The sequence below is a fragment of the Lontra canadensis genome, unplaced genomic scaffold (genome assembly GCF_010015895.1).
Source record: "Lontra canadensis isolate GAN:19392208 unplaced genomic scaffold, GSC_riverotter_1.0 scaffold21, whole genome shotgun sequence".
Classification (NCBI taxonomy): domain Eukaryota; kingdom Metazoa; phylum Chordata; class Mammalia; order Carnivora; family Mustelidae; genus Lontra; species Lontra canadensis.
Genome location: NW_022631015.1, coordinates 16,083,338 through 16,155,426, shown reverse-complemented (window position 1 = coordinate 16,155,426; position 72,089 = coordinate 16,083,338). Strand labels below are relative to the sequence as shown.

Here is a 72,089-nt window from a genome sequence, read left to right as displayed (position 1 = left end):
TCAAACCATTGTCATTTTCTAAGCGTAGAGTGATAAGAGCATCTTTTGTTAAAATATTTGGTTTTTATCCCCGGTTCCTGAAATAGCTCCAAAGCAAGAAAAGAGAAAGAAGTGTCTTTTGTTATTTGTAACAAGCCACACCTGAGTTTATGCTAATGAGGTGACTTTTGGAAAGCTTGTGAGGATGTGGGCTGGTTGCCAGAGGAACCAACCTGGAGATCAGAGGACTGGGAATTTTCAGCCCCACCTCCTGACCTTTGGGGAGGGTTGGGGGGTTGGAGGTTGAGTTAATCATTAATGGCCAATGATTTAATCAATCACACTTAACTTGATGAAGCCTCCATATAAAACCCTAACCAAGGGGCTTGGGGAGCTTCTGGGTTGGTGAACATTGAGGGGGTGGGAGGGTGATGCTCCCAAAGAAAGCATGGGAGCTTCAAACCTCTTCCATGTCCCTTGCACTATGTATCCCTTACCCATCTGTCTGTTTCTGACTTGCAGCCTTTAAAATAAAGCAGTAATAGTAAGTACACTGTTTTCCCGAGTTCTGTGAGTTGTTCTGGCAAATTATCAAACCTTAGAAGGGGGTCTTGGGAACCCCTGATTTGTATTCGGGACTACTGGGGACCTGTACTTGCGATCAGCATGGCAGTGGGGCGAGTCTGGATGGGACTGAGCCCTTCACCTGTGGGGTCTGATGCCAACTCCAGGCAGTCAGTGTCAGGATTGCTTGGCGTGGATAACCCACACATTTGGTGTCAGAAGTGGCATGAGGGGCACCTGGGTGGCTCAGTGAGTTGAGTGTCTGACTCCTGATTTTTGATTAGGTCATGACCTAGGGTCATGAGATGGATTCCCCCATTGGGCTCTGCATGCAGCTGGAGTCTGCTTCTCTCTCTCTCCCTCTTCCCCCCTTCTTGAATAAATAGATCTTAAAAAAAGAAAAAAAAAAGTGGCGTGAGCCGTAGTAGCAGTAGTGAAAGCCAGAAGTCTTTTAGACTTCATTCATGAGTATACTTCTAATGAACCCATGGCAAATTCCCTTGCCCACCTCTTGCTTTCCTATTAAAAACAATTATACGGTTGTTTGTGTCTGTGTTGAAGTGTATAAAATACAGAAGGAAAATGTCTAAAAAGTGAAGCTTTCCTTTTTATTTCCCTGCTCTGGTTTCATGGCTTTATAATGGAGGAAAGATGTTAGGATTTGGGGCTGATGGCCAAAAAAGAATTCTTGAGATGTCTTTGGTGCAAAAATGTGGTTTTATTCAAGCATGGGGACAGGACCTGTGGGCAGAAAGAGCTGCACTGGGGTCATGAGGAGGGCTGATTATCTATTTTCAAGTTGGGAGGGGGCTAGGGAGAGTGTAAGTTTCTAAGGAATTTTGGAAGCAAGGTTTCCAGGATCTTGAGGGGGCCAGCTGTCGTTGGGAAAAGGTCACTTATTACTGTCTAATAAAACCTTAGTCATGAGACCCTTCGGATGTATATCAGTGGGTCATCTGTTTGGGGGAGGACTACCAACATACATGTTGGAGGGTGGAGATAAAGGAAGTTTCCAAAGGAATTTTTTTTTAAGATTTTATTTATTTATTTGACAGGAAGAGACAGAGAAAGAGAGAGCGAGAGAGAGCACTAGGAGGGGGAGCATCCGAGGGAGAGAAAGAGAAGCAGGCTTCTTGCTGAGCAGAGAGCCCGATGTGGGGCTCCATTCCAGGACCCTGAGATGAAAACCAGAGTGGAAGACGGACTCTTGACCTATTGAGCCACCCAGGCGCCCTCCAAAGGAATTTTTACATGTTAAAGTAGACTTAGAGGATCCTAGGGGTTTGGACTGTGATTGCCTTTTGCCCTTAACCAAGTATTAACATCAAGGCAGCTGAGTCCCTAAGGAAGGTCACTCTGTCTGTTTCAAGGACTTGTCGAGGGGCTGTAGACAGTAAGGAAATTTAATTTTTCTTCTGCCTCTGTTTCCTACATCATTTACTCAGAGGAAACCATTACGAAATCGATGTGTGTCCTTCTGGATACTTTCTTATACATTTCCATATATATGCATTAATATACATACTTCCTTAAATATATAATGTGTGGTGCTCTATATAACTTCACCTGATAAAATTCCAAGGATCTCCCATGATGGTACATGTTCTCTTTAATGGCTTTAAAATAATCCTCAATTTACCACGATTTACTACTTCCAACTGTGGGACATTTAGGTTGTTGCCAATTTTTTGCTTTAATAACTCATGCTGCTACAAACATCCTTTTATCTTTAGGTAAATGAGAAAGAAATCAGATAGTGTCAACTCCCAGACATGGAATTGCTCTCTTAAAAAGCATGCACACTTTAAAATCCTAACGAATACTACACATTTTTCAACAAATTTCTGTTTCTTTCAAGAGTAAGCCTGGTAAACCTACAGCCCAGCTATACAAAGTCTGGTCCTCCGGCAAGTGGAATTGGCTGGCCTGGGAGCTTTTTGGAAATGTAGACTCTCAGGCCCCAGCCAGGCACACTGAATCAGAATCCACCATTTAACCAGGTGATTCACATGGTCATTGAAGTCTGAAAAGCACTGCCCTATATAGTCTTTTCCTCGCTAAAATAAAATATCGCCGACCTGAGGAGTCAGTCTTTGACTTTCATGCTGCTAATAAATGTTTCTTGAGTGCCTACTGCCTCCCACATACCAGGTTTACACACATCAATGTTCTCAATCCTCAAAGCAGCCCTCTAAGAAGGATACCATTATTAGTCATTTTCCAGAATGGGAATTTGGGGATTGACCCAACGACAGTGAATGGGAGAACTGAACTTGCTTCTAAATAACACCCAAACCTCCAGCGGGTGACCCACAGAACTCCGGGTTGGAAAGGACTCAGCAGGGTCTATTTGTTCCTATAAATACTCTTTCCTGGGGGAGCTTAAGGATCAGAGTTGACTACAGTTTCCTATTTCTACATTTCCTGAAAGAGTAAGTTAAAGAAAAAAAAAACAACAACTCATGACTGTCAATCCTTGTAGAGATTGCTGCTGCTGCAAAGGGCCAGGTTCACCATTCAAGGTCACTAACCTCCACGGTTGCCCCTGAGTCCCCCCCTTCTACGTCCCTTTAGTTGTAGGTCCCATAAGCCCAGTTTTAAATTGAACACAGAATACAGTTTCATCACTACAAACAGCTGGTCTTCTGTCTGCTTCTGAGACTCAGATATTACAGCCATGCCCAAAAGTTTCCACTCATTTCAGGGATGTGCTGATTTCAACTTCAAAGGAAGTCTCGGGCTGAAATCAGCTTCAATAAAACTTTCATATTTCCTTCTCGGTACTTTTGGGATGAAGGCATAGGTATGTGTGGTTATCATAATGCATAAGACCTTCGTGATTATTGCTGAGAGATCTGTGATATTCATTTATTGAAAGATGTCCCAAAAGCTAGAGATTCTATTCTTCTAAATAGCCAATAGACTCCCAGCATTAATTTAGGCACCAAGAGAATCTGAACAAATTGTGCAAGGCCTTTATTATTTGAAGGCCTCCTTGGAGGCATTTCTTGAATTTGGGCCCCATCATAAACATACTTTCTACATAAATATTAGGTAGGCTCACTCTGTTAGTTCGATTGGCTTACATATCATAAAATAAAAAGAGGGGCTCCTGGGTGGCTCAATGGGTTAAGCCTCTGACTTCGGCTCAGGTCATGATCTCCAGGTCCTGGGATTGAGCCCTGCATTGGGCTCCCTGCTCGGCGGGGAGCCTGCTTCCCTCCCTCTGTCTCTCTGCCTGCCTCTCTGCCTACGTGTGATCTCTGTCTGTCAAATAAATAAAATTTTTTAAAAAGAGAGAGAGAGAAAAGAAAGGATAGCAATGATAGATAAAGGATATATTAAAAATTATCCCAGCACCTACGCGGCTCAGTCAGTTGAGCATCCCACTCTTGATTTCAGCTCAGGTGGGGACCTCAGGGTCCTGAAATGGAGCCCCATCTCGGGCTATGTGCCAGCATGGAGTCTGCTTGTCCCTCTCCCTCTGCTCCTTGCCCCTGTCCACTCGCTTGCTCTCTCTCAAATAAGTAAATCAATAAATATCTTAAATAAATAAAAATTATCCCCCAAAAAGGAAAGAAAGAAATTAAAAAAGGAAAGCTACTTCACTAATGGAATGCCATAACATTCCCTCTTTGATGTGTTTTCCTGACTTAAGACCCCAAGGACGTCTGTGAGTGAAACATTTATAAGAGAAACAAAAGAGGGCGCCTGGGTGGCTCAGTGGGTTAAGCCTCTGCCTTCGGCTCGGGTCATGATCTCAGGGTCCTGGGATCGAGTCCCGCATCGGGCTCTCTGCTCAGCGGGGAGCCTGCTTCCTCCCTCTCTTTCTGCCTGCCTCTCTGTCTACTTGTGATCTTTCTCTGTCAAATAAATAAATAAAATCTTAAAAAAAAAAAAAGAGAAACAAAAGACCTTACTAAATTATGCAAAAAAAAAAATTCACTTGCAAGGTAAGGATGATGAGCAGAGCTGGGGGAAATAATTTATTTCCATATTCTGTTCTTGGGAAAGAGAACCTAAAGAGTCTCTTGCAAAGTCAAACGATGGCTTGGGTAATTTTAAAAATCAATTACAATGGAATACATAGCAGTTTGTTAAATTTTTCAAAATGACTTTCATAAAATGTAAAATCATGACTTTTTTGTACAGATAAAATGAATAAGTATCAGAGAGTTTAAGTCATTGATTAATAAGGGGACCAATAAGATGCTACAACCAGTTTCAAAGAGAATTTAAAAAATGGTGGCTTAGGTGGACCAAACTGGCTCTTTCTGCTGGTAGAGGAGAGACAGCAACTGTCTCTCCCTTGACAGAATTTAGTTGCAGGTCTATTGACAAAAAATACTGCATTGTATTTGTTACCTCCAACTTACTGAATGGTAAGACAGCTCAAAGACAATAAAAAACACAAGCCCCAGAGACCCCCTACAGATAACCCAAAAGAATGTTCTCCAAGCAGAACACAGTTTTGCATGGAAAACACCCAGTGAACTCATGGTACAGTTCAAAGTCTTTCACAACTTTTTCCCACATAGATGGTGTAAAACCGAATGTAAGTATGCTTAATTCTTCTTCTTTTTTTTTTTTTTTTAAAGATTTTATTTATTTATTTGACAGACAGAGTTCACAAGTAGGCAGAGAGGCAGGCAGAGAGAGAGGGGGAAGCAGGCTCCCCGCCGAGCAGAGAGCCCAATGCGGGACTCGATTCCAGGACCCCTGGACCAGGACCCAAGCTGAAGGCAGCGGCCCAACCCACTGAGCCACCCAGGTGCCCAAGTATGCCTAATTCTTGTCTAAAGTTCTTAGTATTTCTGATGTAGACGTAGCCTGGTCAGATTTCTTGTCCTTCCCAAAAGAGCAGTGGTGTGCATTTATTTTCCAATGGGGAAGAGTCATCTTTTATTTGCAGAAGCAGAAGATTAAGATGGCTGTTGAGACCTCTAATTCCCTCTGGAAGTGTGCCTCTCATGTGGTATTATAAGGAGATCCTGCTAGAAAGAAGGGGAGGTATCAGGGAAGAAGAAGGGTCAGAACTGAGTGAGAGAAGTGGGGGGATCCTTGGTGGGTCTACTACCCTCTGGGGTCATCAAATGAAATACCAAGAAGCAGTTCAAAGATTTTCAGTATTTCCAGAGACGCATCTGTAAATTCTTCTAAACCTTGAAAAATGTATTATCTCTTTTTCTTCTATCAGATCATTGAATTAATTTGTGTTTCCCAGAGGAGCCATGAATTTTCTGAATTTTTCTCTTTTGACTGCCTGATCCAAGAGTTGCATATACGTGGCATACACTCTCTCCCTCTGTTGATTCTCTGTAATTTTTTCATCCTGAAGTTCAAATGGCCTGCCTACCACCAATAATAACAGTAAAGCAACTTCCAATGGAGCTCTCATATTCTGATCAAAGCTAGTTCTCTCAAGGTGATTTATAGTCTCAGACTCTCAAAAACGGTGCAAACATTTATGTCATTGTTAATATATCAGCAAAGCTTCAGCTGGATCCAAGACTAGAAATAAAATTAGAGCAGTGAACTCATTAGCATTGTGTGTACTAAGAGAAACTGACAGTTACTTTTCCTATTTACCACTTGAGAAGGGAAGGGGGTTTGTCACGTTTAAAACCCAAAGCATTGACAAGGTTCCCCTCAAATCTTGAGATTCAAATAGAATCACTAGTGGCAGCATGCAACATCATCTTTAAGAAATATGAAAGTTGGCACCAAAGAACCAGTTGCTCTGCAACTGGGAGAAAGAATTGAGCGTGTTTCGGCTTTTGAGCTTTTCAGAGCAACGAAATTGCTTCTCTTCTGACTGAGAAGCTGTAATTGTAGCTCTGATGGAAAGATTTCTTGAGACAAATTCTTCTTTTTAACAGTCTTGATTGGATTGTTTACTTTTCACTGAAAATCGTGCATGTCAGCGAAGCTTTGTGCAAAAGTACGCTAGCCTCTGTACTATTTTTCTGCAAGATCTAAAAGCTGATGCTCTTTGGGCTGTCACTTCCACTCCTGGTTGAAGTGACTTAAGCCTGCAGAGGAATTGATCACTTAGGACGCTTGGGTCTGTCTGCCCTTCAGAAAGATTTGCAGAAGCCATTGAGAAGGAGCATGTAGAGAAGAATGGAAGAGGCTCTAGAGGCATTGTCATCTATTTTTTCCCTTCTTTCTCATTTTTTTTTCAGATGTTAATGCGGGCTACTAAAAGCATCTTTCATTCCTTATGCCTAGCAACTGATTTGCTTCAGGAACAGGCAATTGTGTTGCGGCAAAGGAGAGGAATTTGATTCTCATGGGAGGCTACACTGATTCTTGAGTCGGAAGAGGCTGGGTTTGAATCCAGCTCTGTCTCTTAACAGCCCTGTGATCTGGGGTGAGTTACTTCATGCTGTTCTGTTTCCTCATCTGTGAAACAGGGGTCATGACATGAGTGCCTACCTCAATGGGTTATTTTATCATTATTTTTTCATGGGTTATTTTAGAGATTCAGTGAGCTGACTTTTGGAAAGGGCTTAGATCATAGCTTGGCCCTTGGTACATGTTATATATTTTGAATTAGTAAAGTTAAAATAATTGCTTTCAATTGTGAAGTCTAGAAACAAGCTAAATGCCCCTCAGTAGGATGCTGGTTGAATCAGATATACTACATTTGTACAGAAACATACAATGAACGTATCAAAAAGAGCATGGCAAGTTCCCTTGTTCAATATGGGAAGATCTCCAAGGGGGGGGGGGAAACCCACATACATAAAATATGCACATAGAAAATGAGGTCTGGAAGAACACACAGGTAACCACAATCAACAATTTTTCCTAAGTGGCAAAGAGAGATATGGAAATCCAGAAGGCTTCTATTTCATTATATACCCATCCTTCTACTAAACCAATTTAATCCAGTTTTGGTTATTACTTTCTCAATAAAAATGTAGTTCATTATGATTTTATTCAAAAAAAAAGAGTAATCGTGAGAGAACTTAATGTGAACTTAAATTTTTTACCTAAAAGGATAAAGACAAACAGGAGATTCTAGACTACTTTGCTGGTTTTGTTTGCCTTAAACACAATGTTAGTATTTTCTTTGGGAACTGAAAGTTGGCTCTGGAAATACTCAACCCTCATCATCTTCTCCCAGACATGATGTGGGGCTACAGCATAGTGAATAACTCACTAGACTTGAGGTGCATTTGATGACTTCTAGGTATGGAATAGAACGTGCTTCAATCTGTCTATCTTCCTTCAGGAGTTTTGTTCATTTTGGGGAGATGTGGATCCTTGTTAAGAGGAGAACAATAGAACCAGAAAGTGAGTTGCTACAGGGAAAACATGTAAAGCCAGTGATTCCTTATAAATTGATAGCCTGGTTATCTCAGACATTTTCCCAATCAGTTTCCTGTGATGCCTATAATTCTCACCAATAGTCACTACTTAGGGTTAAGGCATAGACCCTCTAGACAAGGATTTTAATGAAGAGGAAACCATTATGCGTGGAAGGCAAAAGGTGAAGAAATTAAAGTGAAGGAGGTTTGGTAGCGACCGTGAGTGTGGATGTCAGCAATAACATCAAGAGTTTTTGTGGTCAACATTAGGTTTGGATCTTGGCTCTGATGCTTACATGTTCACCTGGAGCGTCATCTCACATTTTCAACCCTCATCTTTCTACTCAGTAAGATGAGGGTGCTAATACTTGGATGGGTGATAATACAAAATACCTTGCTTTGCTATATTGTCCCAGAGCCCAGAAGAGCACTGGGCCTCTAGGTATTCAATACATAGCTGTTGAATATACAAATGAGGTGATATAAGGCAACTCAAATGTAGGAGGTGACAAGCGTATATTACTTTTCTTTTTTGGTTCCTGCAGAGCAATTGATAAGGTTCTTCTTGATCTGTTCCCCATGAAGATAAAGGACTATGGGCTGGAGGCAAGAATGAGTATCTTCTTCGCTGGCTCTGATCAAGGGTAGATGAATGGGAAACTGCCAGTCTGGTGATGGGTTTCAAGACTTCCCATGACTCTGTCCTTTCTACCCCATTAAACATTTTTGTCATTGACTTGAGTAAGAGTATAAATGGTATGGTTCATCACATATTTATATGACTCTAAGCTGTAAGAAAGGATATATTGGAGAAAAGAATCAGGAAACTTTGATTGATTAACTTGAGGGACAGAATTAAATGAGATTTGACTGGATATATTTAAAGTCTTGCGTTTGGCCCCCAAAAGCCTAAGACTCACGTACAGGATGTGGGAGACAGCATTTAATAGCTGTGTATGGGGACAAGCCACAGAAGTTTTTGTCTTCAATAAACTGGATACATACTAACTTCAAATATTGTTTGCATCAAACGAGTCATGTGATGTTGAGTTGCATTGATGGAAGCATGGTGTCGACTCAAGTTAGGGCATGGTCACAATTTTCCTTGTGATTCCTGGAAGGCTATATCCTACTCTAAGAATCCCAGTTCAAAAACAAGATATAAAAATTAATTTGAGATTAGAGATGAGTGATCAGGACCGTGAAGAGACTCGGCACTAGGTGTGTGAGGTTTGATTGAAGAAATGGAAAATTTAGCCTGAAGGATAATCTTAAAGGAGGTTAAGATATCGCTGGGCTGTCATATGAGAAAGAAATTAGATTTGATCAACAAGGTACAAACAGGTAAACTATCTTTTTTTTTTTTAAAGATTTATTTGAGAGAGAGAAAAAGAGTGTGTGTGTGTGTGTGTGTGTGCGTGTACACGCGCGCGCACGCACAGGAGCTGCGGGAGGGGCAGAGGAGGAGGGAGAGAAGCAGACTGCCCACTGAGCACAGAGCCTAACACAGACTGGGGCTGGATCCCAACACTGAGATCATGCTCTGAGTTGAAATCAGGAGTGGGGTGCTTAACCAACTGAGCCACCTAGGTGACCCCAGGTAAACTATCTTTAATGCGGAGATTTAACAGAGAGATTTTTGTCTCAGTCTAAGGAAGAATTTTGATGGGGAAAAGCTGATGGGGTAAATAATAGTGGTTTTTGTTTTGTTTTGTTTTGTTTTTTTCACTGTAAAACCAATGCATGGGGGCACCTGGGTGACTCAGTTGTTAAGTATCTGCTTTCGGCTCCAGTCATGATCCTAGGGTCCTGGGATAGAGCCCCGCATCAGGCTCCCTGCAGAGAGCCTCCCTGCTTCTCCCTCTCCCACTCCCTCTGCTTGTGCTCCCTCTCTTGCTGTGTCTCTTTGTCAAATAAATTAATTAATTAAAATAAAATAAAGAAAAAAAGAATGCATGTCCTTTTAAAAAATCAGAAAACAAAAAATGTTGCAATATAAACATTGTTAATATTTTTAAACCTCACCATCTGTTTAAACTCAAGCGTGCTAGTACATTGTTGAAAAACGTTTTGAGTTTAATAGTTCACTAAACTTGGCAGATGTTCCTACAGCGGTTGGTCCAGAAGTCCACATCGAAGTTACAGACAGGATGGCACTTAGGTTAAAGAACATTCTGGGTTCTTTTCCAACCCGAGAGCCTTGTATCTTAATATCTTATAAGTGAGAGAAGCATCAATTCTCTTGAGACTGTAGCTCTGTGACTGACCTTGGCTCTAGGCCACCTGTGAATATGTGAGTGTTAGCTCAATCCTTGGATTCTAACAGGCTTTATCCACTGCTGGTTAACTAGAATGGAAAGCTGATGTAGTTGCCAAGCAACGCAGATTTGGAGAAATATGCCTCCTTTTTCTAGTATACCAGATAAGTGGATAAACAAACATTCTTTTGAAATGACTCAATCTTCTCCAATGGGTGTAGCTATAAAATGAATGAGAGGGCCAAGACGGATCTTTAGGTAACTCAGGGCAAAAATGTCTATGAATCAATAATCTAATAATTTAAAACCTAAATTTCTTGACCCACGGGAATGATTTCTTCCATCTTACACCCTAATGTGCGAGCAGTAGAACATTTCCGCAGCTCTGTGTTTGCTGGTGAGGGTGTGATATAGTGTGTAGCAAAAGAAATATAGAAAGAAGACAATAGAATCAGTGGCTAAGTGGGCAACTGTATTTATTCTATAATTTGGAGCTGACTTGTGAGTCGGAATGTCTTTTTTTAGAATCTTGGACCACAGTCAGTAGCTGCTAGCAAGACAATGAGGTCAGTTTCTGGCAGCAATGAAATGGTTGCTTCCCCAACTAGACTGTGAGCTCTTTGACGGCATTTATTTTTGTCTTGCACGATGTCCAGAAAGCATAGAGTACTAGACCTTAATTTACTACGATTACAGATTAAAGATGTCCTTGCCATAAGGTATACTTACGTTTTCCAAATTGATGGGCACAAAATATACATGTAATACTAAATAGATAATAATAAAAGATGAACCAATCAAGATATCTGAAATGATTCAAGTAAATATATTCAAATCCTCTGAATATATTTATGATTCTTGTGATAGTTTAAAGCTTAAGCCGAGACAAGCATTTCTCATTAAACGGTGGTAAAATATTGGTATTCATTTATTAAACCTTTTTTAAACAATTCACTACCATGCTTGGTGTTTAAAAGATGGTGGCATTTCAAAATACTCAGTATTTATAACTCCATATTTTTTCTTTTTCTGTTAAAAACGACATGTATTGGGGTGCCTGGGTGGCTCAGTGGGTTGAGCTCCTGCCTGAGCTCCTGCTCAGGTCACGATCCTGGAGTCACAGAATCCAGCCCTGCGTCTGGCTCCCCGCTTTGCGGGGGGTCTACTTCTCCCTCTGTCCTTCACCCTTCTTGTGCTCTCTCTCTCTTTCTCTCAAATAAATAATGAAATCTTAAAAAAAATAACATGTATTATTTTATAATTTAAGAAAACCAAGGAAGATCGCAGCTAGTCCCATCAGAGAGAACGACATCTGTCCCAATCATGCTAACCCAGGCACTGTTGGTACCCACAGGGCAGGGGGTGAGACTGGAGGGAGGATGGAGTGAAAATCCTGAACACTGGGGTGGAAAGGCCCTCCCTGTTCATCGACTGCTCTAGAGGTGGCCTGGGTTTAAGGGCTGACAGCCCGCCCTCAGTCCTGGCCCCAGGATTCTGCAGCAGGCGCAGCGGTTGCAGCTACAACTTTTCTCTCCCATCTCCATGCTACACAACCTGCTGAGCCATCCCCACTCTCATCCCTCCCCACACTGCACTCTTGGTGATTTCTAAGGGTTTTGCATTGTCAACAGCTTTGGCAGTCCCCAGATCCCAGAGACAGAAGAGGAAGGGAATGGAGGCAAGTTTTCTTGTAGCCCCGCAGGGCAAATGGTTTGAGGGACAAAAACCAGGTGGGTTCTTTAAGAGCAAGATCACATCTCAGTCCCTTTTGTATCCTTAGCATCCCAGCACAGAGCCTGAACCCAGCTGAGGGAGTTGGGGAATGTAGCCACGGGGAGAGGACCATGGCCGCACTAACACCATAAAAGGGTGTGAGGGATTTTCAAGCTTATGAGGATCTGAGATGTAATTTTACTTCTGCCCCGAGTTTATGGTCTTGGAAAAATGAGCGGATCTGTGCTGTAATTCTCTGTGAGACACATAAGTAGGCTGAGTTTTGTGTTCTTGCTAGTGCCTTTGCCCTTAACCTGTGGACACAGGAATCTGGCTTCTGTTCCCAGAGAGAAGAGTAGCATCCTACTGGAATATTCAGTTCATAGTATCAGGAGCACCCGTCAGCACGTTCAAGGCTCAAAACCAAGATTCCTAATTTCCTGTGTTAGAAGAACCTCACGGACTCACGATGAGAAATTCAGGGAAGCACGCAGAAAACAAGGCAGCACCACTGACAGATAATCCTGAGAACTCTGGAATCAACTTTTAAGTGAAAGTAGCTATTTACTATAATTTGGTGGAAGCCAGCTTGGAGGCCTGCTAACAAGGATATAATGGGACTCTGTAATATGTAATAAGTAGCTTTCTCTTAGGAAGAAGATCCTTTATCATGTTTAAAGGATTCTGCTTACATACGGAGGTGGGAAAATGTTGCCTTTCAGAATTTGAAGACTATATAGGTTTCTTTTAGGAAGATGGGCCAAGGCAAAAGGAGAGGCACAATACCAGTAGGGTTTGTTTGTGTGCAGATACGGGAGGATTTTAAAATTCAATTAATTCTTAATTCAAGACGTTGTCTTAGTAACTCCTATTTCAAGATGCTCAGGGCTTGCAACATAATTCATAGCTTCACCAAGCAGGAGAAAAATAGAAGAAGACAGAACCTTAAAATACCTTTGCCAATTAAATCCTGAATTATTTTTGACTCTGAGAATAGTCAGTCATTTTATTTAAGCCATTGAAGATGATAAAGAACACATTGATTCCTCATGCTTCCAACTTAACATTCCCATTCCTTCACAATCTTCAATGTGTTTGGGGGTTTCACTTTATCTCCTTCTACTTCCAAATCCAAGATGTTAAAAATAGATACAAAGACCAGCTTGCTATTGGATCCATACCCTGAAGGTTAATGCCACCATAATGGAGTTCGTGATCCAAGTCACCAAATTCCCATAATCCCAGGATAATCTCAAACAATATGTAAGATGGGAAGCGCCAATGATGTGGTGGGAGACACAAACCACCACCAAAACCACCAAATACTTTCTTGTTCATTCTTTGTAATGGGAACGTCATTATTGAGAGCACAAAGGTCAAGATGACTGCACAGGTTCAGAGCAAACCTCAAAGGCTTATTCAGCATTCCAAAACCCACCCTTAATCAAGCCCTTTCTTATACAGTAGGCTTTTTTTTTTTTTTTTTAAGATTATGTGCTTCTTTGAGAGAGAGTGAGCATGAGACAGAGGAGTGACAGGGTGGTGGGGGGGCAAGCAGATTTCCCACTGAGCAGGGAGCCTGATGTGGGGCTCCAACCCAGGACCCTGGGATCATGATGAAGTCAGACACTTAACCAACTGAGCCACCTAGGCACCTCTATATGGGAGGTTCTTATGGAAGATTCTGTTCATTGGTTATTGAAAAGTTATTCCCAACTCACTTTTCTTGGACATCTCCTACCACAGAGGCTTAAAAGCTCAATATTTGCTTTTTGAGCTTTTTGTCTAGCTAGGGAGGGTATGATAGCACAGGGCCCATGTGACAAGCAGAATTATGCCAGCATTTCTAGGTCAAACTTGCTATCTTGTCTTTTAAAGACTTGATGTCCTAGCAAGACCTTTCCTCCTTCCCCCTCATTGCTGTCTTGCATGCAGGCATGATGTCTAGGGCCACAATCATAAGAAAAGACCAAGAAACTTTCAACAAGACATGCCACTGGATGAATGCCAGCAGTCATCTATTTCCAGAACTTCAATATGAAGAAAAAATTTTTAAGATACGACAAATGGAGCTTTATGTTGTTTGCAACCACCGCATCCTGAGCTGATTGTTTTACATGTGTCTTTTGTAATTCCTACAACACCCTGCAAGGAAGCCTACTTTATAAATGAGGAAACTGGGGCATGAACCATTTAAATTGCTTGTCTGAGACTACACGATAGTCTCATCACTTTGCTAGTGTTTCCAACTTTTCACATAGGTTTCATTTGCTGACTAAACACGAATGCTTTCATGCACTTGTAGGGTTCTTCTCTCTCTCTCTCTCTCTCTCTCTCTGTTGTATTATTCCTACCAGAAAAGTTAGATTCTAGCCTAGTTCTACTACAGCCTGCCCTCAAGGGCTCTCCTCCACTCCATATCCTCTTCTGTTAAATGAAAGTCTCTTCCAGTCCTAAAGTCCAGTGATGCTGTCATATCCTTATAAGACTGTGAGCTTCACAACACCAGGGATGGTGTCTCTGTTTTCAAACCCATGTTGCTCTGCCCATGACAGAAAGGCAGTCATTTTATTGAGTATGGATGGTTTAATTAACTTCCTCTCCAAAGACCTGTAATAGAAGCATAAAAAGGATGGTCTAAAGTACCATGGGGAAATGTTATGAGGAAATCTTAATTCAAGCTTGTCAACTGGAGACTGAAAACACTCCTTCTTAGGAAGAAAGATACCCTACAAGTGCGAGATTCCTTCATCTTCTCAAGGGATGTTTGTTGGGTATCTCTCATGAGTCTGGTCTCTTATGAGCAGGCGGCTGGTTGGGATTTTATAAAAGGTGGCATTCCAGTTGGGGGACGTGCATAAAAACTTACAGGGCAACACAGTGAGTGTGATGATACAAGGACACAGAGAGAAAGAGAAAAGACCCAGGCAGCTCCTCAGTGGAAGTGAGAGCTAAGCTAAATTTTGAGAGACTTTGATTATGGTTTTCAACAGCAAACCAAGAGGAGACAGGGCAGGGATGACTGGCTGAAGAAATGTGTCCAGGGCCACTCAGGCACGTAATGCAAGTTTGGGAACTGCAGGATGCTGAAGCATGGGGTGTGGGGGATGCGGGGGTTGTCTGGGGAACAGTTTGGAGAATGAAGATGGTGCCTAGTTATAGAAGGCGGCACAGCCAGGCTGAGGGGAATGAACTTCTTTGGTAGGCAAAGTGGCACCAGGGACAGGATCAGATGCAAAACTTTAGAAAGTTCACTTTGTAATATGAATTTTGGAAAATGGCTAAGGCACAGTAGCCTCCCTGTAATTTGATGTCCATAAAGTGATTCATGTGTATATAGTCTATGACTAAGAGTGACAGAAAGGTAGCAGAAGACCTGAAAGGAGAATGTTGAAGTTTCCAGGGGTTAAGATGAGGAACCAAGACACGGGGATGGGGATGGAAGGGATGTTGGTAAGTGATGCCAAGGCGACAGGAGATAATTCTCGACAACCAGTTGGGGAGAGGCAGGGAGGATGATGAGTGAGAGCATGATATTTGGGAACTTAGCCCAGGGAGGAAGTTCTGTTGAGCCAGATGATGAGATTTGCTTTGGACACGTTTGGTTTAGAATGCTGAGCCATATCTGAGGCCAGACGTTCAGCAGAACGTGGACAAGTGTAGGCCTGGTGCTTAGAGTACAGAGAATCACGAGTAATTAGGACAGTGGTTCTCAACCCTTTGAAAACTGGCATCTCCTTTATGTGACAAATAGTAATTCTCCTGCAATAAATAAATAGTATGTATATACATATATATATATATTAGGAATCCAAATAACAGAGGCGCCACGATGGCTCAGTTGGTTGAGCGGTTTTGGCTCGCGTCATGATCTCAGTTTCGTGGACTTGAGCCCTGTGACGGGCTCTGTGTTCAGTGGGGAGTCGGCTTCTCTCTCTCTCTTCCTCTGGCCCTCCCCCCACTTGCAAACGCTCTCTCTCTCACTCTAAAACATATAAATACATCTTAAAAAAAAAAAGAATCCAAATAACACCAGGTAAAGGAGCAATAAAAGGAAATCAGTTTATTTTCTGAAATGAAAATTTAGTATTTATAGAATCAGGCATGACTACACTTACAGTGAAAGTATATATAAAATATGTAGATAAGATTAGTTCCTACAGAACACATTCATTTGTTCATTCATTTAACAGCTGTTGACTGAGTGTCTTCTAGTTCTCAAGCGCAGTTTTAGGCACCGGAAAAACAAGCGTGGAATGAAAAGACCCAGTCTCTGTTCTCATGGAATTTACATTCTTTCCCAGGGCAGGACAGACAAGCAAACATGTAAGTAATATGTTTTTTAAGAAAGAGAGATAGAGACAGAGAGAGAGAGAGAGAGAGAGAGACAGAGAGAGAGACAAGAGAGAGAGCATGCAAGCTGGGAGGGGCAGAGGGACAGAATGGATCTTAAGCAGCCTCCATGCCCAGCCTGGAGCCCAACACAGGGCTCAATCCAGGACTCCGATATCATGATCTGAGCTGAAATCATAAGTCAGATTCTTAACCGAGTGAGCTACCCGCAGTGCCCTAATAGTAATACGATTGCTTGCGGTGATGAGAGTCCTGAGGAAATAACAGACTACTGGGAGGAAGGGTAATTGGTGGGGGAGGGGAACAGATGCAAAGTCAGGGAGAGTCTCTCTGGATCCCTGAAGAGGAGAAAGAGGCAGCCAGCTGAAGGTCTCAGCAGGGACCTACGATGGAGTGAAGCTGGGTGTGTCTGAGGACCACAGAGAAGGCCAATGTGGCAGGAATGTCATATGTTAAGGTAAAAAAGGAGTAGGAAGTACATATTATGTCATATAGGGCCCTGAAGGTCAAAATAGGAAGTTGAAGTTTTGGTCTAAGTGCCATAGGAAACCACTGGAAAAAAACATTTTTTTTTTAAGATTTTATTTATTTATTTGACAGATAGAGATCACAAGTAGGTAGAGAGGCAGGCAGAGAGAGAGGAGGAAGCAGGCTCCCCGCTGAGCAGAGAGCCCGATGCGGGGCTCGATCCCAGAACCCTGAGATCATGACCTGAGCTGAAGGCAGAGTCTTTAACCCACTGAGCCACCCAGGTGCCCCTGAAAATTTTTAATCACTGATGTGGTGTGATCTGATTTGCATTTTAAAAAGGATGTTCTGGAGACTTCCAGTTAGTGATAGCATGGCAGATTTCCTAAATGAAATCTAATCTCATCAAAATGGTAAATGAATCCCTGCCCTAAAAACAACTAAAAATTCTGGATAATTTTATGTTTCTAATATTTAAAAATCTTGCAAACAGGCAAGGAATTTGCAGATGACCAAATGAAAGAAAAACAGGAATCCTACTGGGTACATCCTTGGAAATGGCTTTCGTCCTAAGGGTGTTTGCTGAACTGTAGTGAACTTTAATCTTTGTTTTATTTGCTGTTCAAGGGGCACAGAAAGAGATGAAGTCTAGGGCCCACCCAAGCTGGGAGGGTAATAAAACTACCGCCCCACTCCAGTATAAAGCTCAGTTCCCAAAAGAACAGATCTTAAAGAGTGAAGAAGAAAAGAAACCATGTGCAGAAGGAGAAAGAAGGCACTCCCACGGAAATGTTGATGGGAATATAAAACAGTATCATCACTTTGTAAGATGGTTTGGAAGTTTCCTATAAAATGAAACATAATCCTATGCTACGACCCAGAAATTCTATTCCTGAGGTCTTTACCCAAGAGAATGAAAACATATGCCCCAAAATTGACTTGTATGGGAATATTTATAGAAACTTTATTTATAATAGCCCCAAATTGGAAACAACTCAAGTGTTCACCAACACAAGAGTGGATAAACAAGTTGTGGTGTATGTATACAATAGAATACTAACTAGTAATAAAGAAAGAAGCAACTACTGATATACTTAACATCATGAATACATTTCAGAAACATTATGCTAAGTGAAAGAAGCCTCATGCAAAAGAGCACAAAATGTAGGATTCTATTTATATGAAATTCTAGAATGTACTAAACTAATCTCAGAAGGCAAAAATCAGAACAATTCATGCTTCTAGGGTTAGAGATAGGGAACATGGACTCATTGGGAAGGGTAGGAGAAGACTTTCAGGTGTTATGTTAATGTTCTATATCTTCATAAAACTGAAACCCATAGAACAGAAAATTTTAAATCTGTGCATGTCATGTAATTTAAATGTTATTCTCCAAAAAAAGAAAGAAGCATAAACAAATATTGACTCAATTAATAATATACATGTATGACAAAGTGTGGTATGTACTTTCAAACACATCAAAAACACTCTGGGGTGGTGGACAGATAAGGGAGAGGATGCGTGGGAAGATTTGTAAATAAAACAAATAGAGTGTAATAAAAGTGTTCATAATAAAACAATAGAAGAAGAAAAGAAAGTGTGAAAATGTGCCCATCTTGACTTTGATGGTAGGTGGAAAATAAAAAATAATTCATAGTATCCCAAAGGAAGAGTTTAATTTAAATGGTCCTTGGTTGTCAGTGCCTGTAATACAACTGGGAGAAACAAAGGCAAGAAGAATCCTAGTTCAACTCAGGACTCAAAGGATTCTCTTAGATAAAGTTTTAAAGATGATGAGCTCATAAACCAAAGTCTCTCAGAACACAAGGAAACAAGAGGCCATGAATGAGAAGCAGCAGAAAAAACACATCGCAGAAACAGAGCATTTGAATGAGGACATAGAACATGTTTAATGTTTATTATGTTTAAGGAAGTATGAGAGGCTTAGAGGCTTACGCTTATGAGCCAAGAGCAAGAAACTATAAGATTTTATCAAGTAGGTTAGATCAAAGGATATCTAGACACAAAAGGAAAAATAACAGAAGGTTACAAGTCAGTGGATGGAGTGATACACAGACTGGGAGGACCTGAAGAGAGTATGAGGTAACCAGAAGATAGCTACACCTCAGCTAGAGAGATAATATATAAATACGTTCAGAGTCAAGGAATATAGAAAGGGAAGGTCCAACATATACCAAATTAGTGTTTTGTAAAAAGGCAGAGGCAAAAGGCAGAGGAGGAAATGATTTGAGACAAATGCTGAGAACTGAGAACAGAATTATTAAAAGATATCAACCCTTGGACTCAGGATACCCCAAGTATTCCAAGTAAGATAAAATAAAAAGAAATGCATTCTTCACTATATCAGAGTAAAATTACAGAAAGCCAAAGAGAAGAGGTGGATTACCACAAAAGAATGGCAAGTTAGATTTACCGGTGACTCTGTCACAGCGAGTTTAGGAGCCAGAAGACAATAGAAACATATCTTACGTGCTTTTAGAGCACAGTTGCAAAACCCAGATTAATATGCATTGTGAAATTATATTTCAGGACGAGTGTAAAATAAATACATATCCAGCTGTGTCATTCTGCTCACATTTCACCAGCCAAATCAGTTGGGATGATTATGCCTCATATCAAACTTTTGGGTGTCCAGCAGGAGAGGAGAATCAGAAATCTTGATGACCATTAGCTACTTGACTATGTACAACAAATTACAGAGGTGGCAAAAACAGTAAAAAGCAAGGCAAATTAGGAACACAAAATTCAAGAGAATGCTGTCTTTGGAGGAGAGAAGGATATATGACTGAGGAAAGGCATACCTCTGTGTTCTTCAAAAGTATTTATTGGTAATATTCTCTTTCCTAAGCTGGGTGATGGGTGCATCTGGTGTTTGTTTTATTACATTTACAATGTATAAATTTGGTGTTAAGAATAATTTATAAAATATAATATAAATATTTATAATATATATAAATAAATACACACACACATATTTTTCTCAACACAGGACTTGAACTCCCTGTGAACTCACTGAGATCAAGACCTAAGCTGAGATCAAAAGTCGGATGCTTAACTGACTAAGTCATCCAGGCCCCCCTGGAATGATAAATCTATATTTAATGAGACATAGTACATACATAAATATCCAACAAAAATATATATTGAAATAATATAAATTGAACAATATATGAATAAATATATAACCTATAAAACAAGTATAGTTTGACCATTAGTGTGTGTATATACATATATGGGTATTTGTGTATTTGTGTATGTATTTACATATATATACATGTATATACATATATGTATTTACATATACATACATATATTAATATATTACATTTATATATATATATATTACACACACACACACATATAGTTGTTTGATAATAAAAACACCACCAGATTACTCTGGCTACTTTGCAGGGTGGAAGTAGGGAAAGTAACGGGGAGGCTGTTTCAATAAAACAAATGAGGCAGGAGAAGAGCTTAGCCTGCAGCAACAGTAATGGAGATCCAAGAAAGTGGCTGAAATCATGATTCATTCTGGAGCTGGAGCCAATGAGAAATCGAATTTGACATCTGAGGAGAAGATAGGACATGGGAAGGGCTGCTACTATTTCAGTCTGTAAGACTGGGTAGATGGAGATGTTACTGAGAAGAAGTAGACTGGGAAAGGAAAAGTTTGATGAGTGCAGGCAAGAACTCTTCTTTCTGACCACCACGGTTTTGATAACCTACTAGATATTCAAATTGAAGACACCAAGTAGACCGAGAGTAGAACAATCTGGGGGAGAGGTCACGGCTTGAGATGTACCTTAGGAAGTCCTGAGCAAATAGTGGTATTTCATCATTTGTCATATTAAAAGATATGAAATGTTTAAATGTTTATCAAAGCCAGCTACTGATATAAATTATAGTATCCATAATGGAATCCCACATAGCCACTGAACAACGGCATAGCTTCACACAGACTGATACTAAAGGTGTCCAGGATATAGCATTAAGTTAAAAAAGCAAATGGCGCACGCGTTGTATGATTTGGGTAAAAAAGAATCACATTATGTGCTTATGCACGGGTGGCAAATTTCTAGAAGATACATGAACAGGTGTCAACACGGTTACTTGTCCAGAAGTGGGGTAGAGGTAAGATATGGGGAGAATGGATTTTGCGTATCCTTTTTTATTATTTTAAATTTAACTTTGAATATGTAATTTGTAAGTAAATACCGTGGTGGTGATTGTGGTGGTGGCTGTGTGTTTTCAAAGGGTGCTTCTGGTGATGATAGGAACAGAGCTAAACCAGGGGAATGGAGCCCTGAGTTCCTCGCTGGCTGTGTGTGTGATGTGGGACCACAGCCCTCTCTCCTGCTTTGGCTTTCATCTTCTCATCAACAAAGCATCATCACTGAGCAAATGGACCTCTGTATTCAAATTCCTATCTAGATGAATTTTACCTGATGTCATATTCTATCCAGGCTTATTTATTTATACCACATGTCAACACATGGACTCAAATACTCTGATTTATATCATTCTGATCCAATCCATCCAGTTCTGTTCAACTTATCCAAGATCATTTAATCAACAGCATGTCTATTGTGTCCCAGGTACCGTGGAAGGGACAAGACAATAAAAGGCGGTCCTAAATCTCACAAAGACTCCTCGTAGTTGGGGATGTAGTCACACAAGCAGTTATGATACCCTTGGTAATAATACAGAGGTCCTAGAGGTCAAACAGGGAAAGCAGTGATGAGCTTGTCTGGGAAGACCGGGGGGTGGGGGGGGTGGTTCTCTGGAAGCCTCCATCACAGTTTACCAATAATATCTGCTTGCCCTTCCTGAGAGAAAATTCCATGTTCCCAACTCACTGAAGGCACACTTGGTCATGAGACACCTTTGCCACTGGAGTAGGAGAAGTGATGTGTGTCACATTCATGCAAGTTTCAGAATAGTTTGGGCATTGCTATATGTCTTCCCTTGTCACTGAATATCCCAGATGGTTTTGGCCGGGTTATTCTGGCATCAGGCAACCACGATGGCCTTGTAGTTTGAGTGGGATTCAAACTTTGTGAGAATAAGTCCCTGAGTCACTCACAGTTGTGGCTGATCAATGACAGTGGGCTGAGTCTTCCAAACCAAGAAATGCCAGGCCATAACTTCCTAACGTATTAGGGGCCAGGAGCACCAAAACTGTATCCTTGGTGGGTGAGAAGTCTCAAGACAGATACCAGGAAGGAGAGCACATTCTATGAGAGCTCACCTCTGTTTCAGGGGACAATGCATTTCTCCTTCAGCAAGCGATAAGGAAACAATTCCTGCCATAGTCCTCTTTTTTAAAAAGGGGCTTTTAGTTGCCACGATGTGCATGAAGTCAGTTGCCACGATGGCAAAACTAACTATATACATAAATTACCACACTGTAAACAAGACCTGTCCCTGTCTTCAGGGTGCCTCATTCCTAAAAGGGGCAAATCCAACACTCAACTTCATACAGAGAGACCCAAAGAGCTATAAGTGAAGCAGCATCTCTTGTTATCCAGCCTTTAGAAGTGAGACAGGAAAGGGCTGTTCCTTGGTTCAGACTGCTCCTTTGAATTTCCTAAAAAGAAACCACTACCATCTAATAGGAAGTGGATGATGTGGAAATGTATCTGGGAGCAAAGAAGTTAGCTAAGATACCAGGCTTTGGGGTTCTCAGAACACCTTCTGCAACTCCATTTGGATGACAATCAAAGCATTTCATTAGAGCTCTCATGACTTTTTTTTCTTCTTACCTCTCCTCTTTGCTCATGAAACTGAATTTTTTTCCAGGTAGAAAAGATAATTGTAAATATTGTCATACTTAAGATACAGTGCTTTAAATTCATGACATAGGCCTTGACCTCCTGCCTGGTAGTTCTATTCTGTTTTTTTCAACAATCCCACTCTGCTAACCTTTTATTGTAGACCTTCACCTCCCTCCTTGATACATAAAGTTTCGGTACTCACGGAGCTTAAATTCTGGGTACATGGAAAGCCAAAAATGAATGAAGAAGCAAATACGTTTTTCAGATAGGCGATAGAGGTAATGACAAAGAATGAAGTAGGAAAAGGGACAGAAAATGGATGACAGAGGTGGGCAGGAAGAGGGGGTGTTTTTGAATAGCTAGTCTGGAAGTTTCTCTGATAAAATGACATTTAAACAAAGAACAAGAGGATATAAGGGAATTACCCATGTGGACATGCAAAGGAAGATCCTTCTAGGCACAAGGAATTACACGTGCAAAGGTCCTGAGACTGCAGTGTGATGGTTCTGATCAAGGAAGAGCAAGGAAGAAAGTGCAGCTTAAAAAAAAAAATGGAGAAAGTAAGGGGAGAGTGGTAGGAGATGAGGTCAGAGAGGGCAGGGAGCAGCCAGAACACAGAATTTTGGAGACCATCCTCACCTTCATCATCCTCACTCTTAACTAATGACCTCACTTCTTATTTCACTGAAAAAAAAAATGGAACCAATCAAAACAGAACTTTTACCTCATTCACCTCCACATCTACAGCCTATCTGCATCTGTGTCTTAGAGTTTCGCTTCTCTCTTCCTGCCTTGGACGACTGCCCATGTTCCCGTGTCTCTAGTGGAGTGTCTGATCCCTACGACACCACTCCCACTGCTGTCCACTGTCCTGCGCTGCTCATATTTTCCTGTCTACCAGGCAATTCTTTCTTGCTACAATCTTCTGTTTTTAAACACCTTCTCTGAACCCCTCCATTCTTTGTTTCTCTTCACGGAAACATTTCCCTGGCCAGTCTTGTCTATCCATCTCTGTTCCTTTCGTCACATCCATTCCTGAACCCAGGACAAGCTGTCACGTGCTCTCCCGGCTTCACAGAATCTCTCCTGTTGGGGTCCCGGTAGCCACCATGTTGCGAAACCCATTGTTCATTTCCTAAATCTCGCTGCTCTTAGCAGATCAGTAGCACCTGACAGGTCCATTACTTCCTCCCTCTTGAGGCATTTTATTCCTGGGATCTCTTCATTCCCCCTGGCAGCTTCTCCTCCTCAGTCTCCTTCCCTGGAACATCCTTTCCTTCCTCACCTCTCAGTGTCAGGACTCTGCAGGGCTCAGGCCTCAGCCCTTCTCTCATTACCATCAACACTCATGCCATGGGTGGTCTTCTCGAGTTCCATGGTTTAAAAACATTTTTAGCTTCGTGCACAATTCTCAGAAGAAGTTAGGTTTTTCTGCAAACCACCCTCAAGCCTCAGTGGGCTAGAACAACAAAGATTTCTCTTTCATTGTCAGTTTCCATCCTGAGTCAGCAGAGGCGTCTGTCACTCAGGGACCCAGGCTGACACACGTGTGCACAACCCCCTAGGCGGGGAAAGAGGCCACTGTGACTCACACTCATAACGCGTAACGCTTCTGCCTGAAGTGACGTAATCATTACTGCTCCTGAGTCATTGGCCATTTCGAGTCACGTGGCTCTGCCAAAGGGTAAGGGGACAGAAAGTACAGTCCCACAATGGGTCTCGGGATATTGGTGAACGGCTCTAATAGTTGCACCTGTGGCAGTTTTCTCTCAACATCTCTGCTAAACTCCAGACTAGTGGGTCAAAGTGCTTACTTGACATCATTTGGATGTATAGGAGATAATTCCGACTTCATACATCTAAACCAAAATCCCTGGCTTCTTGCTCGCCCTCACCTCATATTGCCAAATTTGTCACTGCCTTTGACTGACTTCTTGATAGTAACAATCCCATTCTACCTGCTACTCAGGCCAAAACCTTGGAGTCCTCTCTGACTACTTTCTGTTTTCCAGACCCACACTTTATCTGTAAATTCTGTTGGTACTTTAATTAAAATATATACAGAATATGACTTCTTCTTGCCCATTCATTATGGCCATTCTAGCGTGAATTACCATCATCTCTTGTACGAATGGGATTCCCTATTTCCTTTGTTGCGTCCCTATGTATATCCTCTATCCTTCCTTCTGTAGAAGAGCAACCCTTTTGAAACTATCTTATCTTGACTCTCTTGTGCTCAGAACCTGTCAGTGGCTCCCTAGCTCATTGCAGTAACATCTGAAGTCATTATGGTCCATAACATTCTGCTTCCTGCCACCTCCTTGACCTCATCTCCTGTCTCCACTCTAGCTGTTCTTCCTTGAACACACCAAGCACACGCTTGCCTCAGGGCCTTTGCACATGCACTTTTCTGTGCACAAATAATCTTCCCTCAAATGTCCACATGGCCTGCTCCCTTATATCCTCTTATTCCCTGTTTAAATATAATCTTATCAGAGAAACTGATAATATGCTACTACCTGCTTCCCACCTCTATCACTCTTAATCTCCCTTTTTCCTTTATACTTTGTTATTACTTTTTTATCTCCTAGAAAAGTATAGTCATTAAATTCTTTACTTGTGGTCCCCCTTGCTCCCAGAATATAAGCTTCATGAGCACCAAATCTGAGTCCTATGTCCCCAATGCCTAAAACAATGCCTAACACCTATTAAACACTCAACAAATATTTGTCAGATGGATAATTAAGAAAAACAACTAAAATATCTAACCTTTATTAAGTGCTTACTCTTTGCCTTGCTTTATGCTTTACATTATTGTACTTGATGAGGCATCATCTCCACTTTCAGAGGAGAAGATAGACACTTAGCAGGGCTATAACTTGCTTAAGGTCACTCAGTTGGCAGAGGGTGGAGACTGGTCTCAGCCCCACATCAGTCTGCCTCCAAGTCCATGCTCCTAACCATAGGAGGCTAACGACCTTGTCCTGGTGTGATTTTGGCAAACCCCCTAGTGAGCAACCTGTTAATGCACTCTTAAATTAGAACCTAAAAGTAAGGAAGGATTAATAATTAAATGTCACCATAAAAAAGAACTAGACGGACCTAGAAGATTATGAGCTTTAAATGGAATAAAAAATAGATTTCAGAATTCTACTGATTCTCAGTCTCCCATTTTATGTGTAAAACCACCCAGATAATGTTTTCATACTTAGTGATCTATCATAAAGCCTAAAGCTCCAAAATAACTCAGGGACCTTGCCTGGTCTTAACAACTAACAAGCAAAACTCTGGTCTGGTATCTTCCTCCCTCCCTCCCTTCTTAAGGAGGTATAATTGACAAATTGGTCAAGGGTGTTTCTGACCAGACTTTGACCCTAACAAATTAGGCTGGCAGAAAGGAGAGTTGAATGTTGAATGCATCTTCTAAAATTGCTTCTGATCTAAGCTACCTGGTGATGTAACTGGAAAGTTCGGAGAGTGCTGTGTCAGTCTGAGCATATTGTGTTTCCCTAGAGTGAGGGCATCATTGGCTCTGTCTTCTACCAACAGCCAACATTTCTTATTCATAGGGTTCTTTCTCCACAGGGCCATGGATTATTGATAGAGTTCATGGTTAGGCAAGACCCCTGTCACCTTAGACAAACATGACACTGTTCCTCAGCCTCAGTTCGGCCAGCACAGATGTCCCCTTGCAGCAACCCATGTGCATGCTTATCCAAGGCACTGTGAGGACGGCTGTAGTTCAAGCTACATGTCAAAATAAAAGCGCCTTTTCTCTGACTAAATGAAAAAGAGAAAGGAGAGGGGAGGGACACTGGCAATTGTCATTGCCCTAAACACACATCATTACCAAATGTCTCTTAAGTTGACCCGGAAGCTCTCTCTGCACTCAAAATCTTAATTGTAACCCATCTGCACTGAAATACCTTCCCTTCAAGGTCTTAGATCTTTCTTTTCTTAGTTTAGGCATTTTTGTTACATGTAAAAATGCACCGAAACATGCAAAGTGCATGCAAAATAAAGTTGGTTACCAAAGGATTTGTTCATTCAATTATCTTCCTATCTTCTTTTCATAGGTATTTTCAGAGCTGCTCTGTGAAGAGCACAGTAAAGAGGGTCTTGAACTACAGTCACAGTGTTATAACTGGAAGGACAGCATCCTGGCCAAACTCTTTACAGATGAGGAAACAAGACCGTGAAGTCGAGCGGCTTGCCCAAGCCCATCCTGGTGGCTCAGAGGGCATGGACTGAACACTTGCAGCTTCTGGCCTCCCAGTCCTGGGTCCTTTTCACTGGACAGCCTGCTGGCTTCCTCTGGACATGGGTTCCTGCCCTCTACCGTTCTGCTCTTTAGATCTAGCTCTTTTTTCTCTGCCCTATATCCCTATATCCTAACACCTGGCAGACTGATTACCAAGTTCAGGAAAAGTGTTGGTCTCCTCAAAAGTTGGGTGATAAATTACATGTGATAATTATTTAACATGTCCTATTGACATATACATTTTTAAAAAGATTTTATTTGTTTGATAGAGAGAGAGAGAGAGAGCACACAAGCAGGAGAAGTGGCAGGCAGAGGGAGAGGGAGAAGCAGGCTCCCTGCAGAGCAGAGGGAACCCGATGTGGGACTCGATCCCAGGACCCCAGCATCATGACTTGAGCCAAATTGAATCACTTAACCAACTGAGCCACCCAGATACCCAACAACTACATTTTTATTTTATTACCAAAACTAAATCAGTGATATGTCAGAAGAAACCTCTTATACCTTTCTTATATCCCTGGGGGTATAAGGTACCACTTACAACACGCCAATGCCTCCATTTCAAAAAATAAGCAAATATAGCTATAGGAAAAGGAAGATAACTTAGTACGATGATGATGAATTTTACACACTGGATATTGGGATGAAAAAGGCATTAAAGATAAACGAATTCACACCGAAAATAAAATGTTGTTAATGGGGCAGTTTTAAAGATGGAGCCAAATAGTTTTGATTCCTCCCCCAAGAGGTAGGGTCTAAGTTCCCTGCCATTGAGTCTGGGTGGGACTTCCTGACTCACTGGGAATCCACAGGATGTGGTAGAAGCTTCAAGCCTAGTCCAAGAAAAGTCCTGTGGTCCCCACCTTGTTCACTGCTGTGCTGGGCTGTTGTGTAAGAAGCTCACCAGTCCCGAGACCACCATGCTGGAGGCCATCCTGCAAGGAACCCACCAGGCTACAATGGTTGAAGTCACCAGACCTGCCAGTTGGCTTGGCCATTCTAATCATGGCTGCTGACTGCAGGGCACAGAAGGGCTGTCATCATTGAGCCCTTTCTGAATTACTGACCCACAGGCAGTGAGTATAAACAGATTTCTTTTTTTTTTTTTTTTTTGCTGTTTTTTAATTTTACGCCACTTGGGTTTTTGGGGCGGGGAGGGGTCCTAGCATACTGCAAAGGCTACTGAGGCATTTCAATAGCTCAATGCTTCTCTTTGTGCAAATTCATAATTCTTCACACTGTGGTGCACATTATTTTTCTTCTGCCACCCTTAGAGAATACTTTGTCTCATTCTTCACTGCGCTTGCATGTTCCTACAGTCTTTTTATAGCATTCATGCTGGGATTCGTGTCGGTATTAACTGACATCTCCTCTCTATAAACAAGTCCGAGGTATACGTAACTTGACATGAATGAAATCATGAAGATGATTAAACTGTTACGAGTACCACTGCAAATCATTCCTCTGGAATATTTATGAGAAAGATAATTGATCTATAAAACAGTGAAAAGTTTAATTTTAAGAAAGCTGTTCCCACCATTTTAGTTACTCCTACTTTATTCTATGAGGGATTTTAAAAAGTAATGTATTCAGAGATTCACTAAAAATAATGTCAAGGGGATGTTAGCTGCTACATACCGGCTACTACCTAGAAGCAAAACTGCAGAAACATAGTGTATTTCACATGTCTTATACATAAGAAATGCCCAACAATGCCCAATAAAGTGTTGATTTTAGTGTTGACATCATTGGAGTAGAACAAGATAATGGAATTCAATTACGACCAAGAAAAAAAAAAAGAGTAAGAATGACTCTGAAAATGAAAAATAATTACAACTTTTCACTTTTCACTCTTAAATTGTAATTTGTAGCATCCACTGGCTGCATGATTTGTCTGCCCGAGGGCTAGGAAGCACTGAACTGATCCAGTTAAATTATACATTTTTGGAACTGTAAGATCCCAATTCATCTTTCAGAGTTATAGAGCTCTATCCTAACACAAACTATTTCTATCAGGACCCAAACTCTTATCTAATTAGTACTCGCTAGAAAGAGCTCGTTCCTTGTAACCCGGAGAGGTGTGTGCACATGTGGGTATCAGTTCAACCATTCTTTCTGGTGGACTATCATCGATGCAGACTTCTACAGAATCCATTCAGACACAGAAATTTATTCTGAATGAGAAAGCAGTCAAAATGAGTAAACTCAACTTGGATAGACCTTGCCTCTTGATTTTCCCCTCGCCCAAGAACCTGGACTTAATTAAGTATATAAAGTAACCATTTACTTCAGAGCATGGTGGGCATGTGTTTTCGTATGATTAAGAGATTTACCTTTCACATTGGTTGATATCATTCTTTGGAACCATAATCTTCACAGCAAACTAGCAACACAAAGATATTTAACAAATTTGTCCAAATTTCCTGGGTTAATGGAGAAGAGAGCCATACTGGTTAACCTCAAAGGGAATTAGGGGACTACCCAAGACATTTGTCCCTTTTGAGCTTGTTTTTGAGGAGAAATAAAGGAGTGTCAAGTGCCAAGCCAGAATCTCCTAGCTGTGCCTAGCAGCGTGGTGCCCAGAAGTTGTCCCTCTCTGCTTTGCTGAGGTCCTGAAGACCCTTATCGTACAGTTTTTTAAAAAAATCTGCCAAAGGGGTGCCTGGGTGGCACAGTCAGTTATGTGTCCTACTCTTGATTTCGGCCCAGGTCATGATCTCAGGGTGGTGGGATCAAGTCCCTCCTCATGCTCCATGCTCTGCTTGAGTTTCTTTCTCTCTGCTCCTCCTCCCCCTTCCATCCCAGGCTCACTCTCTCTCTCTTCCAAAATAAATAAATACATCTTTTTAAAAAATCCCCCAAACTAAGATTATACTAATTTTCTTAATCACTCAGAACCCATCATGTTAAGAAAAACCTGGCAGACCTACAAAACCACTAAAACTCTCTTACAGGAGTTACCCTGAGGAGACTCAAGCAAGATGGCAGGGGAGTAGGAGACCTAAATATCATGGGGTTCCAGGAGTTCAGCTAGATAGTTATCAAACTGTTCTGAACACCTACAAACTCAACAGGAGATTGGAGAGAAGAAGGGCGTCAATTCTAGGAACAGAAAAGCAACCATTTTCTGGAAGGTAGGATGAGCAGAGAAGTGAGTCCGAGGCGACATATAGGAAGCTAGATCATGGGGGGAGGGGCTGGCTCCCTGCAAGCAGTAGAGCACAAAACCCGGACTGTTAGAAGTCTGCTCTACTGGGAGACGTGGCTCCAGAGGCTAAGCAGGGGGTGGAGCCCTTGCCAGGACAGTGGGGTTTCAGGACCCGCGGGGTCACAGAAAAACCGGGAGTGCCTGAGGGTGGCAGAGCCCCCAGGTATCAGAGTGGGGGAGGCTGTGGCAGAGACAGAGCTGAGAAAGGGGCTCTCAGCTTGGGGTTCCCTTAAACCATGATCCAAGACACAGTTGGGCCACTGCTCTTGGAGAAGGGACCCACGTGGCAGGTCCAGGAGTCTCACCTTCCTCCAGGAGGAGCGGGAGGAGCGCATGCCAGGAATCAGCTGGGTTTGGAGACTCCAAAGGGCACCGAGCGCCGGAGACAGAAACACTAGCTCACAGGCCGGGTGAGCTCCGAGCGTGGCCGGAGACCAGGGAGAGGGGAGGGATTGAAGGCTTTTCTCCAAGGGTGCACTGAGGAGTGGGGCCCCAAGCTGTCGTCTCCTCCAGCCAGAGACTGGGAGGCCGCCATTTTCATTCCCGCCCTCCAGAGCTCTACGGAAAGCGTTCAGGGAACAAAAGCTTCCAAAGGCGAACCTGAGCAGATTGCTTAGCCTGCTGGCAAGGGCGGTGCAATTTCGCCTCCGGCAAAGATATTTGAGAATCACAGGGGCAACAGGTCCCTCCCAAGAAGATCAGCAAGAACACCCAGCCAAGCCCAAGTTCACTGATCAATGAGAACTGCAGAACTCAAGAGGTAGGGCAATGCAACCCATAAATTTCAAGGCTTTTTCCCCATGGTTCTTTAGTTTTTCAAAGTTAAATTTTTTTAACTTTACTTTTTTCTTATTCTATTTTTAAGAAATTTTCTTTTTTCCTACCTTAATGTTTTAAACTATTTTTTCTTATCAGTAGCTTTTTAAAAATCTTTTAAAATTTTCATTGTTATAGTCATACTCTCTCCATTGTATTTAACCTTATTTTTTGTATATGTATAGATTTTTCTTTCTTTAAAATTTTGGGATACAGTTTCTTTTAACAGATCAAAATATACCCTAAATCTAGCACATGGCTTTGTTCTAGTCTCCAGCCTGATCATATTCTTCCCTCTTTTTTTCCTTCTTTTTTCAATCAACTTCTTAACTTTTCCAATTCCTTTTTTAGAATCTTTTAAAATTTTCATCTTTACACTCATATTTCATCCCTTCATCATGTTTACATATATATATGTATATATATATATATTTTTTTCTCCTTTAAAATTTTGGGAGGCAGTTTCTTCTAACAGACCAAAATACACCCAAAATCAAGTGTGTGGCTCTGTTTTATTCATATATAGATATATATGAATAATATATATAATATAATATAATATATATAATATAATATAATATATAAAAAATACACATATTTATTATATATATATAAAAATAAAATATATATATATATTTTATATATATATATAAAAAAATACACACATATATATATATTATATATATATATATAATATATATATATAATAAATATGTGTATTTTTTTCCCCACCCTCCTTTCTCCTCCTCCCCAGTTTCAGGTCTCTTCTGATTTGATTAGTGTATATTTTTCTGGGGACATTGCTACCCTTTTAGTATTTTGTTCTCTCATTTGTCTATTCTTATCTGAATAAAATGACAAGGTGAAAAAACTCACTTCAAAAAAAAAAGAACAAGAGGCAGTACTAATGGCTAGAGACCTAATCAATATGACATTAGTAAGATGTCAGAACTAGAGTTCAGAATGAGGATTATCAAGGTGTTAGCTGGGCTCCAAAAAGCCTGGAAGATAATAGAGAATCCCTTTCTGGAGAAATAAAATCCCATTCTGGAGAAATAAAAGAACTAAAATCTAACCAAGTTGAAATAAAAAAGATGTTAATGAGGTGCAATAAAAAATGGAGGCTCTTACTGCTAGGATAAATGAGGCAGAAGAGAGAATTAGTGATATAGAAGACCAAATGATGGAGAATAAAGAAGCTGAGCAAAAGAGAGACAAAAAACTACTGGACCATGAGGGGACAATTTGAGAGATAAGTGATACAATAAGATGAAACAATATTAGAATTATTGGGATTGCAGAAGAAGCAGAAAGAGAAAGAGAGGGGCGAAGGTATACTGGGGCAAATTATAGCAGAGATTTTCCCTAATTTGGTGAAGGGAACAAGCGTCAAAGTCCAGGAGGCACAGAGATCCCCCTCAAAATCAATAAAAATAGGTCCACACCCCATCATCTAATAGTAAAGCTTACAAGTCTCAGGGACAAAGAGAAAATCCTGAGAGCAGCTCAGGGTAAGAATCTGTAACATACAATGGCAGAAATATTAGATTGGCAGCAGACCTATCCACAGACACCTGGCAGGCCAGAAAGAATTGGCATGATATATTCAGAGCACCAAATAAGAAAAATATGCAGCCAAGAATACTATATCCAGCTAGGCTGTCATTGAAAATAGAAGGAGAGATAAAGAGCTTCCAGGTCAAACAAAAACTAAAAGAATTTGCAAACACAAAACCAGCCCTATAGGAAATATTGAAAGCAGTCTTCTAAGCAAAGAGAGAGCCTAAAAGTAACAGACCAGAAAGGAACAGAGACAATATACAGTAACGGTCACCTTCTAGGCAATAAAATGGCACTAAATTCATATCTTTCAATAGTTACCCTTAATGAAAATGGGCTAAATGGCCTAATCAAAAGACAAAGGGTATCAGAATGGATTAAAAAAACAAAACAAAACAAGAACAAAAACAAGACCCACCGATGTGCTGTCTACAAGAAACTCATTTTAGACCCAAAGACACCTCCAGATTTAAAGTGAGGGGGTGGAAAACAATTTACCATGCTAATGGACAGCAAAAGAAAGCTGGGGTTGCAATCCTTATATCAAATAAATTAGATTTTAAGCCAAAGACTATAATAAGAGATGAGGATGGGCACTTTTAAAGGGTTAGTCCAACAGGAAAATCTAACAATTTTAAATGTCTATGCCCCTAACATGGGAGTAGCCAATTATATAAACCAATTAATAACAAAATCAAAGAAACACATAGACAATAATACAATAATAATAGGGGACTTTAGCAACCTCCTCATTGAAATGGACAGACCATATAAGCAAAAAATTAACAAATAAATAAAGGCTTTAAATGACACACTGGACCAGATGGACATCACAGATATATTTAGAACATTCCATCCCAAGGCAACAGAACACACTTTCTTCTCTAGTGCACATGGTACATTCTCCAGAATGGATCACATCCTGGGTCACAAATCAGGTCTCAACTGGTACCAAAAGAATGAAATCATTCCCTGCAGATTTTCAGACCACAATGCCTTGAAACTAGAACTCAACCACAAGAAGAAAGTTGGAAAGAACTCAAATACATGGAGGCTAAAGAGCATCCAACTAAAGAATAAATGGGTCAACCAGGAAATTAAAGAAGAATTTTAAAAATTCATGGAAACAAATGAAAATGAAAACACAACTGTTCAAAATCTTTGGGACACAGCAAAGGCAGTCCTGAGAGGAAAGTATATAGCAATGCAAACCTTTCTCAAGAAACAAGAAAGTTCTCAAGTACACAACCTAACCCTATACCTAAAGGAGCTGAAGAAAGAACAGGAAAGAAAGCCTAAACCCAGCTGGAGAAGAGAAATAATAAAGATCAGAGCAGAAATCAATGAAATAGAAACCAAAAGAACAGTAGAACAGATCAACAAAACTAGGAGCTGGTTCTTTGAAAGAATTAATACGATTGATAAACCTCATTAGCAATCAGGGAGATTCAAATCAAAACCACATTGAGATACCACCTTACACCACATAGAATGTCCAAAATGAACAAGACAGTAAACAACAAGTGTTGGAGAGGTTGTGGAGAAAGGGGACCCCTCTTACATTGTTGGTGGGAATGCAAGTTGGTGCAGCCAACTTTGGAAAATGGTGTGGAGATTTCTTAAGAAATTAAAAATAGAGCTACCCTATGGCCCTGCAATTGCACTACTAGGTATTTACCCCAAAGATACAGATGGAGTGAAAAGAAGAGCCATCTGTACCCCAATATTCATAGCAGCAATGGCCATAGTCGCCAAACTGTGGAAAGAACCAAGATGCCCTTCAACAGATGAATGGATAAAAAAGATATGGTCCTTATATACAATGGAATATTATGCCTCCATCAGAAAGGATGAATACTCAAATTCTGTATCAACATAGATGGGACTGGTAGAGATTATGCTGAGTGAAATAAGTCAAGCAGAGAGAGTTAATTATCATATGGTTTCACTTAATTGTGGAGCATAAGGAATAACACAGAAGACAGTGGGAGAAGGAGAGGAGAAGGGAGTTGGGGAAAATCGGAGGGGGAGACGAACCATGAGAGACTATGAACTCTGAGAAACAAACCGAGGGTTTTGGTGGGGAGAAGGTTGAGGATTGGGTGAGCCTGGTGGTGGGTATTAAGGAGGGCACATATCGCATGGAGCACTGGGTGTGAAGCATTAACAATGAATCTTGGAACACTGGAAAAATAAAATAAAGTTTAAATATTTAAAAAAATATATAGATATAGATAGATATAGATATAGATATAGATATAGAGGAACCCCTGGCCAGACTTATCCAAAAGAAAAGAGAAAGGACCCAAATTAATAAACTCATGATTGAAAGAAGAGAGATCACAACCAACACCAAAGAAATACAAACAATTATAAGAACATATTATGAGCAACTACACACCAGCAAATCTGACAATCTGGAAGAAATGGATGCATTCCTAGAGATGTATAAATTACCAAAACAGAACCAGGAAGAAATAGAAAACCTGAACAGACCCATAACCAGTACGGAGATTGCAGCAGTCATCAGAAATCTCCCAACAAACACAACCCAGGGCCAGACAGCTTCCCAGGGGAATTCTACCAAACATTAAAGAATTAAAGAATTCTACCAAAAATTCTACCAAACATATATTCCATTTATGTAATTTAAAATCATTTAAATTAATTCTTTAAAGAAGAATTAATACCTATTCTCCTGAAACTGTTCCAAAAAATAGAAATGGAAGGAAAACCTCCAAACTCATCTGATGAGGCCATCCCATCAAGGGATTACCTTGATCCCTAAACCAGACAGAGACCCCATCAAAAAGGAGAATTACAGACCAATGTCCTTGATGAACACGTATGCAAAAATTCTCAACAAAATACTAGCCAATAGGATCCAACAGTAAATTAAAAGGATTATTCACCACGACCAAGTGGGATTTATCCCAGGGCAGCAAGGTTGGTTCAACATCTGCAAATCAAATTAGTGTGGTACAGTACAGTAATAAAAGAAAGAACAAGAACCATATGATACTCTCAATAGAGGCTGAAAAAGCATTTAACAAAGTACAGCATCCTTTCTTGATCAAAACTCTTCACAGTGTAGGGATAGAGGGCACATACCTCAAGATCATCAAAGCCATCTATGAAAAACCCACAGTGAATATCATTCTCAATGGGGAAAAACTGAGAGCTTTTCCCCTAAGGTCAGGAACATGGCAGGGATGTCCACTATCACCACTATTCAACATAGTACTGAAAGTACTAGCCTCAGCAATCAGACAACAAAAAGAAATAAAAGGCATCCAAAATGGCAAAGAAGAAATCAAACTCTCACTCTTTGCAGATGATATGATACTTTATGTGGAAAACCCAAAAGACTCCATACAGGAATTCAGTAAAGTGTTAGGATATAAAATTAATGCACAGAAATCAGTTGCATTTCTATACACAAACAGCAAGACAGAAGAAAGAGAAATTAAGGAGTCGATCCCATTTACAATTGCACCCAAAACCATAAGATACCTAGGGATAAACCTAACCAAAGAGGCAAAAAACTGTACCCAGAAAACTATAAAGTACTCATGAAAGAAATGGAGGAACACAAAGAAATGGATGTTCCATGCTCATGGACTAGAAAAACAAATATTGTGAAAATATCTATGCTACCTAGAGCAATCTACACATTTAATGCAATCCCTATCAAAATACCATCAATGTTTTTCAAGGAAATGGAACAAATAATCCTAAAATTTATATGGAACCAGAAAAGACCCCAAACAGCCAGAGGAATGTTGAAAAAGAACACGAAAATTGACAGCATCACAATTCCAGATTTTAAGCTCTATTACAAAGCTGTCATCATCAAGACAGTATGGTACTGGCACAAAAACAGACACATAGATCAATGGAACAGAATGGAGCCCAGAAATGGACCCTCACTTCTTTGGTGAACTAATCTTTGACAAAGCAGGAAAGAATGTCCAATGGAAAAAAGATAGTCTCGTCAATAAATGGTGCTGGGAAAATTGGACAGCCACATGCAGAAGAATGAAACTGGATCATTTCCTCACACTACACCCCAAAATAGACTCAAAACGGATGAAAGACCTAAATGTGAGATAGGAATCCATCAAAATCCTTGAGGAGAACACAGGCAGCAACCTCTTTGACCTCAGCCACAGCAACTTCTTTCTAGATACATCGCCAAAGACAAGGGAAACAAGGGTGAAAATGAACTATTGGGACTTCATCAAAATGAAAAGCTTTTGCACAGTGAAGGAAACAGTCAACAAAACCAAAAGACAACTGACAAAATGGGAGAAGATATTTGCAAATGACATATCAGATAAAGGGCTAGTGTCCAAAATCTATAAGGAACTTATCAAACTCAACACCCAAAGAACAAATAATTCAATCAAGAAATGGGCAGAAGACATGAACAGACATTTCTGCAATGAAGACATCCAAATGGCCAAGAGACACATGAAAAAGTGCTCAACGTTACTTGCCATCAGGGAAATACAAAATCAAAACTACAGTGAGATACCACCTCACGCCAGTCAGAATAGCTAAAATTAACAAGTCAGGGAATGACAGATATTAGCGAGGATGCAGAGAAAGGGGAAACCCTCCTACGCTGTTGGTGGGAATGCAAGCTGGTGCAGCCACTCTGGAAAACAGTATGGAGGTTCCTCAAAAAGTTTAAAGACAAGCTACCCTATGACCCAGCAATTGCACTACTGGGTATTTACCCTAAAGATACAAATGTACTGATCCCAATGGGGCACATGCTCCCAGATATTTATATCAGCAATGTCCACAATAGCCAAACTATGGAAAGAACCTAGATGTCCATCAACAGATGAATGGATAAAGAAGATATGTGTCACACACACACACACACACACACACACACACGGAATACTATGCAGTCATCAAAACCCCTGAAATCTTGCCATTTGCAACGACATGGACGGAACTAGAGGGTATTACGCTAAGCGAAATAAGTCAGTCAGAGAAAGATAATTATCACATGATCTCTCTCCAATATGAGGAATTTGAGAGGCAGGGTAGGGAGGGAAAAAATGAAACAAGATGGGATCAGGAGGGGGACAAACCATAAGAGACTCGTAATCTCAGGAAACAAACTGAGGGTTGCTGGGGTGCTGGAGTGGAGAGGGATGGGATGGTGTGGCTGGGTGATGGACATTGGGGAGGGTATGTGCTATGGTGAGTGCTATGAGTTGTGTAAGACTGATGATTCACAGACCTGTACTTCTGAAGCAAATAATAAATTATATGTTTAAAAAAAAAAAAAGAGTTACCCAGAACAGAGACAATTACATTGATTATACAAGCTTGGAATCAACTAGAGGTGTTGGGAGTTGGCAAGTGAAACAAAATAGTTTCCAATATGAAATGAAATTTCTCTCCAGATTGTAGCATTTACATTTCTGTACACAGTGGGGATGCCAGTTAACATTTTATCCAACTGAGAGGGTGTTACATAAACTTGGTGAGCCTGCAGCCGCGGAGAATCTGCGTGTCTAAAGGGGAGAAATCTCCTGTTTGAGACAATTAAGATTCCCGTGGTTCTCTCTTGCTTTTCTTTGTGCAAGACTCTGGGGCGTCTGGCATCATTTCAGAAATGCACAGGTTGATTCACGGAGCACAGGTTGTATGAGAGCTGCGATGAAATGTTTTTTCCTGAGAGATGGCGGGGCTAATTTTGAAAAATACACAGTTTTGACCCTTCCATCTCTTCCCCACATCAGCATGCTGAAATGTCTCATTCTGAGAGAACCAGGGGACAACCCCTGTACCCAAAGTGGCAGCTGGGAAAGATTAAAAAAAAAATAGAGACAGATAAAGGAAGCATGGGCTGAGAGGTAAGAAAGACAGCTGGGAGATTTAAGAGATCGTGGCCTCGAAGCAGCTGAAGGAGACAGCAGTCCAGAGAGAGACTGTTTGCGAGATAAGAGGCTTTGTGCAAGCCGAAGAAATATGCCAAAGACGATAAGAAATGCAGCTGTTACGAAAGCGTGAATTGTCCAGATTCTCAGTCCGCCCTGGACGGTAAAGATGGGTTCCTATGTGCGCTTTTGGGGACAAACCCAATGACTCCTTTGGCCAGCCAGCTTCCCCTCGCAAACTCTCTCCAAGTGAGGATGCGTGTGTTTCTCTCGCTCAGCCATTTTCAAGATGGCCTGGCTCCTGTTTCTGGCACTATTTCTTCTTCAAGTTCTCTTTTTCTCCTTCATCTCTTCTCGGTTTTCATGGAGACAGCCAGGCTTTTAATGGCACATGTCTTGAACTATACCCATTTAATAACGACTTTCTGCATTTAAATACAATGCGGTTGTTGTTAAAATTGGCAGTGTTCAAAGTTTATAATGAATTGACATCCCTTGACATAGACTCGTTCAGTTTTATACTAGCTCATAATGATAAATCACCGAATAATATCCTTCCCATAAAAGCCCAAGTGGATGGAGGTCAAGATGATAAATAATCAGTACAATCCTTAGCACTATGACTAAACAAATGTTGACCACAGAAATTAAACTTAAAATAGAAGCATGGAGACATTTACATTCTACGACTTGTATGAAGGGTTTTAATCATGCGTATAATTTGCCTCAGGGGTCCTTAAATTTGGTTTTAGCCCCACAGTCTACTGAACCCAAGGCATATTTATGAAGCTTCCCTGAGAATTTCTGAGATAATTCCTTCAGACACAGGAGGTTGCAAAAATAGTCCAATGGTGGTGATTTCTGTGGCGTCATCCAGACTCAGGGCTCCTTTCCCAGTGCTATCACCTTCAGTTAGACTTTGGGCAAATTGTATTAGCCTCTTTGTCAAATGAAAATGGTAACGCCAAGCTACTGTGAGGTTGTGAGGAATTAAGATAATGTATGCAGTGTCTGGTAAAGGGATGCCCAGCCAAAATGTAGACATTTACAGCAAAGAAGTGAATGATGGGAATAAAGAGAAGAATGTTCCATCTGATGTGGACTATTACCAGTCTTCCTTCTCAGATATGGAACTATGGGATGGAATGCCTCTTTACAAGAGAAAGCAAGGGCTACAGGGAAAGGATCAAACAAAATATCCATGAGGTCAAGGCTTTGTACTAATAATTCCCCTCTATGTCCCCGTGGGACTTCTGACTCTTACGTTAGCTTTCCATTTGCCAGCCAACACTCCCAACACATTCTCTTTCCACTGGGTGGTGGTTTATGCCCCCCGCATGGCCACTCATGGTCAATGACAGAGCATAGGGAGCGCTTTGAAATATTATTAATGAAGTAGGCATAGGGTCTACTTCATCAATAATATTGGATGAAGTGGAAAATGGCACTTTTCTTTAATATGGTGCCCCGATGATAAGCAGGTACAGTAAGTACAGTTAGATATCAGGCTAAAGGTCCAAAGGGTGGATTCAGCTGTGATTGGGAATGAATCAAAATGGGTTCAGGGCAATCCTGATGGCTTTTTCAGCTCCTCTGGGACCTGTTGTCCCTGTTGTTTCCAGTAATTCTTAAAGGTGTGCAGGGATTTTTCCCTCCACCAATTCGGTGGTTGATGGCTCGTAGGTAACAGAGGATGGAGGACAGGGAAGTGGCGGGCGGCTCTGTCTCAGGAGCCCCAGGGTTAAGGCAAAGGGTTCGCTGGGAAGGGACGAGTCAGGAAGCAGCATGGTGAGGTGGCGTGCACACAGGACGCAGTTTCGGCACCCCCAACCCCCACCTTGAAACCCCGGTTGTGCACCATGTGGACATTGTGACCTTGGGCAGGCTGCTGCTTCTTGCCTTTGCACTCTTCTCTTCCTCTGAAAAATGGGGCTAGTATCCCCTACCTCACATTGCTGCGGATTAAATACAAGTACCTGGTACATGGTATGTGGTTAGTGCTGCAAGCCTGTTCCCGCGCTTCCCCTTGCAAACTTGCCATTATTTCTATAAAGGTCCACCACCAAAAGGCACAGGCCCGCAGCAGGACAGAAGCAGCGCAGCACAAGTGAATACGGATGATGCAAGCCTGACTCTCAGCCGCAGATGATGTTTTATATTTTTCTAATTTTATTTTTAGGTCATCTCTATACTCAACATGGGGCTTGAACTCATGACCCTGAGATCAAGGGTCACACGCTCTACCGAGAGTCAGCCTGGTGCCCCACAGATGATGTTTTAATCTGTTGGAGGAAAGGATACTGGAGAGCAAGGTAAGTACACTTTCTCTAATCTTCCTCCTTTCTCTTCTGACGCGCTTCTCGGCCTGAGACTGGAAGTCACAACAGATAAAGAACACCAGTGTTCCATGTCTCTGGACGTGCAAGGTCCATGGCAAAGCTCCATCCAATCTTCCCAGGGGCACCACATTTGCCTGTTTCTAAAATTTTCCGCTACAAAGAATATACTCCTATTTTTTAAATGTCTAAACCTTTCCAAATTCAAAAACTCAGCTGTTGTCATAAATGTCTTTTAACTAGAAAACCATATATCCAATCACTGTCTTTTTTTGTTTAAGGGGGGCGTGAAGGGGCAGGGGAAGAGTGAGAGAGAGAATCTTAAGCAGGCTCCATGCCCAGTGCAGAGCCCAACCTGGGGCTTGATCCCAGGACCCTGAGATCATGACATGAGTCCATATCAAAAGTCAGATGTGTTAACAGACCGAGCCACCCAGGTGCCCCCAATTATTGTCTTTTAAGTGATTTCCCCCAGTCCCCATCCCCAGATGAAGTGTCCCAACACGCAAGCCAGCTCTCCCTCTCTCCTGCATGTGACCCCTTTCATGGTCAGCCCTCGCCTCACATGTCCATCCCACGTGACTCACACTCCATCATCTCATCCCCTTTCAGGGATGCTGTTAAGAGATGCTTTCGACCTTTGTGCCTTTTTTCTTCAATTTTTTCTTCTACGTCTTCACATCCCTCTTTTCTCCAGTGATAAAACGAACACAGGTGAATGCAGGGTAGAAATGCATACCCCAAGGCTCTCCAAAGTCACCCGCTGTATGTCTCGCATCTCATCTGAGGCAGGGGTCAGAGAACTTGCAGATGAGTTCTTACCTGATTGGGGCTGTCAGAGCAACACGGTTTTAAGATACAGCAAAAACACACTTTCTACTTGGCAAAACTATTTTTGTATTTCAAACTCATTTGGGACATCAGATTCAGGTATTTGCCGTTTTGAGAACACATTATCTGAGCTATTAAATGAGAAAAAAGAAAGAAAAATGAGAAAAAAAAAAGAAAATGAGAAAAAAGAAAAATTCTGATTGCAGTCCCTACTGCAATCAGAATTATCTCCAACAGTGGCAAAATGGAAAAAGAAAGCACACCCTCCAACTCACAGGGTATTAATAGCTCAGTGCTATCCTTGTGGACATAAAGCAATGGCTTCCATCTTTCAGGAAAGGAGTGAGTAGAAAAAAGGGGACTTTATAGACTTTCTCTCCTTAGAAATTGGTCAAGGGTCAAGAATGACCAAATACTGTGCAGTAAGACATAACTAATTTATGTTACCAAAGCTATAAATGTATATTACTTTTCTTATCTAAAATTTCTAAAGTGCTTATACACGTCTTGCCTTTTTTCTCATTATGATTTACGACTGGGGCTTCAAAGCCTGGAATTTAAAGGACTTGGCTTAAACCGTTATTGAACTTCTGATATTCAACTCGGAACAAGTACCCCAAATGAAACCTCTTCTGTACAAAGTGCTTAAGCAAAACAAGTTAGAATTTCCATGGAAACAGCCTAGAATTCTTGAAGGAGAAGAGAGGACAAAAGTAAGCATGAAAATGCATTTATTTATTTTTTGGTTCCTCTTCACCTTCTGCCCCTTCAAACCTCAGGCTGTCATCTTAATGAACATTCTCAAGCCTCAGAGGGAATTAAGAAGAACAATATTTGACAGGAGTGAGGAAGGAGCTAAATATAACTCCCCTGTGAGAGAAATGAATTCCAGAATCTTCTCTTTTCCCCTTCCTTCCCCTCTCTGGGCAATCTTGCCATCTTCCAGTGTTATTTTTGTGCCGTTCCTGTTGCACAGCAATTTTAGCTGTTACTTGGTTGGGACCAAATGAAGATAACATCATAAGATGCCGTTTTGTCCTCCTTTGGAAAGGTCTTCCATATGAGAAAATAACAAAGGACCAGCTTCCAAATTAATATTGTATATATTCCTTCGCTATAATTTCCATTTGCCTAATAGTTCAGAATTTTTAAAATGTTCTCATATATAATTAATTCATTTAATCAACAATGTGAGAGGTAGACAGAGCCACTGTGTTGGATGCTATCGACTCACATCTTACCAGCATGAACTGCTTCAAGATCACCCTGCTGGTAGGCAGAGGAACCAGGACTCAGCTGGCTCTTTGCTTTTCAGACCCATTGGTTTCTGTATCTCCTCAAATACAACCGGCCTGCCTGACCACTGTGGACATTAGGCCGTGGCTACACTCCCCTTTTAATTAGATATTAAGAACTTTTACTTATTTATAGATATATAGCCTAGTATTAGAAAGTAAAAATCTTGCCCTCTTTCCTACTGCTAATATTGATGTTAACATAGATCAGAAATACCCCCAGGAAACGTACAGCCAAGGGTAGGTGGGTTTTCCGCTTTCCTGAGTGTGGCTATTTTTGACAAGCTTTTCCCAGAACCCTCTGACCTATTCTTCACTGATATATTAAAGTTTCGTTCTAGAATTTAGCAATCAATATATGGCTTATTGAGGTCAAAAGTGACCTTTCACAAATCTGAAAGATTAAAGGTAGAATGTGTCTTTTGGAGTAAAATAACCCTTGATGCACTGACTGAATTAAGTAGCTTAGAAATTATTTTGCAGATCCCAAGACAGTACCTTGAAGGTGTGTAATATTCCTGCCTGGGAATAAGTTGGTCTTTATTTTTCTTTGGAAAATTAGAGACAATTAACATTTGAGATTAAGATGGCTCTAAATAGAGTACTACTGGTCATCATAAAGAAGAAAGCATGATAGAGTCTGTTATCACAACTTTCTGCTGCTCCTAATTTTCGCAAAGGAATGGAATTCAATAAAAGACATTGTATCACAGTTTTGGTAAATGATAAGACCAAGGGACCCACTAACAATCCATTCCATAATTAACGTAACATATACACTTTAAGACAATCAATATGCATTTGATAATCAGTCAAATGAGTTTTGTCATCAAAATGAATTTGATGTTCTAATCCACGTTATCAGAGACTGCCACATCGATGTGCACAAAAATTTAAAAATGAACACATTCCAAAAAGTGACTTCGTTTTCGATTAGCTTTTACTGTAGGGTATGACGAGTACTACCAGTGACCATTTCAAGAGCTGACTCCGTATCTGGCTTTGGGCCAAGTCGTTGATATACTTTAGTATCTAAATAACCATGTGAGACCAGGATTACTGTCCCAATATTATAGAAATCAGTGAAAACCTCACCCCAAAGCTGGATAACAAAAAGCAACCTACTCCATTCATATTGCCAGCAAATGGTGGACTCTAACACCAATCCTCAGTTTACCCAACTCCAGCTTCGGATGGACTGGCCCCATCTGCAGCCCACTCTTCTGAGCGACCGTTAGTTAAGCAATTTCCAGTGACATGAATAGTCCTTTAGGGTTCACTGTTGGAGGAAGACCTAGATCATTTGTTGAATATAAGAAAGATGCTGGGTTAATAAAATTTACTTAAAAAGTATAAAAACAGGGCATCTGGGAAGCTTTCTGCTCACCCAAAATGTTACATGTAAATCATGGTCATTAATGCAAGTTAAAAGGAGAAATTGTCCTACCCTTACGACAAAATTAGAAACAATCAATGCAACAGAAGTTTTTAAAAATTATATTTAATACAAGTGAATAGATTAGAAGATCTGAAATGTTATAAAGCAATATACACAATGAATAAATAATTTGCACAGGAGAGTCATGTCTACGTTACATAACACTGTCTAGTATGGGAATACTTAAAGTAAATCCAGTGATAATGGAGAAAGTCCATAAAAATGCTAACCTGTCTTCCCTTGTATGAAATTGTTCAAGTATAAAAATCCAATACAGTGTAAAATAGTATTCAATTTAGTTTAAGAATAAAAATTGCAAATATTGCAGTTTCGGAAGAAAAAAGTAAAGCAGCATTTTAAAACTGCACAAACTACGTAAGAATAGTGTCACACTAATGAAATACCAATAAATGAGATCTACACCAGCAAAACTTAGAGAAGGAAGCATGAAACTAGCAGTATCTCTCGTTTAAAAAAAAAAACCTAAAAACAAAAATAAATTAAAATGTGTTAATGTAAGAGTATTCTCTTATACAGTGCACATATGAATTTAAATAAATCCAAGTCAACATCTTTCATTGGATAGGTTAATATTTAATATGCTACATCTAGACCTACTAAATAATTTATGCCATGAGATGAATACATAATTTTACAGTGTCACATCTAAAGTTCCTTTCTTTAGAGTGCAGCATAGTAAAACTTAAAAATAAATATCTTAAATAGCATTACTATTAAGGCACAGTATAAACCACATTATCGTTAACCTTTGAAGAACTGTAATCTCAGTCACCTTGTTGTCTCGTGTACTGTGTTCACTAATAAATAGTTTTAAATATGACTCTGAAATAGATACTAAAAAGTGTAAAATTATTTAAAAAGGGAGGGGGGGGATAAACGTCCTTAAGACAGTTCTTAAGGGTTTAGAGTCTGCAAACTTTGCCTGCCTTTAATCGTAAGCCACGAGTCAACACAATCAATAGAAAGAGAAGGCTGTTGTAGTAAAAGCCTGATCCTAGTTCAGAATCAGAACTGCTGACACCAGCAGATACAAGTTTCCCAAAATTGAAACAGGATGGGGAGAGGGATTAGAATGTGACAAGCTCATCAAACAAGCACAAGTGATGTGTTCTTTCCAGAACTGTGTGTGTTATTGATTGTCTGTACAGCTGCTGCACCCATTAATTCCACATCACTTGCTCCACAGTCCCGCTCATCCGCAGGAGAGATGAGAAAATCGCTTTGGTGCCTGTCCACCATTTCACCCACTGCCACGCTCCCAGGTTGATTGTTCGATGCCCATTTTTTGAGAGAGTAAGAACGTGATCTTCTTACCTGAAAAAGTTCTAGAGGCCGTAGTGACTGCTAAAAAAATGACAATCAGTGCTTTCACCATTTTGTGTGTGTGTGTGTGTGTGTTTTAAATCTGCTTTTAAAGTAACTCAAGCTACATATTGCTCGCTCTGTATTCCCTGGTTCGACTAGATTCAAAGAGCATCCCCTAACTTGTAAAAGGCAGTTTGCTTCCCTGATACTATAAAAAGAGCAAAAAATAAAAACCCCGTTTTGAAAGTGAAGTTCCACTGTTTACTCCCACTTTCCTCGACTCAGGCTCTCTTTGGGATCGATTTCCAAAACGGCGCCCACTCCCCTCTCTCTCTCATCTACGACACTACTGGAGTATAAAAAAAAAAAAAGAAGAAGAAGAAGAATTCTGCTTCACGAGAGCATAGCTTTGCTTTTTTTTTTTTTTTTTTTTTTTTTTTTTTTTTGTCCCTCCTGAAAGTTGTGAGGTCGACGTTCACTCGCCTTACCTACGACACACCGGGCAATGCTTGGGGGGAGGGGGGAGGGGGAGGGGAAACGAGCCGGCTCCGGTCACGTGGCCGCCCTACTGCATGCGGTCGGTCTGCAGCTGCTGCGGCTGGTACTGGCCGAAGGCGGCGGCGGCGGCCGCGGCGGCGGCGGCGGCGGCGGCCGTCCCGGGAGCGGCGGCGGTGATTGGCTGCTGCACGGCGTAGCCGTAGCCCCCTGCGGTGACGTAGCCGGCGGCGGCCGGCGAGGCGGCGTACGGGTACTGGTCGTAGGCGGCGGCGGCGGCGGCGGCCGCGGCGGCCGCCGAGTACTGGGCGTAGGCGGCGCCCGTGTAGTCGATGTACGGGGTGGTGGAGGCGGCGGCGGCCGTGGGCTGCACGTGCGGGATGACCACGCCGGGCTGCACAAACGCCTGCGGGTACACGTAGTGGGCGGGGATCCTGCGGAGGAACGGGACAGCGGGTCAGGCGCCGCCGGCCTCCCGCCCGCAGCGCGGCGCCTCCAGAGATCAGACAGACTCAAATTTAGTGGTTATTACGAGCATAGGGTTGCCACAATATCTCCCCGTCCGGGGGTCCGCCCGAGTGCTCCGGCGGTAGCCGGCCTCGCGGAGCGCCCCGAAAGGAACTGAGCGAACAGAAACTGGGGGTGGGGTGGGGGGGGTGTGCCCCTCCCTGCTGGAGGTCGGATTTAGGATCGGTTAAGAGCACCGGTGCTGATCATTCAGCAGAAGTTTGGCAAACCAGTTGCAGGTTCGGGAGGGCTGCGCACCGGAGAGGCAGTGAATACATGCTTAATTGATTTTTGAGCCTTTTGGAAAATTTTGCAGCGAGTTCGTAAAACTGTGCAGCAAAGAGGGGAAAAATATGCTCAGGGATGAATAGGATAGGAGAGGACTCCAAAGGTAATCCGTGATCATTCAATTCGGGGCGCGGTGGTGGGGGAGAGGGGAGGGGGTTGGCCGATTTCCCAAAACTGAAATAAATTTTCCCACAAAATCCGTATGTTTATTATCATGGCAACCCTACTTGAAATTGCTTGGCAGACTCAGCACACATTAATCTCTCTGCAACCTCAGTCACCCTTATTAAAAATAATGATGATAAAAGAAGCAGGCGACAAAATAAAAAAAAAAGTTTAAAAGTTCACAAGTGTGGTAAACACAGCAGAATCACACTTCTCAAACGAACTGTAGTGCAGCTCACTCTATCACAAGAGGCTGTTGTGGGAAGCTACAGAAATGCTATTAACATTCATGGCAGTGATTCCCAAAGAGATGTGCAGCACGCTTTTTGCCTTTCTTTCTTTCTTTCTCTCCATAAAATTCGTAAGGACATAAGGGTCAACCAAACCTGTTTGACTATCAGGCACCTGAAGGTCAGCCAGCTTGTTTATCTCTATGCAAGACAGACAGAAGGGGTTTTGGGGAAATGATGAGGTTGAGGGAAAAGGTAGGAATAGGAATAGCTCTAAAATTCATATAAACTTAAAAGGTTTACATAACAAAATGAGTAAGGAAACATTTTTTTTTTTGCACAAATACTAACTCTTGTTATATCCTCCTAATCAACAAGTAGATCAGCATGTTTGTTTTACATCTGCCCTACTCATAGATTTTTAATACATATCAATTATATTCTGTATTATCCTGTAAAAGTTCAAGAAGCAACATCTAATACCTTTATAAATTACACATTCAGAGATCACATACAAGACACATTCCAAGGACCTTACTTAAAAGTTAATTTTGTTAAAAAAAATCACAAGAGGTATTTAAAAAAAAACATGCATTTCAATTCTCACTCTTGCGATTCATTACTGCCCCCTTTTAAATGCTACCATGAATATCTGATTTATTTTCATCTTTCTTTAAAGCAATCTCCATCCGAACCCCCTATATTTCTAAAAATATGACACTCTAATGCCATCTGGTTGTTGGCAAAGCCAGCTTAACAGGAAGTACAAGCAACAAGTAACGATCCTTATTTTAAAGAATTTTAAAGAACTCAAGACTGAAAACTTCACATTCAGATTTCTGAAAACACAGATTTTTGCTTTGCCTTTTCGGAGTTTCACAGAAAGTCCTTATTAACCAACACCCATGGAAAAGATGAATTTATCACAGAGGGTGGTGAACTTTGACCCCAATGATAAAAATACACTCAATTTTACTAGACTTGTAGATCTTTCCCAGTGCCAGGAGAAAAGACGTCATCAAGTGTTTCTGAGGACACTTAGAGATGTTCTTAGCTGCTTGTCAGAAACCAGACGCACGGTCATACACACACCCCAGACTTTTTTTCTCTAGGTCAGGTGACTGACTCACAGCGACAGGTGTGGCTTTATGAAACCCGGTCCCCGGAGGCCTCGGGGTCCGCAATGTGCAGACGCGGCAAGAGAGCCTCCACTCAAGGCAGTTTACACGTGGTGATGGACAGGAGGGGCTGCAGCCGGGCTATTTTTGATCCTGTCATGCGACAAGGGTTTCCAGCGGGCAAAATGTCTTTATAAGGCCAAAGTAAAACATCTATCAGTTGCGAAGTCCAGCCAGTATGAATCTCCCTGATACGGAAACATTAACCCCTGTACTCCCAAAGTTCTAAGGACCATGAGATGTTACCAGGTTTGTTATCTTTGAATGAAGGCTGGTAACTGAAAATACGTGTAGCCTACAAAAAGGCAGGATGAAGTCTGTGTGTGTGTGTGTGTGTGTGTGTGTGTGTGTGGAATGCACTAGAAGATAGGGAGGGCTGCTTATAGGACTCTTGTCTCTGCACTGATTTTACATTAATAGTTTTCATTTGATAATGCCAACCAATAAGAGTGCAGAGTTCCCTGGCATATCAGAACCCTACATGAAGTCTGGCAAGGGTTGGGAATACGTTTGGAAGGCACATGAAACCCCAGCAGCGTTAGAGGCTCCGGGAAAGAAGAGTCCAGAAGATCCTGGACAGCCTAAAATACCTCGGTTTAGGAAGGAAAGCAGGAAAGGACCAAAGGCTAGGGTGGTGCCTCAGAAGCCATTCTTGCATTAGGAGGTCTCTGACTAGTTCAAGGAGCCCCTGAAGTCAATCTGGGAATCTGTCCCCCCATGAGATACCTACCAGTGTCCCCTCCCTCAGTCACACAGTGGGCATACCTCGAGGTTACAAAAGCATAAGAACAAGGCAGATACCTTGGGCAACTGTCGAAGAACACTGACTACATTTTTCCTTTTCTTTTTTCTGATGTCTCTGCGACTTTTGACACCCTAACTGGTTTCCTCTTCCAGTCTATCACCAGACTGCTGGCAAAGTCTTCATTTTATTGGCCTGTTTAGTAACCTGTGGCCCCACTGGCATACTAGGCCTTTAATGCTTCTGGCTCCAAAACATTCCTTCCAGCACCTTTCCACCTTTCCTCAAACCCAGGTCAGCTGGACTCCTCCACGCTCCCTGGACAAGCCACACGTTTCCAGATCTTCACGTTTTTGCTCATGCCGTCCCTCTGCCAGGGAAGCCAATCCTCATTCCATCTATACTTGTTAAAATCCAAATCCTATCCACCCAGCTCTAGCACTCACTATGTACAGAGCCTTCAGGAGTTTGGATCACATTCTGGTTTCACATTTCTCATATGTGACATGAATCCAGTATTTCCAACCCTGAATTGCTGTGCATTAAATAACATTATCTATGCACGGAGCCCACAATGATGAATAAAGTAGGCACTCAATGCAAAAGAACCTTATCTTCCACCATCCTTTAAAAATCTAGGTCAGCTTCTATCTCTTTCATGAAGACTTCTTGGGTCCCACGAACCTGATGTCTCTCCTCCCTGTCTGAAGCCACAACCCTTCTGGGGGCTTCTCAGTTTCCTTACTAGATAACAGGGGAGAACGGAATTGTGTCTTTCTGGCTATAACTTGACAGAGAAAAGAACACGGCTTTCGAGGTCAGGGAAACCATGATTCTGAACCTAGAACTAAACTCTATTCCTTACTAGCCCTGTGGCAAGTTAATTAACCTCTCTGTATCTGTTTTGTCACCCCTGGAAAGGACATTCACAGGCTGACATGAACAGCCTGAGTCAAAGACATATTGTGAGAATTACATGATTTATGTAAATCTCTTACTAGTACCGTGCGTGTAGGAGAGGTTCACTTAATGTTACTGCCCCTCCTGCCCCCTTAGTGAATAGCAGAGTATCTAGTACAGTGTTAACACAACTAGCATAAAACTGAGCACTTAAGGGGCATCTGGGTGGCTCAGTCAGTTAGGCTTCTGCCTTCAGCTCAGGTCGTGATCTGCAAGTCCTGGGATCGAGCCCTGCATTGGGTTCCACACTCAGCCAGGAGTCTGCTTCTCCCTCCCGTTCTGCCCCTCCCCACCCCTCGCTCCCTCTCTCTGTCTCAAATAAATAAATAAAATCTTCAAACCCCTCCCCACCCCAGAAACCCTGACCACTTAAAGGTATACTGAATAAACATTTACCTGATCTAAACCAGCCTCGAATTTTCTACTCTCAGATGCATAGTCTTTCCTTTCTAAGGTTTCAATGAGAAAATGCTTCTTGCAAACAAAGTATTTCTGAGACATTGCTTAGCAAATGCACCAGTATCTATACATCTGCCCACTGTGTTACATCAGAAATTCCTTCAAGCCAAGATTTTCTCTTGAAAAGCCCAGAATCATCTAGGGGCCAATGAAGGACCACATAAAAAAAAAAAAAATTAGTTCAGTTACTACAATTTCAAACCAATCAAGTAAGATTAAAAATTCTCAAGCTTCTTTCCAGGCCTAAAATAAGAATCTGTGGCATTCCAACAGAATTGAGGATGACCAGGTGTGATCTGTTAGGTACAGACTCTGGGAATTAGAGCAGTGTTAAAAACCCCTTAAAAAAAGAAAAGAGAAGGTTCACTTGGTCCTCCTGGAATGCTATCTATTTCTAATAAGAATCTCAAGTTCAAACAATTTAGGCAAACAGTAATAATCACCATCCTTTATAAAGACAGCTTAATATTAGCAGGGATGAACAATAAAGTTACTATCAAAGCACGCTTGATTTAAAATTTCCATAGGACATTTTATTCTCGTCATTCTTATTTTCCTCGTGATACTTTCTTTCTCAAGGATCAATGCAGACTACAACAGCCAGTCCGAATTTCTACGTCGAGCTCTCCATATCCTCAATAAACAGTCTGGTGTCTCCATGCCCTAAATCTTTCCTCCTCTCTGTCTTTGCTTATGCTCAACTCACCCCTTAGCCCTCCTTACCTGTCCAGGACATACCACTGGTCCAAGACTAGTTCAAGTTCCATGAAGCCTTGTCCAACCTCTCCAATTCACCTGTTTTCTGGCTATTCTGAATTCTTTTTGTCCTAAATACCAAGTATCTTAGCAATTAATCGTTCTTGATTGGTGTTATTAGTTTTGCAGTCTCCTTATTTTGTATCATCTACTTAGCACAGCGAAACATAAACACATGCGAATACCTGTTGATCGATTTAGCTGTGTAACTGTTTCAAGATTATTATTGTGAGATCACGACTAAGTTCATCACTACTTGTTAGGATGTATGTTCTCCTCCCCAATCCCACCTTCCACGTAGTCTAGACCAACGAGGAGAGATCTACAGACGTAAATGGACCCATCAACCCACCATTTGTTGTGAGTACCCGGGATGGCTGGGATAGGGCACTGATAGATAGCTATGGAGATATGAAGGTCCTTTCTAATCATATTGGACAGAATACTCTTCCATGGTTTGAAAAAGTAAGGGTTGGCGGTAAGGTGAGAAATCCCTATGTTAAAGGGAGGGTTTTAAGAAGGTATCCATGGGGGCGCTTGGGTGGCTCAGTGGGTTGAGCCTCTGCCTTCGGCTCAGGTTATGATCCCAGGGTCCTGGGATTGAGCCCCACATAGGGCTCTCTGCTCCGCGGGGAGCCTGCTTCCTTCTCTCTCTCCCCGTCTGCCTCTCTGCCTACTTGTGATCTCTCTCTCTGTGTCAAATAACTATATAAAATCTTAAAAAAAAAAATAGAAGGTATTCATGGAAAACAACTTGACCCTTCCAAGTCAAATGATTATTACTCTATCCCTGGAGACACATCAGGCGGATATCTGTCTGTCTGTCTGTCTATCTAGAATCTGACCTTCTTAGGTTACACAGATGTTTAGGTGCTAAGCTAGAGAAGAAAATATACCTGAGGATAAAACACTTCTTGAACAATTAGAATATTTAAAAAGGGAGCTGAAACCTCTAAAACTGGAGTTCTAGCAATGTCATTCAGGTAGAATGCAGCTCAAACAGACTCTAAGGGGTCAGAGTAAATTTAGGTGGTAGGGACTGCCCACTTACGGTGTCCAAACAGAAGGGAAAAAAAGGCACTCAGAGGAGGAAAGCTGGTATCACAGAGCCCAAAGGCAACAACAAGATGAGCAGCCTTTTCATCTGAGTTAGGTCTGAAAGGTGGAAGTTAGTGCCACTCGACTCCAAAAACTGGCTAGTGTCAGTGAAATCTGATGAGTGTTTGTTGAATCTTTAAATGAGAAGGCCTAAAAGTGGATACACATTGCCAAAGAAAGAGCCCCATTCCCAGAAAACTCCCCAGTAAAACAGAAACTTAGGACATGCAAGCAATGAAATCTGTATTCTCACAGAGGGAAATCACACCATTTAGCACTCACTACAAAAATATGGTTAAGTGGAAGTCACAGGCTACAGCTTAAAAGCAAGGAAAAAAAAAAAAAGGCCCTTTGCTTCCCATGGCAAAGTCAAAAGTCAACACTCCTCAACACCACCACCAACATCAAAAACACAAAGAGCCCCTTCCCCAAGGAAAAGAAAACACTTTCACTACAGCTCTTTTCAATTAAGTAAAAAGCACACAGTTTAGCTATCAACACCACTTCATTACTGTAATAAATAAAAATAAAGCACACGGAGGTCTATTGACTATTGTGAAAAATAAAACACCAACACCAACATCCATGCATCGTTAATCACCATCTGAGCTTGTGTGTCTGAGTCTACTGGTTACAGAGTTTAATTCCAAACAGAACTATTCCACCTCTTACATCGTATCCTTCTGATCAGTTAGCTTAACTGTATACGAGCCCTGTCAGGTTAGAAAGAGATAAATAACATTGAGTCAAGTTGAACAGTAATCACGGTGCTGGGACACAATCGTCTCGTACACAAGTCATACCTGGTAGTTTTGTTTTGTTTTGTTTTGTTAATCATAAGCTCAAAATGTGTCTGGTTTGGAGGCTGCAAACTTGGTCAGTAACTTGACTCATCTAAAAATATTTATATTATCAGCATCAAAAAGGTACAAACGTTTATAAATATGTATCACAAGGAACATTCTGTGACATGATGATCTTGTCTGCATATAACAGGCAGGTTAACAGATGATACCTATGGAAACTTAGGAGGGCATGATGAGTTGACTTACCCAAAAGGTCTCTGTATGAGGGCTGGATGAAGCTGTTGAACACCGAAGGCAAAACCTAGCAATAAAACACACCACATTCTCGATTTGTGCATGGTTAGGCATGCATTACTCCTACGTATAAAATGCAATCACAACTTTCACTTAGAGCGGATCATCATTCTTTTGAGGCCTTATAATCATAAACATTATATATAAAAATATTATATATATTACAAACATATATATATTTAAAAGTTCTTTTTACTAATGTTATCACTGTAAACATATATTATAACTAACTAAATATATATATTTAAAAGTTCTTTTTACTACTGTTATCATGGACCCAAGTAAAAATTTTAATAAGCTACAGATGGATACTGAAAATTATCTGCAAAGTTTGACAGTCCCACAAGAAGACCTTAGAAAATCAGACCAGGGAAAAATTCTCATGGAATGAAACCAGGAACAACAGGACTTGATAATGAAGTTACATGTCACAAATATTCCTGCAGTTCTGAATCACGATCTATAAAAAAGTTTTTGTAATTTGGAACATGCTGGACAATGCTTTGGAAGATTATGGGTTTTACAGATTATGGTATTAAAAAATTCACAAAAACAAAGTCTCCTTTTCAGGATAGCACACACACAAACACAAGTTGTTGGCTTTTTTTTTTTTTTAACACAAGTGTTTTAATGTTCACGGATGTGGGCACATGTGCTCACTTTCTTGACAATCTAGTTCCCTAGTAAATGCATTTTACTAGGATGGAAGTGTCAACCATCCCAAAATTTCAGATGGCAACACTTGAGTAAAGAGGGAAATAACTTAACAAAACCAAGTTGCTCACCCAAGAAAAAGATTCCCATTTGCTCAACAGTCAACTCTTAATTATTTGTGCTAATGGCAAGGGCAGTGTTGTAAATAATCCAAAAGGTCAAATTTTCACATAGATAAAAGCCTGCTTCCCTTCTGACCACTTTGGAGTAAAACATTTCCCATCTCTACATGTCAGTTTCTTTATCTGTTACAGGAGGACCCAGGCATACTGAAATCTTCCCCATTTTCTTTAACTACTAAGTAGTCTGTGATTTAATATTAAAGCTTTACCATCCAGACGCCATCCCCTAACCCCTACCCCCAGGCTTCTCCTGGTCAGAGTTCAAGTTGGATTGCCGCTCTGAGGACAGGGCCATGGTGGTAGAAGGAGAGACAACAGTATGTAGGGAAGTATAACCAGTGGGAGGTGACACATTGAGCCCACATAATCCACCTGTGAATGATCTACAAGTGGCTAAAAACTGGACAATAAAAGAGTAGACTGTGACTGTATGTCATACCTGAAACAGATGAGTCAAGCCTAAGTCTGGGTGGGTACAAACTGTCCAGACCCCCAAGATCTACTTTTGCACATAGGTACATTTCAAGTCCTGCAAGAGCCGGTGACAACGCTCATTTAATGTGTTGGTTAGAATAACCAGCCTGGTTCAACTTTACTAAACATCTACAGTGTCTTCTGAATCAGGGATTCCTTCTATTCAGAAGCTGGGGTGTGGGGGGAGGGGGTCTCAAGTTGGGTGTGGGTGGGTAGGAGGAACATTTCTCACCTGGTTGCATGATCCTTGGTTTTGCGCCCAAGTATGCCAGATTCACATTGGCTTTCCTGCCATCAATGATGGGGTTCGGGTCCTTGCAGGCTCTCTCAGCAGCAGCTCGGTCAGCCATGGTGACCTTAGCAACATACACACACACACACACACAGACATACGTACAAAGCTCTAAGTCAACCCCCCGAAGGAAACCAAGAATCACCCTGGAGAAGTCATTCATGAGAAAACTAAAGGGGTTCTTAAACTTTTCCTCTTTCCTTTTCTTTCTTTCTTTCTTTTTTTTTTTTCCTGGAACTTACTCCTGGATCCCCCATCAAAAAAAAAGAAAAGAAAAGGAAAAAAAAAAAAAACAGAGAGGAAGAAAGAAACAACCCCCTCCCCATACTTCAAAAAAGTCTTCAGGGCGCTAGTAGGGCCTAGCAGGGAGTCGGAAGCCTGAATCCCGTCTTGGAACTCTAGATCCTCCCGCCCCCGACCGCCTCCCACCCCCCAGGTCCCTACCCAGCCTAAGAGGCACTGTTTGCTTTAAAGAAAGTCCAGCCTCACATCCGCCCCGTGCTCCCAACCACCAGCAAGCACTCCCTAACGACAATAGCTATTGTCCTACTCTGGAGCTCCCGGCTCTCCGGCCGCTGAATTTGCACGCTTAAATCCCCAGGAGGCTTAATATGCTCTCTTTCAGTTCAGCAAAGAGCCAGAGGATCATCTTTTTAAAGAATCCATCTTTGCAATTAAAAAAAAAGTGGGGGGATGGCATAAGGAGCAGAACCCTAGACCTCCTGGGGTGTCCCCTCCCCGCCCCAGCCAGAACGCCTGAAGACAACACGCATTTTTACAAAGCAACAGCGCGCTTAACCACCGGCCTCCCACCCCGGAGTGCGATTCCGAGGGTCTGCGGCCCCTCCCTCCCAGCCCTGCGCACCCGCAAATCCAGCAATGGTTAGTGCTCTCCTCCCACCCCCGCGCCGCCTGTCCCCCCGACACCGCAGGGCGCTGGGTCCCCTCGAAACCCCGCGAGGGAGCAGCCGGCCCTCCCTTCCCCAGCTCCGCCGCGCGCAAACTTTCAGTTCAGCCGGGAGCAAAGGGGCAGCGCCGCCCCCGTCCGCGGGGTTCCTCACATTGTCACGCCGAGCCCCCCACTGCAAACCCCGACCCCCGAGGCCCTGCGCCGCCCCGAGCCTCCCCGCCCCCCGCAGTCCTCGGTTTCCCCGCCGCCCTTTGTCGCCCCCACCTCCCCCTCCCCAACCCCACCCCAGCCCCCAGCCGCACAACTTACAAATCCGTAGCCCCGGGACTTGCCCGTCTGCCGGTCGGTGATGACCACCGCCTCCTCGATCTCCCCGAAGACCTCGAAGTACTTGCGCAGGCTGGCGTCGGTGGTGTGGTAGGGCAGCCCCCCGACGAAGATCTTGGTGTATGTCGTGTCCTTCTGGGTCGTGTGCATCTTCGCGCCCGCTCCGCGGCTCGGGCTCCGGCTGCGGCTGCGGCTGCGGCTGCGGCTCGAGCAGCGGCTGCGCCTCCTCCTCCGGCTCCGCGTCTCCCGCACCCTTTCGCGGCCGCCGGGGGCCAAGGGCGAGCGCGGGGGCGAGGGCGGCGGCGCGGCGGGGGCGAGCGGCCGGGGGCGGCCGAGGGCGCGGGGCGCGCGGCTTCCGAAGTCGCCAGCAGCCCCGGAGACTTGACTTCTCTCTCTCCTCCCGCCCCCCCTGCCGGTCACGGTACAAATTCTCCGGATCGTCTGGGTTAGGATCCTGCTCTATAGAATGTGCAAGCGGTTTCCACTCACCCGGCTGGGAGGCCAAAAATGAAAAGAGAGGGTGGTCCTCGGGCGAAGAAGCGGGCGCGTTTAGAGGTAGATTTTTTTTTCTTTCTTGAAAAATTAGGTAGGTGTCTTGGGTGGGGCGTGGGTAGGGTCGGCGGTGAGCGCGTCCGGGCGCGGAGGTGCGCGGGCGGGGGGCGCGGCGGCGGGGCCGGGGGTGGGGGACTCCGCGCCGCTGGGGCTCCGGTTCTGTCCCTCCCGCCGCGGAAGCTGGAAGACAAGTGGCTAGGACGGCTTTCCACCTCTCTGCTCCCTTCCCCCGCGGGCCGGGGGTCGGCGCCCGGCTGGGGAGGGGGCGGGCCGGACGCCTGCGATTGGCCGCGGCCGCACCTGGGGTGCCCGGCGCCGCCGCCCCCCAGCTGTTCGGAACAGCTGCTTCTCTCCCGGCGCGGTGCTGGGCCGCGGGGCTCGGGCTCTGGAGCCGGCGCTGGGGCAGGGCTGGGGATGGCCCGAGGCGGCCTTGCTCGCAGCGTCGCCTGCTCTAACCCGTCCAAGTCCTAGGGACTCGGCGCGGTCCTAGCCGGGACCCGGAGCGCACACACTGCGTCCGGAGGGAGCTGCGTCGCTTTTCCAAAACGGCGACGCGAGCTCTTTGCGCTCGGCCACGGTGACAGGGCCGGCGACCTGGACTGACGAGCTGGGGGCCGGGAGGCCTGGGGCGGTTCGTGGAAACGCCAGTTCCTTGCCCGGCGGGGAGGGCCGGCGAGCTCGGCCAGCGGAACCCGGGTCTGATAGTCTGGGGTGTGGAGAGTGAGCAGGAGGGTCCCCAATCTTCCTTGTCCCCCAGAGAGCCAGTGCTGGAGAGAACCGGCGAGGCAGAGCCAGAAGGGGGTAAAAAATACAGGTTTAGTGCTTGGGTGTGCTGGAGAAAACCATCAGCTTGAATTGCTCACGGCCCCAGCCGAGCGAAGTAACCGTAGACACCGCCTTCTATTTCAGAGGACCATAAATTAGTACTTTAGCCCCTACAGTTATCAAATTTGTGTTTCCTCCCTACTTACTCCTCCCTAACTATTCGGGGAGATTTGGTACCGATTTCTCATTATAAATCCTCTTGTTTTTCTTTCCCGAAGCATTTCCTTCCTTTTGAATTGCAGGACTGTTCAGTGACTCGACCTCAACTGTTTTACTAGGATGTACTGTAATTGTAAAAAGGGTGATTTTTGAAATCGACTTGTTACATAACCACTGGTTTCTACCAGCAGACCTTTAAAGCCTTTGTAGAAAATACAGATTTGAGTACAACCCCTATATATTTATTTTTAAATATCAGCTTTTTGCAACTTCTTTTTATCAAGAGTATATTCAATTAAGCATAAAATCCTTGTCCTATCTGAGGTTTGGATGAAGGTATTTAATGTGAGCAGAATGTTCCCCCCATCCCTTTTGGAGCATGACTTGCTTTTAAGTCATTTCCATCAGGAGCGTCTGCTGAAGTCCATACATTAATTGCCACTGGGCTGCACCATTTATTCCCTTTAAAGCAGGTCAGTATGTTAACCTATTAGAGAAGCACATATGTGTGTTTCTGTTTCCAGGGCACCTTTGCAGTCAGCCCAGAAGGATGAGATACACTGCATCTGCCGAAGGGAACGGGAACGCACATATCCTCGAGCTTTTCACCTTGTTGCCTTCTGCGTGAAGTTGGCCTTTTGGGGTCGTGAGTTCCTTTAAGTTTGAACCCCCCAGTGGGTGATATGGAGAAAGAAAAAGTCTAAAGGTTTTTGGAGAAATTAAAAAAAATCCAATTGAAGAAAAACAAGGTACTTTACAGGCATATGAGAGCCAGAAAGAGAAATTGTAAATAGCACTCTCTCCTATTGCTTAAGCAGAGTACGTTTCAAAGGGACTCTGTGTACTGGTGTGATGAAAGGTAATTTTTAAAACTTAGAGAAACAAAGCAGCCTATGAAACAAAGGAGGTATGTTTTTTTAATATTCAACATCCATCTTGCTGGGTCACTGAAGAATTACTGTAGTTGGGATGAGGCTCAGGCAAAAACTCTTTTGTGAGGGAGAAGCTATTACAGAGAAGCCTGGGGGAGAAGAGTGACGTTGGCGATCTCACCTCTCTTCCTACCTGGATGAGGAGCCCACCCCGGAGGGAACGGTGATAATATCAGGGATGAAGGGTGTCTGGGAATGTAGCCAGCAGCTTGGATATTTACTAAGTAAATTGGTGAGATCTACAAGGAAATTCTGATCCCAGGTTGGGATTGCCCGTGACATAGAACTCGGCTTCTGGAAGCAAGATGCTTCCCTGCCGTGGTCCCAGAGAAAAGAATTCAGACCCCCTCCCTGTACCCCCTGCAGCCCCTGACTGGTGTGTTTTTATTCTTCCAACTGAGCAGTAAATATCTGATTGCTTGGTTTGAAACTTTGTTCATTCCGTATGAAATGATGCCTGAGTAGTCCTGATTTTGAATTCCACAGATAATTAAAACATTACTAATCATCTGGTGTTATGTGATTGACGGAGAACAAAGGTGAGGAGGAAGAGAGATTTCTTATTTTCCATGCGGATTTAAATAGAAGCCATAATTTCTACCCCGGATCAGCCTGGCAAACCGTGGAGCGCCCCCCACAGGCAGGCACTGGGCTAGAGCGAGGCATTGTTGACAACTGGGTTTTGTTCTCCATCCCCACAAAGGTGGGTTCAGTTACAAGGGCCAAGACCATTCTTGGTGGATTTGTGAACCTGAGCCATCAGACCATGTAGCCTTGGGGCCATAAAAATCTTCCTGAATTCAAACGTTCAAGGTTATTAAGTACCAAATATTTCTGTATAATTACCCATTACAAAGTCAAGTTTGAAAAACAATACTTGAGTAATCCTTTTGCTTTCTCAGCTGCTCTTGGCAGAGAAGAACACTTGTATATTCACAGACCTTGTGCAATCTGATGTGTACTTCTTTGGAAAGAAAAAACCATAAAATACTTTAAAAGATATAAATAGGTTCCAAGCTTGTCATATCCAAATTAGTACATATGGATGGCCCGAATCCTTTCCTACTCCATGGCAAGATCGATATTATTTTATTACTTACAGTAAATTATTATCCACTCTGTTCAGACTCTTTATTTGGCTATTAAGGGACAGAACCAAATGGACAAGTTTTACATTCTTTTATCCACTTTCTGCCCCCCATCCCCTTAAACTAATCATGGAAATCATCTCCAGGGCCAAGGCTTATGAAGAGTTTTGAGAATAGAGAGTACTATTTCACGAAGGTAGAGAAGCACTCGTCCCACGCATGGAGGTGTCTGCTCCAGGAAGAGCACGCTTTGGATAGTAAGTCCCCTGCGGGCAGGGTTGGGCTCTCGGATGTCACTGTGTTTCCTGCAGGTCAGTGAGATCCTCCACATAGTTCTACCCATAGAAACACTGAAGCAGTATTTACTTAGGAGAATTGGTTTGTTAAATCTATTTACCAGCAAGCTTGATGGGGGAAAAATACTTTTTTAAAAGATTTTATTTATTTGAAAGAGAGAGCGCGTGCGTGCGTGAGCATGAGCAGGGGTGAAGGGGCAGAGGGAGAAGCAGGCTCCCCAATGGGCCCCATCCCGGAACCCCGAGATCATGACCCGAGCTGACCACAGATGCTTCACCAACTGAGCCACTCAGGCGTCCCGAAATACATTCTTGATTAGAACTGAATACATGCCGTGTAGTTAGGCCAGGTTACCGGTTGTTTCATTTCATTTTGTTTTGTTGTTTTGGAAAAACAAGAATACGGCTTCAATGAGATTTTTTTGTTTTGGTGCTTTGGAAACATCTCTCTTCTTTTGAGAGCCTGTGCGTGTGTTCTGATGTAAAACCAACAGGTTTCCTGCCCCTTTGAGAAGTCCCATGATCGACTGTATTTCTGTTTCTCTCTGGGTGGGTTGGTAATTTTCTCTTAGTAACAGATAACAAATGTGGTAATAGGTTATGCTGCTATTTTAGTGTGCGGAAGAATTGGCAGTCAGAAACCCAGTCAGTTCAGCTCACATCCACCTCTGGGCAAATTCTGTTCATGCTGCATTAAACCACATCTAAGCTGGTAAGTAAAGTGAAATGGAAATTTGTAACTTTTACTCACTCACGCTCCTTTCACATCAACATCCAGAAAATAGGAAGCAGGACAGGGTTCCTCAGAGAACAAGGGGAAGGCAAACATCAAAGTAAGGGGGACAGAAGGAGCTCACTGCCAACTTCGCACGACCAACAGTGGCCCTCTGGAGAAGTGGCATTAAGTGTATGCACCCTTGAAAATCCTATTATAGAAGTCTGAAAGGCAAGGCAGAGAACGCAAACATTTTAAACCCGCTCCGTGCTTCTTCCCATTTTAAATTCAGGGAGTACTTTGGCTTTAAGTCTTTAAACAGTGAGCCTCTGAGTTGCCAAGTTATTTTTACGGAGTGGATGATACTCTCCAAATGTATTGAATGACTCTCTCTTGATGACAGATTCATTCTAATGATGTTGCCTGTGTGCTGAGCTGAGGACACAGTGTGGTGGAAATAGCCCTGAGTCCCCAGACCTAGAGGCTAGCCCAGGCATTTATGAGCCATATTCGAGACTTTGTTTGGCTTCCTCCATGAAAACGTCTGAAGGCAGTTAGAAAAACCTGCAACAGTCTTCCCTGAGTGGACACCTCCTAGAATGGGGGATGCCAGTCTGACCCTTTATTTACAGATATGTTTAGAGGGTCACCTTGAGTTGATGAGACAACCCAATGCTAACACTTGAATGTTCTTTACTTTTTAGTTTAAACTGCTTGAGATCATTTTGTAAGACTGATATTTTCTCTGCTAACCAAGGAAAGGCACGTTCATGACAGAAAATTTTAAATGCACATAAAGACATACAAAGAAGTAAATAAAACCCCTCACAATCCACAGTTCTATTCAGAATAATGTGACATTTTAGAATGCCTAATATCGGGTCATTTCTTATACATAAATATGCACATATAAGTGTACAAATATGAGCTACCCTTTACATTCTGTTTTACTATAAGCTTTTTTCACCCAATAGTCTATGGTGAATATTTTTATTATTAGTTTCTTTAGTTCATTTGAAATGCCTAAAGAGCATTTTATCATGTCACTGACCCACGGTTTGTTTAAGCAGTCCCTTTTTGTTGGGCATTTACGTTGTTTCCAAATTTTCCCTCTTATAAAGGGCTCCGAAATTAATATCCTATAGATAAAACTTTTTTTAAAGATTTTATTCATTTATTTGAGAGAGAGAGAATGAGCCAGGATGGGGAGGGGCAGAGGGAGAGGGAGAAGCAGACTCCCAGCTGAGCAGGGAGCCTGATGCAGGTTTCAGTCCCAGGAACCGGAGATCATGAACTGATCAGAAGGCAGATGCTTAACCGACTGAGCCACCGAGGGTGCCCCTAGATAAATCTTTAAAAAAAAAAATATTTACTGGGGCACCTGGGTGGCTCAGTGGGTTAAGCCTCTGCCTTTGGCTCAGGTCATGGTCTCAGGATCCTGGGATCGAGCCCCACATTGGGCTCTCTGCTCAGCAGGGAGCCTGCCACCCCGCCCCCCCCCCATCCCACCGCCTGCCTCTCTGCCTACTTGTGATCTCTCTCTGTCAAATAAATAAATAAAATCTTTAAAAAAAACTTACTTATTTATGAGGGAGAGAGAGCAAGAGAGCACGAGGTGGGGAGGAGCAGAGGGAGAGAGAGAATCCCAAGCAGCTGTCCAACACACCCACCCGAGAGCCAGACAGGGGCTTGATCTCATGAGCCTGAGATCATGACCTTCAGAATCAAGAGTTGGATGGTTTAACTGACTGAGCCACTCAGGCACATTATCATTGAGAATCCTCTCCTTTAATCACATCAATTACCCATATCAGGGTAGTGACTTCCCTTCTTGTCTGCTGGTCCCTTGACATAACCTTAGGTGGCAGCAGTTTTCTGGGACTCTCACTGTGTCTCCTGGCATAAAATTTCTCTTTGGAACCAGGACCTCTACACACACAGGGCCCAGAGCTGCAGGGGTGAGAAGGATAAACCTCCCAGAGAGTCATGGGGGGTGGGGGTGCGAATCAAGGCCACTCATGAGTAACCCGTTGGTTCCCGGTTCACCTTGCACCTACTGGGAACTGGGGTACAGTTAAGAAAAAAAAAAAAAAAGTATTTTGTCGTTGTCTTCTGCTCCTGGCAGGGCACTCTGAAAATCCTTGGAATCTACTGTCTTTTGTATGCTAATGAGATGACCCAAGGAAGGAGACTCTATAGTTTCCAACTGGGGTTTAGTCACTAGAAAAACCTAACCTTGATTAAAGGGGTAGAATTCTCAGCCCCACCCATCCTCAACCTCTAGGGAGGAGAGAGGGGTGGAAATTCAGTTCAACCACCAATGGCCAGGGATTTTAATTGATCTTGTTTATATAATGAAACCTCCATAAAATCTGCTAAACAACAAGGTTTGGAGAGCTAGGAGACTGGCATATCTGGAGAGGACATGAGACTCGGCACCCCCGTCCTCCCCCATACTCCGCTCTGTGCCTCTCTTCCATTTGGCTGTTTCTGAGTTGTATCCTTTGTAATAAACCAGTCGTCATAGTAGAGTACTTTCCTGAGTTCTGTGAGCCTGAGGGGGTGATCATGAGAACTTCTGATTTGTAGCCAGTAAGGCAGAAGTGTGGGTCACCAGGGACCTCATTTGCTGCTGGTGAATGAGGTGGGGGTGGGGTTTGTGGGAATGAGACCTTGAACTGTGGGGTCTGTGCTAACTTGGTAGGCACTTACCTTATGGACAGATCAATTCTGTCAATATTTAAATTTAGAAGATTTTTGGTTAGTGGTTTTTTAATTATTTTCTTACTCCAACAAAGTAGTCATCACTCTCAAGCATGAACTCGAGTCCCACGAATGGATGTGTTCATTAAGGTCTTTTCAGTTCGAATGAGTGAGAATATTAAGATCTTTGTAGCATTTTGTGACCTCTGAAATCTTTGCTTATCAATTACTGCCCTCCCACCCCTCCAGCCAACAGTAGGTTTTAAAAAGAAGAAGTCCGTCTTCCTTTTTAAGTGTGTCCATTAGCTTAAAATCCAAGGGGTTTTATGGAGGTTTTTTTTTTTTTTGGCTCTTTATCTTTACTTTTCCCTTATCTGCTACCTACCTCCCAAATCTCAGTATTCTTAGCAGACCAAACTCTGATCTCTGTTTCTTCTGCCCAGTGAAACTGACATTTTGTGCTTGGGCCCCCTTTCCCTGTGCCAACGATTGGAAAATAACTTCAGGGAAAAATCTGGAGTGAATATAGGACTCCTTTCGGGAATTCCCATTCTCCTGAGATCTGTACGCCTGCAGTGATTGCTGTTCAGTGCCTTCCAACAGTTGTTTTATATATTGTGTTCAGTGTTTCTAGCTCTTATTTTTTGATGTGAATTTAGTGATACCAGTTACTTTGTCAGGGCTGGAACCAAAATTCCTTTATTTATTTATTTTTTAAAGATTTTATTTATTTATTTGACACACAGAGATCACAAGTAGGCAGAGAGGCAGGCAGAGAGAGAGGTGGAGGCAGGCTCCCTGCAGAGCAGAGAGCCCAATGTGGGGCTTGATCCCAGGGCCCTGGGATCATGACCTGAGCCGAAGGCAGAGGCTTAACCCACTGAGCCGCCCAGGCGCCCCCAAAATTCCTTTAAATCAATTATAAATATAGATACTTTTGGTGAAAACTCCCTTACACTAAAAATATTTATGTATTTCTTTATTTTTTTAAATTCATCAAACAAATGTATCTTGAGGCTTGTTTTATAGGAATTAGAGTACTGACGTGGCGTTTCCAGCGAACTCTTACTAAGAACGCAGGAGATTTTCCTTTTTCTGTTTGGAGGGTACGTATTCATACAGAAAAAATGTATTCGAGTACTTAAATATCTTCTTCACACTCAACTTCTGCCATAGCCGAAAGACAAGAAACTATTCATTTTCACGATTGGATTTTGAAATACCAAAGCAATTAAAAAAAAATCATGGGTTTATCAAAGTCAGCTTCCTTTATCTATCCCCTTCTGGGCCAGTTGTAGAAAATTGATTTTAATAGAGCATATGGTTATTAATCACAGTGCTCAGGAACAGTGTAAGTGAACTAAGCTCAGCAACATGGACAAAATGACACTGCAAATCTGTCTTTCAAGGCTCAAGTGTAAATCTTGACTGCCTCAGACATCTTTCTCCTTTCTGCATAGATAACGTGGATTTGTTCTCTGCAAATGTAGTTGGTGGCCTTCAAGCATGGGGATTGTACACTCAACGATATCAGCATTTGCCACCACGGCTTAGGGGTACAGTGGGAATTTTTTAAGAAAACGTGGGAGAGACGAGCCGGAAGTGTCTTGCAAGGCCATGTATTCCCCCCTGGGCTGTCAACGCTGGATCGAGGAGGGACGCAAAAATAGGGATGTATCTGTTTCTAGGCATGTTTTGCCAGACGATTCCAGTGCTCTTTCCCTGGTTTGGCTTTCTCTTTGGTTTTAAAGTATCATTCCGGATGTCTTCTCGGACATCTTGATCTTTCCTCAATCGGCAACATTCCTGCCTCACCCCAGGTCTGTGTCCTTGTTGTGAGAGGCAACTCGAGAAATTTGGAACTAGGTGGGAAAAACAGAAGAGACAGCACAGCGACCAGTTGATAGACTGCAGGAGTGTCAGTCAGGGAAAGCGGGCGCTCTCCCCGTATACGCAGACCACTCCAATTAGAAAGTAATTCATCAGTCTCTGACAAAGAGACAAGTGCCAGTAAATTAGCAAAAGAGCACGCTCCAGAGTTGAACACAATCAGGGTTTCTGTCAGATTCTCCTGGTGGTTCTAGGGGGGACCTTGTGCAAATCAAGATGTCTTTCTGCACTGTTTTAAGTCACATAAACAGTAAAAGTAATGTTGTAAAGATTGATACACATGTATATGTATTTATAGTTATGATTAAGAGATCTCCTTTTTCTGTGTACAAAGCAAAGCAATTTATCTAATTATGCCTACAAAAACACGGTGAAATAACCCAAACGTTTTGTGAAAATAATTTGTTTTATCTGTTCTGTTTCCATTTATATTACCGTGTGGATGTACTTGGCCCCCATTTGTATATGGAAGAGTGACATTCTATGCGCACCAAGATTCCATATCAGTGTAGGATGTCATAATTAAAACAGTTTTCTTTTCACTTCAGAGGACCATTTAAGAGATGAATCAGTGGCATAAAACTTATTTACCTTAAGTAACTAATTGCACAGTTGGTTATTTTTTAAATCTCTGAATGATGTTTATAAAATATTTTTCCTCACAGCTTTAAAAACAGATCTTTTTTTCTAATTGTATTTCTCTTCCAGTTTCAACTTCCTTTTTCTTTGTTTTATATCCTTATGGATGAAAACTATCACTATTTTTTTATTAGAAAAAAAAGACCAACAAGTAATTTCACATGAAAAAATGCAAATAAACATTTTCTCAGGATGCATTGTACTTTGCAAGCAATATCATAGTACCGTGTACCAAAATTAATGATCCTAGTCCAAGTATTATATATAGGTATAGGCATTAAATATTTACTTTTTCTATATATATACTTTATAGATACAGTGTATGTATTTATATATTATAAATATTATATCATTATTATAAAATATATATATTTTTCCTTGTTGAGGAAATTGAGGCGTCATTGTCTTAGCCGTAAGTTTGGGAAGGATAAAATATTAATGACTAGTAAAATACCTCAGGTTTGGAGATTTTTTTTTTTTTCAAATGTTAGAAGACCTGAGACTACCCTTTATTTTCCTGGAACCATCCTGGATACTTTCCACAAAACTCTTTACATGCCAAAATGCATGGGTGAAGGATTTCCAGAATCATCCTCAGATCATACTGAGCCATAGACAAGACGGGTTAAAAAGATAGGTTACTCTATTTCATCTTTAAGGAAGAGAAGAAATTTCCTGAAAGTGATTGGTGTGTATGATTTCTCTGCCACTCTTTTATTAAAATTAATTAGGTGTATACACTTGTGTTATTTTATCATAGCTCAGCAAAACCTTGTTCAACTAGTCTAACCAGGATGAAAGGGGAAAACATGAAGATTTCAAAAGAAATGAAATTTTAATTAACTATGAGTGGCAAGTAAAAAGCAGGAAGAAAGGAATGCATTTTCCTCACTTTGAAATCAACAAGCTGCTCAACATTATCCACTGATACACGTGAGAACCAAAGGATGTGTCCCAATAAAAGGGTTCCATCTGGAGAAGTTGCCTACACTAGTGTAAAACTCTATAAAACGTGCAATGTGCTAGGAGTGTTCAGAACTTCCAAAAAATATCATGTATTTTTCTTGGTCAAGAGGAATCCAAGGGTCTAAACACTTAGTTTCAGAACATGTTGGTGGAGGAAAAGTACTTTAGCGATGGCAGAGGAAAGACCTTTGAAAATATGTTCTCGCATAAAGACAACAAGAATATTGCCCCCACCAAAAATCATCAAAATTAGTGTTTTCATAATACTGGAAATTTTTATCTTCTTCCCAGTTTCATCGTCATCTTGAAGACAAATAGTGTTGCAGGTGTGAAGAACAGCAGTCCGGCAGCCGCTGGAAGGGACAAAATGGTGTTAGAGTACCCACCCCCCAACCTTCAAAGTACCAGTCCCAGAAAACTGTCATTATTTGACCTTCCTGATGGCTCCTTGAAAATCTCCATGCGCAGACCTTGTCTTGGCTTGACCTCACACAGAACTCACCCAGTGCAAACAGCTTTTCTCCCCGGCGGGCCCTTGTCAAAAAATGTCATGGCAATTTTTTAACAAGATAGCTGCCTGAGGTCGTGGTAACCAGCAATGACTAAAAAACTTAAAAGAAAAAGCCTGGGAATGAGATGTCCATAGGGAGGTTTGCAAAAACTCTGCCATATTCTTAAGACTCTAGGAGACCACATGCATAGGCAAGGTGGTGCACGTGCCCAGGAAAAACCCGTGAAGACCCTAATAAATCACTTTTGGCTGACATTGTGCAAGCAGGAAGTAGAGGCTAAAGAGTTTTTAAATCTTTCATCACTGAATGCCTATCTCAACAGGACACAGAGCTTCTTAGGAAAGGTTGGGAGACTTATTTGTTCAAAGCAATTTGGGAAATTTACATCCAGTTGGTAGATGACAACAGAGCCAGCCAGGCTGAGACTTTAGTGATTACGCACAATGAAGAATACACATTTTATGAAATTAGTTCAGCAAGTCCCTCAACAAATAGCAGCAACAAAAACAGTAACAAACAGGGGCGCCTGGGTGACTCAGTGGGTTAAAGGGTCTGCCTTCGGCTCGGGTCATGATCCCAGGGTCCTGGGATCCAGCCCCACATCAGGCTCTCTGCTCAATAGGGAGCCTGCTTCCCCCGCTCTCTCTGCCTGCCTCTCTGCCTACTTGTGATCTCTGTCTGCCAAATAAATAAATAAAATATTAAAAAAACCCCAAAATAATAACAAGCAGCTACAAACATAGAGGTGGGGTGAATCTGAATTCCAGAGTTGCTACATTGTATTATTTTAAAAGTCCAGTTTTAACAAATTCTAACAAAAAAATTATGGGTCATGCAAAGAAATAAGAAAGACCATGGATGAGGGGGAGGGTGGGAGTGAAAAGTAGTCAAAAGAAACTGTCCCTGAGCAAGCCCATAAATTGGACTTATTAGACAAAGACTTCAAGTTAGCTATTATAAATATTTTCAAAGAACTAAAAGAAGCCACATCTTAAAAAAAAAAAAAAAAGAGGGGCCCCTGGGTGGCTCAGTGGGTTAAAGCCTCTGCCTTAGGCTCAGGACATAATCCCAGGGTCCTGGGATGGAGCCCCACATCGGGCTCTCTGCTCGGCGGGAAGCCTGCTTCCTCCTCTCTCTGCCTACTGTGATCTCTCTGTCTCTGTCAAATAAATAAATAAAATCTTAAAAAAAAAAGGAAAGTGTGAGATTAATGTCTCACCAAAAAGAGATTATCAATTAAGAGGCAGAAATTACTTTTAAAAGCATCAAATAGAAATTCTGGAGTTGAAAAATACCATAACTGAAATGAAAAATTTCAAAGGGGCTCAACAGCAGATTTGCTATGGCAGAAGAAAAAAATCGCTGGATTTGAGGATAGGATGGAGATTGTCCAGCCTGAGAGGTACAGAAGGAATAGTGAAATTGACAAAATGAACTCAGAGACCCACCAATACCACAACTGTACAAGCACATGCCTGGGAGTCCCGGAAGGAAGAGAGAACGAGAAAAACCAGGAAGAATATCTGAAGAAATTATAGTTGAGAAGTTCCTACTTTTGATGAAAAATATTAATCTGTACCTCCAAGAAGCTCAATAAAGCCCAAGCAGGAAAGCTCAATGACACCCTCAGCTATCCACGTGTTGTAGTCAGACTGTCAAGAGCTGAAGCCAGTTGGAATACAGTACGAATATAACAAAAAATCAGTTGTGTTTCTATGCACTTGGACAATCCAAAGATAAAATTAAGAACACAATTATATTTATAATGGTGTCAAAAATAAAAATGCTTATGAATAAATTAGCAAAACAAATGCAAGGGTTGTACATTGAAAACTGCTAAACATCATTGAAAGAAATCAGGGAAGACCTATATAATCGGAAAGATGTCGTATGTTCATGAATTGGAAGACAAACTATTAAGTGACAGTACTTTTCAAACAGACCCACAGGTTCAGTGAAATCTCTTTCAAAATTCTAGCTGCTTTTTGTTGGAAAAATCAGTAAGCTGATCTAAAGTTATATGGAATTACAAAAGACTCAGAATAGCCAAAACAATCTTGAAAAAAAAAAAAAAAACAAAGAGGGGGCTCATACTTCCTGATTTCAAAAGTTACTCCAAAACTATAGTAATCAAGATTGTGTGGGACTGGCATAAAGCTAGACATACAGATCAGCAGAATAGAATTCAGAGTCCAGAAATGAGTCCCTACATTTATAGTCAATTAATTTTTGACAGGTGTGCCAAGAAAATTAAATGGGAAAAGAATGGTTTTTCAACAAATGTGCTGACACAGCAGAATGCCAGAGCCCCAAGTGTAAGAGGTAAAAGTCTAAAATTCTTAGAAGGAAACATAGGAGTACATCTTCATGATCTTGGATTAGGCAATGGTTTCTTAGATTTGACACCAAATATACAAGCACCAAAAGAAAATACAGATAAATTGGACCTCATCAAATAAAAAGTTTCATGCCTCAAAGAACATAATCAAGAGAGCAAAAAGACAACTCACAGAATAGAAAAAATGCATATAAATCACATAGTTGTAAGAAACTTGTATCCTGAATATATAAAGAACTCTTAAAATGAAATAATAAAAAGACAAATAACCAACTTCAGAAATAGGCAGAAGACTTAGACATTTCTCCAAGATATATATGTATATATATATATATTTTCTGTGTGTATACACACACACACACACACAAATATCCAACAAACCCACAAGTCATTAGGAAATGCAAGTTAAAACCACAATGAGATAGCATTTCACACTCACTAGGGTAACTAAAATAAAGACAATAGCAAGTGTCGACAAGGATGTGGAGAGACTGGAACACTCATACATTGCTGGTGGTAATGTGAAATGAAACAGCTGCTTTAGGAAAGTTTGGTAGTTCTTCAAACAGTTAACATAGACTTTCCACATGACCCTGCAATTCTACTCCTGGGTGTATGCCTAAGAGTATTGAAAATATAAGTCCTAAGAGAAAAACCTGTACATGAATGCTTTTAGTAGCATCACTTATGATAGCAAAAAAAAAAAAAAAAAAAAAAAAAAAAAAAAGGAAATGATCCATATGTCTATCAACTAAGTAATGGATAAAGAAATGTTGTATATCATATAATGGTATATTATTGGGCAATAAAGTGAGACCAGCTGCTCACCCATGCTACAACACAGATGAATATTGAAAATATTATGCTAACTGAAAGAAGTTGTATGTAAAAGGCCACAAATTATATGATCCCATTTATACAAAATACACAGAATGGACAATCTATAGAAACAGAAAAGTAGATTAGGAGTTGCTAGGAGGAGGAATGGCTTTGAGGTTTCCTTTTGGGTAAAGAAAGTGTTTCAAAATTGGGCACCTGCCTGGCTCAGTCAATAGAGCATGTAACTCTTGGTTCCAGGGTCTTGAGTTCTAGCCCCACATCAAGTGTGGAGCTTACTTAAAAGAAAATATTTCAAAATATGGTAATTGTGATGGTAACACAACTCTGTTAACACTAAAAATAACTAACTGAACATTTTAAAGGGATGAATTTTATGGTATATAAATTAAACCTTAATTGACCTGTTATTAAAAAATAATACATTGAAAAAGTGATACCCTTGTGAGCATGAGTCTTTTTGGAAGGGATCCACTTGGGTTATTGGACATAGAATGGCTGTCAGAATTAACTGTAGAATAAGGTGACTCTTTAAAACAAATAAGTGGAGTGCCTGGTTGGTTCAGTGGGTAGAGCAAGGGTCATGAGTTCAAGTCCCATAGTGGGCATAGAGTTTACTTAAGAAAATAAGCAAAACAAATAAGTAAGAATATTTTACATAGAAGAGTATATTATCCCCAGAGGCATCTGTATTCATCAGGATTTGCCAGAGAAACAGAACCAATAGGAGATACATGTATATATCTATACATATATAAAAGGAAATCTATTTTGAGTAATTGGCTCATACAATTATAGAGGCTGAGGAGTTCCACAATCTGCCACCTGCAAGCTGGAGACCCAGGAGGGATGGTGGTGTAATTCATTCTGAGTCCAGAGCCCTGAGAACCAAAGGAGCCAATGCGTAAATTCCAGTAGGACAGAAGACCCATGTCTCAGCTCATGCAGGCAAGCAAGAAGGGAACAAGCCCTCCTTTCCTCCATTCTTTGTCCCATTCAGGAGCTCAATGAACTGGATGATACCCACCCACACTGCGGAGGGCGGTCTACTTTCCTGAGGCCACCGATGCTCTCCTCTGGAAACACCCCCACAAACATACCCAGAAGGAATGTTAATCTGGGCGTCCCACATCCCAGTCAAGTTGACACACAAAATCCACCACCCCAGCATCATTCTGATAGTAAACGATATGCTTATTTGAGTGGTTCTGTCATTACTGACATCATTTCTTGACCTCCTTTTCTGCAGTTGCCTAGAAGCTGGTTGGACCAGTTGGACCATTAGATCTCCCTCAGTGCTGTCGAACATTTCATTAAGGGTAGACCGCTCACTCTACAACCAGTTAAAAATTATTCATAGGCAAGCTTAATGGATAAGGTGGGAGGTTAAACCAATCCAG

The 72,089-nt window shown here is 41.9% G+C and overlaps 1 protein-coding gene across 1 annotated transcript; it reads right to left on the bottom strand.

The window, feature by feature from the left end:
- Positions 1–45,937: 45,937 nt before the first annotated feature.
- RBM24 (RNA binding motif protein 24) lies at positions 45,938–56,667 on the bottom strand. Its single transcript, XM_032861611.1, has 4 exons — positions 56,220–56,667; positions 54,941–55,064; positions 53,351–53,405; positions 45,938–46,349 (listed from the first exon to the last, which is right to left on the bottom strand). Exons 1-4 carry the CDS (start codon positions 56,385–56,387, stop codon positions 45,986–45,988), a joined length of 711 nt encoding a protein of 236 aa, XP_032717502.1. The 5' UTR covers positions 56,388–56,667; the 3' UTR covers positions 45,938–45,985.
- Between the last annotated feature and the right edge of the window lie 15,422 nt (positions 56,668–72,089).

Bases quoted from the DNA above. Each gene is read 5' to 3' on its own strand.
- RBM24 (XM_032861611.1), bottom strand. From the start codon at position 56,387: ATGCACACGACCCAGAAGGACACGACATACACCAAGATCTTCGTCGGG. The intron at 53,406-54,940 runs GTGAGAAATGTT...TTTTATTGCTAG, and splicing joins ACCAAGGATCATGCAACCAG to GTTTTGCCTTCGGTGTTCAA. The intron at 46,350-53,350 runs GTAAGTCAACTC...GTTCCTCCGCAG, and splicing joins CTCATACAGAGACCTTTTGG to GATCCCCGCCCACTACGTGT.